This window comes from Culicoides brevitarsis, chromosome 2, assembly GCF_036172545.1.
Source record: "Culicoides brevitarsis isolate CSIRO-B50_1 chromosome 2, AGI_CSIRO_Cbre_v1, whole genome shotgun sequence".
NCBI classification, from domain to species: Eukaryota; Metazoa; Arthropoda; class Insecta; order Diptera; family Ceratopogonidae; genus Culicoides; species Culicoides brevitarsis.
The window spans coordinates 13,188,320-13,257,568 of record NC_087086.1 but is presented as its reverse complement, the minus strand read 5'-3'; the positions used below and the strand labels follow the sequence as shown (position 1 = coordinate 13,257,568).

The 69,249-nt window shown below is 28.6% G+C and overlaps 11 protein-coding genes across 13 annotated transcripts; 5 read left to right on the top strand and 6 right to left on the bottom strand.

Moving 5' to 3' along the window:
• Nucleotides 1-9,343: 9,343 nt before the first annotated feature.
• Nucleotides 9,344-10,750, bottom strand: LOC134832074 (protein atonal-like). Its single transcript, XM_063845973.1, has 3 exons — nt 10,473-10,750; nt 9,648-9,686; nt 9,344-9,586 (listed from the first exon to the last, which is right to left on the bottom strand). The coding sequence occupies exons 1-3, from the start codon at nt 10,678-10,680 to the stop codon at nt 9,405-9,407; spliced, it is 429 nt and encodes a 142-aa protein (XP_063702043.1). The 5' UTR covers nt 10,681-10,750; the 3' UTR covers nt 9,344-9,404.
• Nucleotides 10,751-12,261: 1,511 nt separating this feature from the next.
• On the bottom strand, nt 12,262-13,558 carry LOC134828535 (clavesin-2-like). The gene is made up of 3 exons (XM_063841514.1): nt 13,378-13,558; nt 12,467-13,171; nt 12,262-12,406 (listed from the first exon to the last, which is right to left on the bottom strand). Exons 1-3 carry the CDS (start codon nt 13,556-13,558, stop codon nt 12,279-12,281), a joined length of 1,014 nt encoding a protein of 337 aa, XP_063697584.1. The 3' UTR covers nt 12,262-12,278.
• Nucleotides 13,559-13,977: 419 nt separating this feature from the next.
• Nucleotides 13,978-16,158, bottom strand: LOC134828534 (clavesin-2-like). Its single transcript, XM_063841513.1, has 3 exons — nt 15,978-16,158; nt 15,138-15,842; nt 13,978-14,108 (listed from the first exon to the last, which is right to left on the bottom strand). The coding sequence occupies exons 1-3, from the start codon at nt 16,156-16,158 to the stop codon at nt 13,978-13,980; spliced, it is 1,017 nt and encodes a 338-aa protein (XP_063697583.1).
• A 1,390-nt stretch (nt 16,159-17,548) lies between these two features.
• On the top strand, nt 17,549-18,640 carry LOC134828533 (clavesin-2-like). The gene is made up of 2 exons (XM_063841512.1): nt 17,549-18,464; nt 18,522-18,640. The coding sequence occupies exons 1-2, from the start codon at nt 17,549-17,551 to the stop codon at nt 18,638-18,640; spliced, it is 1,035 nt and encodes a 344-aa protein (XP_063697582.1).
• Nucleotides 18,641-19,718: 1,078 nt separating this feature from the next.
• On the top strand, nt 19,719-20,725 carry LOC134828532 (retinaldehyde-binding protein 1-like). The gene is made up of 2 exons (XM_063841510.1): nt 19,719-20,604; nt 20,658-20,725. The coding sequence occupies exons 1-2, from the start codon at nt 19,719-19,721 to the stop codon at nt 20,723-20,725; spliced, it is 954 nt and encodes a 317-aa protein (XP_063697580.1).
• A 1,518-nt stretch (nt 20,726-22,243) lies between these two features.
• LOC134828531 (retinaldehyde-binding protein 1-like) lies at nt 22,244-23,143 on the top strand. The gene has a single exon (XM_063841509.1). The coding sequence runs from the start codon at nt 22,244-22,246 to the stop codon at nt 23,141-23,143; it is 900 nt and encodes a 299-aa protein (XP_063697579.1).
• A 1,174-nt stretch (nt 23,144-24,317) lies between these two features.
• Nucleotides 24,318-25,371, top strand: LOC134828530 (retinaldehyde-binding protein 1-like). Its single transcript, XM_063841508.1, has 2 exons — nt 24,318-25,203; nt 25,259-25,371. The coding sequence occupies exons 1-2, from the start codon at nt 24,318-24,320 to the stop codon at nt 25,369-25,371; spliced, it is 999 nt and encodes a 332-aa protein (XP_063697578.1).
• Nucleotides 25,372-27,061: 1,690 nt separating this feature from the next.
• Nucleotides 27,062-28,108, top strand: LOC134828527 (retinaldehyde-binding protein 1-like). Its single transcript, XM_063841507.1, has 2 exons — nt 27,062-27,941; nt 27,993-28,108. The coding sequence occupies exons 1-2, from the start codon at nt 27,062-27,064 to the stop codon at nt 28,106-28,108; spliced, it is 996 nt and encodes a 331-aa protein (XP_063697577.1).
• A 1,083-nt stretch (nt 28,109-29,191) lies between these two features.
• LOC134830123 (alpha-tocopherol transfer protein-like) lies at nt 29,192-34,497 on the bottom strand. 2 transcript variants are annotated; one of them, XM_063843503.1, is made up of 6 exons: nt 34,300-34,497; nt 33,932-34,192; nt 29,859-30,301; nt 29,676-29,786; nt 29,467-29,617; nt 29,192-29,406 (listed from the first exon to the last, which is right to left on the bottom strand). In XM_063843503.1, the coding sequence occupies exons 2-6, from the start codon at nt 34,110-34,112 to the stop codon at nt 29,276-29,278; spliced, it is 1,017 nt and encodes a 338-aa protein (XP_063699573.1). In that variant the 5' UTR covers nt 34,113-34,192; nt 34,300-34,497; the 3' UTR covers nt 29,192-29,275. The 2 variants fall into 2 exon arrangements, with proteins under 2 accessions (XP_063699573.1, XP_063699574.1); XM_063843504.1 differs by lacking the exon at nt 34,300-34,497 and having other exon boundaries at nt 33,932-34,205.
• A 1,789-nt stretch (nt 34,498-36,286) lies between these two features.
• On the bottom strand, nt 36,287-38,814 carry LOC134829294 (retinaldehyde-binding protein 1). 2 transcript variants are annotated; one of them, XM_063842320.1, is made up of 4 exons: nt 37,949-38,201; nt 37,556-37,781; nt 36,716-37,177; nt 36,287-36,659 (listed from the first exon to the last, which is right to left on the bottom strand). In XM_063842320.1, exons 1-4 carry the CDS (start codon nt 38,116-38,118, stop codon nt 36,474-36,476), a joined length of 1,044 nt encoding a protein of 347 aa, XP_063698390.1. In that variant the 5' UTR covers nt 38,119-38,201; the 3' UTR covers nt 36,287-36,473. The 2 variants fall into 2 exon arrangements, with proteins under 2 accessions (XP_063698390.1, XP_063698391.1); XM_063842321.1 differs by lacking the exon at nt 37,949-38,201 and adding an exon at nt 38,682-38,814 and having other exon boundaries at nt 36,293-36,659.
• A 1,641-nt stretch (nt 38,815-40,455) lies between these two features.
• LOC134830244 (probable elongation factor 1-beta) lies at nt 40,456-41,582 on the bottom strand. The gene is made up of 2 exons (XM_063843659.1): nt 41,421-41,582; nt 40,456-41,344 (listed from the first exon to the last, which is right to left on the bottom strand). The coding sequence occupies exons 1-2, from the start codon at nt 41,498-41,500 to the stop codon at nt 40,771-40,773; spliced, it is 654 nt and encodes a 217-aa protein (XP_063699729.1). The 5' UTR covers nt 41,501-41,582; the 3' UTR covers nt 40,456-40,770.
• Between the last annotated feature and the right edge of the window lie 27,667 nt (nt 41,583-69,249).

Genomic DNA, 69,249 nt, shown 5'->3' with positions numbered 1-69,249 from the left:
ATGCATGGAGAATGAAACGTGTTCTGTAATGATCATCATTTAAGAATTTTCATGTTTACGATAAAGATAAACATTGATTTGCGATTATGTTATTGCTTCCTTTTTATCCACCTTTTCTAACGTGATATACAAGCATCCCGTTTGAAGATTCTTATAGGGTAAGTGATCAATTAATGATTTATTTTTTTTATTTCAGATTTTCAATTCTAAATTGGATTAAAAACGCCAAGAGGTCGAAATCTAAGGAAACAGAACCTAATTGTCAGTTATCCTGCCTAAACTGAAAAAATAACAAAGCGAACATAACAACGAAGAACAAAGAAAATTGGATGTTAAGTGTGAAAATAAATTTTTTTAGTTAATTAAGTGAAATTATTGTTAAACGAAAATAGAGATGGAAAGGAAGTTCGACATCGATAAGCACGTGGAAAAGAAGAAAATAGATTCCAAAAGTACCCTATGGGCGAAAATGGGTCAGATTTAACCCTTCAGAGTTTTTTGATCCTTTAAGAGATCAACCTGATCCCCTTTCGAGTTGGTCATCCTCAGACCCAAAAAGTGAAACCCTTCAAGAGACCAATATGAATCCTTAAGAGGTCAATTTAATCCCTTCAAAGGATCAATTTCATCCCTTCAAGAGGTCATCTTGATCCCTTCAAGAAGTCAAATTGATCTCGTAAGGGATCAAAATGATCTCTTGAAGGGTTTCACTTTTTGGGTCTGAGGATGACCAACCCAAAATGAGATCAGGTTGATCTCTTAAGTGATCAAAAAACTCCCTTAAGGGATCAAATTGACTCTTGAGGTGTCAATCTGACCCGTTTTTCGTCATAGGGTAACCAATTCAACCAAACGTACCAAGTTCAAAGAAAGTTTGTTCTATCCATCCATGTCCCATTAAATTTGAGCACTTTTAATAAGTTATTAACTCCATTCTAAATTCAAAAACAAAGCTAAACATTTTGTCTAACGAATTTATTAAAATGAGCCTACAAAGAACACCTATTGAAATGCAGCTGAGAAATCGCAACAAAATGGCGGAAAAAAATATTCTGAAAGATGTCATAATTGAAATTAATGATGGAAATTCAAACAAAGGAGATGATACCTTCATGGAAGAATTGCTTAGAATTCCGGAATTTTCGAGGAAAAAGAAAATTGCAAAATTTTTTGAAATGAAAAAAAAACTATTGATGACGTTTAACTCAAAGTTGAATAAAAAAATGAATGTAATGTCTTCACAAAGACGAATCGCTGCAAAATAAATAAAATAAAATAAAAATTAATCGAAATCTCACCCTATAAAGAAACAATTTCGCCATCAACCGCATGATGTACATTTTCCTTCGAAAAGTGCATAATAAATGATAAATACATGTAATTAAATGTACACATAGTCTGCATCAGATTCTTGTCGATAATAATTTGCTGCTAAAGGAAATGACTAATAGATGAAAGTATAAAGCAGAAACAATATTTTTCTCCGCATACAGTTACTATATACGCAAGTAAACATAGCAAAGAAGAAACTGTAAAAAAAATCTACGCACTTTATAAACTTGTAGAACATTGCCATATAATAAATCAAGCATGAACGATATAAAAAAAAATTGTTTTGCAAAAGTGGATCGACCTGATAATAACCGGAAGAGGATGGATTTCTAGCATAGCAAAAAAGTAAGAGGTAGAAAAAAAGACGTACGTAAGATGATTGACGATTGCGTGAAAATTGATCGGATGGTCGTATATCATGTCAGTTCGTTTTTTTTTCTTTGTTCTCATCATCATCATCGCCATCCATCGTATCATTTAAAAGTCAATATCGTAAGAAATTGCATCCATGAGAACGAACCTTAGGTACTACAAGATGATAGTCATCGCGGTTTTTTCTATCTCTCTTTCTATTTATTATTACATTATTATTATTATTTATTATTAAAGATAATTAATGTTTATGATCGAAGTGCATTATAATAATGGTCGTAATAGCACCACGAAAGGTGTGGGATGCAGCGAAAAAAACTATCAAAGTAATTATGATGCAATAAGGATGCGAACTTTACTATTTTTTAATTTTATTTTTGCAATTCAGCAATAAACCGACAAACCTACGTAACTTCAGAAACCTACAAAGTGACCGAATGCCAAAACGAAATAATATAATGATCAATTTAAACGGACAAACGATTGTATGTAAATTTTTTTCCGCGCTCTTTTCCGTGGGCTTGTAAATATAATTCGGAACAAACAACGCTTGGTTTGGTTCGCGCGGTTATGTGATGTGATGAAGATGAACAGATGAGATGTTTTTTTTTTCTTGTAGTATTATGAACAAAATGATGATGTTTGACATGACATCGCATTAACTTCAAAAAACTTTTCTGTATCTCACTGTATAGAGCGATGAACAGCATCGAGATAAAAATAAATGATGAGAGGTTAAATAATTATTATTATATACAGATATAAAAGGAAACACTTTTGCAACATCTGTTAATATATTTTTTTTTTTTATTTTTATAAATTTGGAATTAGCTGTCATTGTTTTTTTTTTCGCGTTTTGAGAGTGAGTGAGTGAGGAATGACGTTTTCAGTGAAATAAACAGCTATTGCCACATACCAGAAATGCATTCTTTGAGCAAGTTGTACACTTTACGATGAAAGAAAAAAATATCAAATGTAACCAGTATAAAATTTGACCCAGTTTCACTTACACTATTACTTATTACAATTTTCTCACTCTCTCTATTGCTGAAAAAACTAAGCTAGGCGCAATTCATTGGAGTTGGAGCAAAACAAAAAGTTTGGTTAGATAATCGTCTGCATTGCGCGGTGTCTCTCTGTGTGGCGCTGTTCAATCCCTCCTTTACTGCCGCTTGTTGATTTTTTAATGCATTTCGTGGAAAAACGTGCGATAATGATCGGAGATTGGTTTTAATGGTGATCACGTGGTTAAAAAGATCTTTTGAATGAAAAAGTCACGTGGTTTAAAAGATTTTTTTTAATGAATTTGATCACGTGATTAAAAAAAACTTTGGATTGCAAAAGTCACGTGGTTAAAAAGATCCTTTTGCTGAAAAAGTCTTGTGTTTTAGAAGATCTTTTTAATGAAAAAGTCACGTGGTTTAAAAGATCTTTTTAATGAAAAAGTCACGTGGTTAAAAAGATTTTTTTAATGAAAAAGTCACGTGGTTTCAAAGATCTTTTTAATATAAAAAGTCACGTGGTTTAAAAGATCTATTTAATCAAAAAGTCACGTGGTTTAAAAGATCTTTTTAATGAAAAGGTCACGTGATTTAAAAGATCTTTTTAATGAAAAAGTCACGTGGTTAAAAAGATCTTTTGATTCAAAAAGTCACGTGGTTAAAAAGATCTTTTGATTGAAAAAGTCACGTGGTTTAGAAGATCTTTTTAATGAAAAAGTCACAAGGTTTAGAAGATCTTTTAAATGAAAATAGTCACGTGGTTTAAAAGATCTTTTTAATGAAAAAGTCACGCGATTTAAAAGATCTATTTAATGAAAAAGTCACGTGGTTAAAAAGATCTTTTGATTCAAAAAGTCACGTGGTTAAAAAGATCTTTTGATTGAAAAAGTCACGTGGTTTAAAAGATCTTTTGAATGAAAAAGTCACGTGGTTTAAAAGATCTTTTTAATGAAAAAGTCACGTGGTTTAAAAGATCTATTTAATGAAAAAGTCACGTGGTTTAAAAGATTTTTTGAATGAAAAAGTCACGTGGTTTAGAAGATCTTTTTAATGAAAAGGTCACGTGATCAAAAAAGATCTTTTTGAAAAAAATCTCTTTGCTAAAAAAACTTTTGGTCACGTGGTTAAAAAATGAATATAAAATCTCATATAAAAATACGATAAAATCGATGGCAATTTTTTAAACGAAAACTTTCAAATATTTTTTTAAATACTCTACCATTACATTCAATTACATTCGATTCGTCTAATGCCCGTCTAACGCAAACCCAAATATACGCTCGTGTAAATACCCGCAAAAATATTTCTTTTTTTACAAAAACTGCAATTTTATTATTTATAAATATTATTTAATAGCTACAACGACTCGACTAGACATAGAGACGGTTTTTTTTACAACGTTCGGCGTACAAAATAGCCAGCAGTAGTAGTGCAATACTCAGTCGATTACGTGAAAGGTGAAAGTTTTTTTTCGTACGACTTCACGAAGCACCGACGAAAAAAAATTGTGTCGATTCATTTGGCGTGCAAGCCATGCCAACGTCTGAAGGGGGGATTTTTGCAACTACTAACACAGTTTTTGTGCGGAAAAACGCACAGCTTTTCTCGCGAATATGATCGATGAACGGTGGTGAATGACCTAATATGATCCTAATTTTTTGTCTTGTACGTTCCATGCACGACTGATGGAGACGAAAAAAAGCAAAAGTGTCAAAAATCGGTCTGCGTGTTAGATTAAAATTATTATAAATGCACTAAATTTACATTTTTGTGGAGGAATATGCAACGCGCGCGCCGCTTTTCGATTATATTTACATATTAATTAATACAAACACTAAATTTTTCGACCGGATAATGCGGTGATGTAATGAATTTTGGTTTACTGACCGACTGATCGTATTCCATAAATTTCATGAGTTTTTGTTGGTGTTAATTGATGATGATACACTTTTTTTTTCTCCAAGGAGAAATTATTTTTTTCTAAATTTTTTATACAAACAAAAATTACCTCTTCTAATTTTTCTTCTTTTTTTTAAATTTTTACAAAGAACCGCTTAAAACAACATTTCAAAAGAAAACAGGAAAGGCTCACAATCATGATCCTCCATGAAATCCCGAAAGAAACGTTAATTAACCTTCGTTGAAATGTTCCAAGTGTTTGTTTTTGTTGCCACATAACACATCGAGTGCGTTTCGTATGTCATCCAAGAGTCAAGCATCTAAAGTTATCTAAACAATATTTTTATTTTATTATTTTACTCGTTTGAAGATGATTATTGTTTTGTTATTACTTGCTATGCATCTCAGCATGAGACTCCGAAAAAAAAACACAAAAAAAGGAAAAAAAACTTACATAAGCACGTCAAAAAATAAACGAATGTAAACAGAAGGAATTCTTGTAGTTTTCGTCGTATTTTTTAACGCAGATGTCCTTCAAAGGAAGTGTTGGAGATAAAAAAAAAATAATAAAATTTTATGGTTAAAAAAAGTTTTAAAAGGATTAGCGGCTTTTGATGTTGATTTTATGAAGAAATTGCTCAAAAATTTTAGTTGATTTTTTTTTTATATTTTTTAATTTTATTTAAATAAAATTTATTTAAATTATAAATTTATTTAGTTTTTTTAAATTTTATTTAAAAAAAAAATAATTTATTATTAATTTTAAAAAAATCGAGATAAAATTTTTAAAAATAATGTTAAATTATAATTTAATAAAATTAAATAAAAATACAAAATTTTTCAAATTAAAATTTTTGATCAATTTCTTCATAAAGTCAACATCAAAAGCTGCAAAAGGTTAATTTCGATTTTTTTTTTTTTGACTTTAAAAAATGATTATTTTTTATTTTATTATTTATTTGGTCAATTAAATTATTATCAATTAAATATTCTATTTATTATTTTATTTAATTTTCGATTGAATCTGTTAAAAAATTTTATTTATTTTGAAAAATTTATCTTGAAATTTTTATTTTTAAAAAATGTTTAAAATTATCAATGAAAGATTATAGCTCTAATATATTCTAATATTTTTTCATTTAATTTGAGATAAATTTTCATAGAATTGAGTTCAAATTGTTAAATTAAAGAAAATAAAAAGTTTTTATAAATAAATTAAGTCAAACTTGAATCTTAAAATTTTCAATTTTCGTTTTAAAAATATAGCTTAAATTTTTAAAACTTAAAAAAAATATTTTTCTCATGAATTTTTATCATTTTTTTGGAATTACTTGAAAAATATTTAATTTTAAATTGAAAAAAAAAATATTTTAAATTAAAAAATTTAAATTATTTTTAGTTTTTTTTAAATTTATTTATATTTGAAAATAATTTTAATAATTTAATAATAATTTTTTTGCATTTTAAAGGTATTTTTTTATTTTATATTAAATTAATAATTTTATATTAAATTTTTTTTTTAATTAATTTTTTTTTAATTTTTTTTTTTTTTTATTAATTTTTTTTTTATTTTAATAAAACATAATTTTTAAAATATTTCAAAAATTTACCTTAAACTTTAACATTTCAAGTAAAATTGTGACAATTTTCTAAAAATAAAAAATCAAATCTTTAAAGACAAACCAAAAAATTCACCACAATAACGGTTACGTCTCCCAAACAATTGCCACGCTTGACTCGATATCTCAGTCCGCGATCAACCTAATGATGATCATTACAAATGTAGTCCATCGTATCGCTGTTTTCCATCTACATATATGGCCCATTGAGTGCACTTGCATTCACTTGTTGCATAAAAGACCAATTTCAGAAAACATAGAAAGAAATGCCTCACATGCAACATAATTTTCATGTCTGTCTTCTTTCGTAAAAAAATATTTTTTTTTTATCTAAACTTTTAAGTAAAAACAACACACTGAAATTGAGACGAGAAAAAAAATCTAGAAATTAAAATAAATATTTTTGTGCGTTTTCGGGATTATTTGACGTGCCTGGCTTACGACTTAGGAAAGAACCGTTGCGACGAAGAGAGCGTGGGAATTATGCACAAATTATGTAAATTAGTCTGCGTTACACGAGAAGAGTTCAGGATGTCGAGGATTAGAATAACACGAAAAAAATTAAAAAAAGGGCGGTTAAAGGTTTTAAATATTTTTTCGGGCTGATCATGCATTGAAAGAATTTCCGCATTCCTCATTTTGGTTGAAATTTGACCTGAAATGCACCCAAGCAAGTGTGTCTATCAACAAATAATTTTTCACGTTTCGGTCATTTTTTTGTGTCTCTTATCCCAAATCGTCGTAAAAATCTACAACGAGTCAATAAAAGTTAACCCAATAAATTTTTTTGGTTAATTTCTTAACATTTCCGTCGTTGTCTTCTGTCCGTCCTTTTTTTTTCTTAATTTTTATTTATTAATTTTCTCTTGTGTTCTTTTTATTATTTTCTGGAGAGCAAATGACTTTTTTAAGACCCGACCCAAAATTAAAAAGGATCTTTATCAACGGGTTGCATCTTTGTAGTCGACATCTTTAATGGATTGAACGAGAGACGAATACGAAAGAACACGAAAAATGTGTGTCGCAAGTTGAATCTCATCTGGCAGCATTTCATACACTTGTTGGTTTTTTTTTACCATAAATTTTTGTATTTATGATGCGCATTCAGAATTGTGTCTGACAGAATTTTTTTTTTTTTTTTTCATGAATCAGACCAACGCAAAGTTATGTCAATTATTTTATTTTTATAAAAATTTCATCCGATTTTGTTTTTTAGTAAGAAAAAGTGCGGGAAGTTTTAAATGAAAATAAAATAAAAAATAAATTTAATTAATTTAATAATTTTTTTTAACAAATTATTTTAATTTAATTATTTTTTAATTTATTTTATTATTTTTATAATTTATAAAAAAAAAATAAATAAAAATTATTTCCAAAAATTTAAAAATGTTTAATAAACTTTAATAAAAGTTTAATTGATTAATACATTATTTTTTTTTTAATGAAGAATAAATAAAGTAAGAAATTTTAAAAATAATTTAATTTATTAAAAATATTTTTTAAATTAAACATTTTTAATTAAATCATAATAAAAAAATGAAAAAAATTAATTTTCAATAAATTTTTAATCTTTTTCTTTTTTAAATTAAATTATAATTAAAATTAAATAATTATAATTAATATATAATATAATTAATATATTAATATAATTAATATATTAATATTATTAATATAAATTATAATTATAATTAAATTAAATTAAATTATTAAATAATTAATTTATTAAAATCATTTTAAATAATTATTTTTTTTATTAAAAAGTTAAGAAATTAAATTAAAATATCATGACAAATTTTTAAAAATTGATAAAAATTAATTTTATTTTATTTTTTTAATTTATTTTAAATTTACCGCAACTTCAAGAATATTTTATCTAAAAAAGGATTTTAATTTTTTTTTTTTAATTTTTTAGAAAAAAAAAATTGTGGGATGATCTCGATTTATTGCACTATTTTTTTTTTGGGTAAAAGGATACAAAAATGAAGCGATTACCAAAGAAATTTATGGATATCCTCTCAATAAAAAGGGGACTTTTCAACGGTTTCCAGTTGCTGTCACTTCCTGAAGGATTCGGCAACTAAAAACACGCATGGGAGGTAAAATTGCTTAATTTTTTTTATATAATTTTTTGAAATTCAACACCAAGAAATCTTATAAAAATTCCTTTAAACGGACTCCTTTTCATTATTTTATAAACATTCGTTTTTTTATTCAATTTTTTGGTGCAACGTGATATTTTATTTGAAGAAGAAAAAAATATTTATAAAAAAAATTATAAAAATCACAGACGAAATACTTTCGATAAGCATCTCGGTAGCGTTTGCTTACCTTCAAAGGCGTTATCCTTTGTCTGTTGAACATTTTTTTTTGTTATTTATTATTTATAAACCGAGGCGTCACAACACAAAAAAATAATTTTGTAACAAAAATAAACAAGTTTACACTTCATTTGATCCGTTTTTGTGTCAAATTTGGAATAAAAAAATTTTAAAAATGAATTTTTCCCGGAAAAAAGTTAATCTAAAGTGTGAACTTTCGCGTTTTTCGAAAACAGAAGCGCGCAATCTGTCAACTGAAAAAAAAAAGTTTCGCATAACAAGAAAATTATGTTTGATCGAGTTTGCTTCATTAGACTTATTTTTAGTTTTTTTTTTCTTCTTTATCTCGAAGTTAATAGCGGCGATGAGTGACAAAGTAATGAACACAACAATAATTACACATAACACTCCTTTCATTACGAAGACAGAAAAAGAGAGAAAAATGTGTAATTTACAGAAAAATAAAGAAATAAAACAGAAGTCGTGTCATAAAAATATGACGATCATGAGAAAATTTCTGATAAACTTTAATTTTTCGACCTAAAACAGTCCTGGAATATTTTTTCCAAGTACTTGCGCGAAGACACACGACCGCCAAACGCTAAACAATTAAACTTGTAGAAAAAATTAAATAAATAAACTTCAAAATAGAAAAAAAAGAAGTAGAAAGAAAAATGGATGCTGGTACAAATTTATTATTATTTGTTTACACACATGAGCAATTAATCATACACACAACATTCGTAGTATTTTTATTAGAATACGACTCTTATACGCTTTTATTTATATAATTTATTCCGTTTTATTCGACGTTACAACAAGACTCTTCTTTGGTTATTAAACTTTGGTATTCGGATTTCGGATCAAAAGTTGTTTTGACTGCGGGCGGGAATTCGATTTTCGTCGTTTTCGAGTGTGCGACGCAGTTGCGAGATGTATTGGAGGGCTTTTTGGAGTGTTTTGACCTTGGAGACGCGTTTGTTGCGATTTGCCACGGATGGGATCATTTGACGGAGTTTGGCGAAGGCTTCGTTGACGGCTTTTACTGAAAAATTTTTTCAAAAGAATTTTAGACTAAAATTTTATTTTTTTAGAGATTTTTTTACCTCGTTTACGTTCTCGAGCGTTGCGCTTTTCGATGATGCCTGAAAAAAAAATTATTTTTTAAAATTAAAGTGACTCAATTAATCAAAAATTAGTTCTATAAATCACCGTTGTGAGGCGCTATAATTGTGAAAAAATCGGTGCCGGAAATGGAAAAAGTCGGTGCCGGAAATGGAAAATCGGCAAGATCAGACGCCCTCTGACGGAATCTCAAAAAAATCGAGGGTTTGTGAACTTGATAAAAAAATAAATAATTGCTTTTGGTTATGCAATGAATATCACTTTTTTATCGTTTTGAATAGATATTGTGTTAAGAATTAAAGTTTTGTTTTAATAATATGAATTTAAAACTTTTTTTTAATATTTTTTTAATTGAAAAAAAATAATTTTATAAAAATAATTTAATTTTTTCATTAATTAATTTTTGAAAAAAAAAAATGATAAAAAAAGACTTACTTGTTCAAAAAAATTTAGAAGAAAATAATTTAATAATATTGTTTAATTTTTATTTTTCATATTTTTTTTCTTTTTCTGACAAAAAAAATATTTTTTTTTCAAAAATTGCAAATATCAAAAAAAAAAAAATTTATTTATAAAAAAATTTAAAATATTAATTTTATTATAATTTATTTTTTTTAGTTAGGTATTATTAAATATTTTTTTAATTTTGAATATTTTTTATTTTTAAGATTTTTGTAAAATTTTCATAGTTTTTTTGAAAATTTTGCAAAAATATAAAGCTTTTTATGAGATTTTATTTAATTTTTCATAAAAATCTTACAATTTTTTAATATTTTCTTTGAAAAACCGTAAAAAATTAAACTCACCATTAATTTGCTGTCCTCCATCTGCATTCCCTTCATTACTCACAACGTAATATCTCGTATCAATTCCACCAAAATCCTCACTTACATCTTTTGTAATGAACGAATATTCCTCATTAACTTGAAAATATTCGATGGACCAATAACTTTGATCTGTGCTTCCCGTGGATTCGTCAAAAGTTGCTTCTGGTGAGTCATTTTTCGTTGCCATTTTCTCACATTTTACAAATTTTCCATATTTTTTTTATTAAATAAATAAAACTAGACAAGTATCACCCTTGAAGTCTTCTAAACTACTAACCATTATTTTTTTAATTTTATTTAATAGTAATGTGAAAGAGTAAAAAACGCGTCAAAATGATGATTTAAACGATGACCGGCCAAACCCTCATGATAGGAGCAAACGTTTTTTAAAACTTTTATGAGTGCGCTTAAAAACACCTTTCGTTGAGTCGTTGTTGCGTATGTAAACCACCATCGAGACCGCTAATGTTTTTTTTTTAGTTCAATGGAGATCTGAGGAGAGTAATTATTCAGTAAGTAAGTAATTAATTGATTTTTTGAAAAAAAAAAATACAAAAATATAACCAATTGTAAAAATCTAAGTTAAATTATTATGATTTAGAGAAAAAATAAATAAAATTTAATTTTTTTTTATTTCAATTAAAATCTAAATTTTAAAAAATTTAGAAAAATTTTGAATTTTTTATTCGAAAAAAAAAATATTAATTTCAAGAAATAAATATTAAATTTTGTCTTAAATTTGCAATTTTTTTTAAATAAAATAAAAAAAGATAAATTATAAATTAAATTCCAAATTTTTCAATTTTATGATCTATTGTCTTTTGCTCAAATTTAAATTTTTTTTAATTTTTATTTTTATTAAAAAAAAATTAAATTAAATTTCAAATTAAATAATTAATTTTATTAATAATTAAAATTTTTTTTTCTTACAAATGTCAAAGGACTTTTAAATTCCGAATTCTTATTTTTTTTCTTTAAAATATTATGAAAATAATTTTTATTTTTTTTTATCGGTAAATTTTAAATTAAATTAGCAATTTTAATTAATTTTATTCTGATTTTTATAATTAAAAAAAAATCTTATCAAATTTCTTACAAATGTCAAAGGACTTTTATTCAAAAGACTTGAATTTTTAAGCGATGAACCTGTGAGTCCTTTTTTCTTTCATTAAAATATCATAAAAATAATTTTTAATAAAATTTTGATTTTTTACATCAATTTGAGTTTTATTTTTTATTTAATTTTATATTTTCTTCGCTACAAATTTTATTTTATTTTTGAAATTTTCATTAAAATTTAATAAAATCGTTTTAAAAAAAAAATTCCATAAAAAAATAAAAATTTCTGAAAAATCGAATTATAAAATAAATATTTCAAGTAAATTTATAGGTTATAACAGACCTTTTTTTTTAAATAATTTTTAAAAATTTTTCTTCAAAAAAAAAATTTTCAAGTAAATTTGTTCCATGTTAAATTTTTTTTTTATAAAAAATTTTTCTTCAAAAAAAAAATTTTTTTTTTTGATAAAATGTCTTAAAAATCATCAAAACCCCTCAAAAAACGAACTTACCTCTGAATAATCACTCTCAATATCACCAACAAACAATAAAGTACGGGCCACGTGCCTTACGCGAAACACCTTTCGTGCCTTTATCAGATGCAACCATGTGTGTCTATCACTTCACGTACGTCAAATTCTTTTGTTCTCATTCAGGAGATTTAATGATCGTCAGAATTTCAACAAAAAATCAACTTTATTCTCAATTCAACCAACTTAAAACTAATTAACTTTCAATTTTTTCTTCTTTTTTAGCAATTACATATCTGGCGCCCGTCTTTGTCGTATCAGAAATCGGCACAATTTCAAAATTTACTTCATTTTTATTCTTTACTATTCCAAATTTCGCTGCCACTAAAAAATAAATTAATTTTTTCTTAAATTTTTTCAGATTTTTTTGTAAAAATTTCTTACATTCAAATTCATCGGAGGCTTCTTCCAGCACATCAGCGAGTAATTTGCCATCCACATCGTCACATTCCATCGTGCCGCCATGAACAGCTCGCAAACACGCCGGATCAATGTGCTCGTGCAAGCTCTTAAAGTCGTTCCCGTGGAAGAAAATGCGATTTTTCAACTTTCCCCGCATGAAAGGTCGGAAAAGCCCATACAACATCTGAAAAACTACCGGATAATTGACGATATGGATCGCTTTGCATCGCAACGGGACACATTCCTGCGTGTATTCCATGATAATTCGCGAAAATCCGGGCCTGGCAGAGAGACATTGCTTCAACGTTAGATTCAAAAAGTCCAAAATCACGACGTAACCATGAACTTGCGTCTTTGGCTCAAGCAAGGCTGCTTCCACGGACAGCTGCATCGCCCGAAAAATGTCTGTAATTGGCACGACGCTCGGATCCCAGTCGCGACCCCCGAAAAAAATCAAAATTCTTCGACCGTGTTGATCGCGCAACGGCTGAAAATGGATGATGTTATGCTGAAAACCAATTTTTGCCGTTTTTGGCACGAGATTTTCGCACAAATCGGGATGTTTGAGCTTGAATTTGTAATAGCGCAACATGAGTTCGTACGCGCTTTTCGCATAAAATTTTGTGGGACGCAAAAAACGCATCAGCCATTCATCGTGCATGTGCGGAACGAATAACGTGTCGTCAGCTGCAAGGAAAAAAATTATAAAATTTACCGGCATAGAGGTCGTTCACTTTTTTTTGCATTTTGCTTTGACAACAACAGTTATCTTTCACTTTTATTTTTCAAAAATTTTGTTGGTCAATGTCGTAAAAACTAGTTTTCAAGGTTAAATTTTTGATTTTTTTGCAGAAATGTAAACAAAAGTGACTCAATGACGATTTAAAACTCACCTTCGACGAGTTCACGAAGCTCTTTGATGCCTTTTTCCACATTTTCAGGCGTTTCTCGTAACTCAACTCGAGCTTTTTCCTTTTCTTCTTCTGTTAAATCGCTGTAATCCAAGCGAATTTCGTACCCTTTAGAAATTTCAATGTAAGGGCGCCCATGTTCGTCGTACTTTTTTAATTGCATTTTATGATTTTTCACTTAATTTTTATTTTTTTTTAATTAAAATTATAATTTAAAAATTTAAAATTAAATTTTTTTTCTTGAGAAATTTTCAATTTTGATGTGATTTCTTGCACAGTTAAGAGACAAATGAAACCTTTTCGAAAAAAAAAACGGTGAATTTTACATGTAGTAAAAAATAAGTGGTTTGACTAAACAGAAAAAAAATCAAAACCGGTAAAGCAAGACGGCAAATTGTTAGCGTTTTGTTTATTATTTATAAATAAAACGTGGAGATAGGTCATGCGAGTTTTTTGGGCTTCCGGTTCATCTTGATAAAAATTTAAAAATAAAAAAAATGCAAATTTTTTGTGGGTGCAAATTTAGGTTAAAAAAAATTTATTTGTCTCTTTAATTTCATTTGAATTTTTTAAAAATTTGATTTAATGACATGCAATTTCTGTGTCCTTTTGGACAATAGTGTAGCGCGTGCCAGTTTTTCCAGGATCAGTGATAGACACAAATTTGTAATCCATTTCATGTTTGTTTTTGACGATGCCAAATTTGTTGCATACTGAAAATATGTAAAAAAAAAATATTTATTAAAATTTACATGGAGGAACCTCAAATTTTTTTTCTTTTTTTCACATTGAAAAATTTAAAAAGAAATTCGAAAATAAATTTTAAAAAATTATTCATAAATTATTTTTTTGATTATTTGATAAAAAAAAAGAAAATAAATAATTCGAAGGTATTGTTCCAAGATAAATATTTAAATTAATTAATTTTTTACTAATTTTTTTGCTTTATTTTTTGAAGTTGTTTCTTTTTAATTTTCAGGGCTGCAAAAATTTTTATTAAGCATAAATTTTGAAAATAAGACAGAAATTAATTTATTTCTTTCTTTTCGGGTAAAATATTTTGCACATACCAAAAAAAAATTGAACTGCTAAAATTACATTTTCATCTAACCATAAATTTAAAATTTACAATTTTGAAAAATATCTAACCAAATAACACATTTAATTTTATTTTTTGTTTAATTACATTTTTTTAACCTTTTTGTTTTTGTTTAAAAAATGTTTAAAAATTTAAATATTTTTATTTTTTTGTATATTTATTATTTTAAAATTTTTATTTGATTTTAATTCGTCAAATTACAAAATAATTAATTTTAATTTTTCGTAACTTGAGTTTAATAAATTATTTAAATTATTAAAAATATTTAAAAAATATATTTTAAATAATTAAATATTTTTTTAAAGAAAAATAAAATAAAATGAAATATTTATTTAATGAAAAAATTTTATTACTAAAATTAAAAAGAAAAAGAAATAATAATTAAATAGTTAATTAAAAGTTTTCGCAGCTATGATTTTTAATTTTTTTAATTTTATTATTTTTATACATATATTTTTTATTTAAATTTTTTTTATTTATTTTTTCATTTATTTATTTATTATTTTTTTAAATAAAAAAATTAAATTTAAAATTATTTATTACCTAAAAAAATCAAAAATCGTCTAAAAACAATTTTAAAAAATATTTTTGGGACAAAAAGTCGTTCAAAAAAAATCTTCTAAAAAAATAAATCTTTACTCACTTTCAAATTCTTCTTTTCCCTCTTCAAGCACCTCAGCTTGCAATTTCCCATCTACCTCATCGCAATCCATCGTGCCTCCATAATACGGTCTCAAGCAACTCGGATCAATGTGTTCGTGCAAACTCTTAAAATCATTCCCATGAAAGAAAACCCGAGTTTTCAACTTTCCCGTCATCAATGGTCTGAACAAACGATACAACAACGACAAAATTGCCGGATAATTCACAATATGAATCGCCTTGCACCGCAACGGAATACATTGCTGCAAATATTCCATCATAGTTCGCGAATTGAACGGATTTGCGTGCATGCATTGTTTCAGCGTCAAATTCAAAAAGTCCAAAATCACGACGTAACCGTTGACTTGCGTGCGTGGCTCCATCATGGCAGCAATGACAGCCAATTGCATCGCACGAAAAACATCGGTAATTGGCACGATGCTCGGATCCCAATCACGACCCGCGTAAATTGCCAAAATTCGTCGTCCGTGTTGATCGCGTCGCGGAAGGAAATTTATGATGTTATGCTCGAAACCGAGTCTCGCAGTGGCGGGCACCAAATTGTGACACAAAATTGGATGATTTTTTTTAAAGTAAAAATGGCGCAAAATTAGCTCGTACGCACTTTTCGCGTAAAATTTCGTCGGACGAAGAAAAACTATGAGCCAGTCATCAAAATCCGAGGGAACGTACAATTTATCGTTCGCTAAAAAAAATTAGAAAAATGTTAGAATCGACCTTTGATCGGATATTGACTTTTCCTTTCACTCTTTTTGCTTTATTTTTGTTTACTAAAGATTAAAAACTTGTTTTCAAGGTCAAAAAATAAAAAAAAACTCACCGTTGATAAGCTCTCGAAGCTCTTTGATGCCTTTTGCGACATTTTCAGGCGTTTCTCGTAGTTCAACTCGAGCTTTTTCCTTATCTTCCTCCGTTAAATCGCTGTAATCCAAACGCACTTCGTACCCTTCCTTGATTTGGATGTAAGGCCTGCCATGCTCGTCGTACTTTTTTATTTGCATTTTTTTTTAAAATATCCAAAATTTTATCTTGAGGTGTTGCTCCTTTCACGCTTATGCAAAAACTGCAACAAAAAAAAGTTTTCGAGAAAAATCAAAAACTAAATTGACTGCTTTCAAAACAAGAAAAGCAAGAAATTTTTTGTCTACTAATTTTTTTCGTGTTTTGTGTGCTTCCTGTTGATCTAAATGGAAGATGCTGCACAGATAAATTAGATACTGATTTTGTGAAAAAATTGGTCAATTTATATTAAAAAAAAGTAAATTAATTTAATTAATTTTTTAAAAAAATGTTTACTATTTATTGAATTTATTTATTTTTTTTTTTTTTTAATTTCATTAAATTAATTTAATTATTTATTTTAATTTATTTTAATTTAATTAATTTAATTTTAATTATTTGATTTTAATTTTAAATATTTAATTTTTAATTAATTAATTTTAATTAAATTATTTTAAAATTAAAATAAAATTATTTTAAATTGAAAATATAATTTTTTTTAAATTAAAATAATTAAATGCCTAAATTAATTTTTTTCTAGTTATTCAAACCTAAATTCAGTGATTTTTTTTATTGAATAATATTTTTTTAAAATATAAAAAATAACATGAAATTAAAAAAAAATAATATAAAAATTTTAGAGTTTTTTGTTTCAAAAATAATTAATTAATAAAATTCAATAAAAAATAAAATTAAACATACGAATTTCAGCTGACTTCGAAAGCAGGGTTGCCAAAAATCACAAAAAATTATTTTCGAATCTTCTTTTATTTGATTGATATTGTTAAATATTGTTTCAAAATAAAAATACTGAGAAAATAATTAAAAAAAAAATAATAAAAATGGTAATAAATTAAATAATATGAAAAAAAAATTCTCGAACAGAGTTGCCAAAGTTTTAAAAAATTAATTTTATTCTGTGTTTTTTTTTAAATTTTCACATAAAAAACAATTAAAAATGTTTAAAACAAATAAGAATAAAAAAATTCTTTGAAAATATTTGGCAACCCTGTTCAATAATTTTTTATAATTAATTTATTTCTTTCATGCTTAAAATTTGAAAATATTACTCAAAAACGCCGGAAAGCCTTTTATGAATCAAAAAATGTTTAAAAAAAATACAAAGTGAGTCTTCAACTCGTGTTAGTGATTTATTTTTCAAAAAAGATAAATTCTTGTTTCACCCTCTAAACAAATAAAAAACGTAAATTTCTTGACAAAAAATAGTTTTATCGCAAATTATGCAATTTAACCGGTTTGAAGAATTTTTGTTCTCAAATTTTTGCGTAGATTTGCACTTTTTTGCTTTATTTCCTCACCAGCTTTTGTAATTAAAAGACGTTTTTGTGTCTTCTTCTTCAAAAAAAAAACAAATAAATAAAACAAAATAAAATGGAAAATAATAACAACGAAATTGTCCGAGGAAAACAAAAACTCCTCTTTGACGAAATCGGTCGTCCTTACGTGTACATTTGCGAAGGGTACGAAGTTCGTTGCCAACGTGGTGAAATCCCGGAAGAATACAAGAAAAAAGCTGAACGCGAGCTCCGTGAAACGCCCGAAAATGTCAAAGCTGGCGTCGAAAAGTTACGCGCTCTCTTGAAAGCGGACCAAGAACTCTTCACGCCCTACGAGAACGACGATTATTTGATAAAATTTCTTCGTCGCACGAAATTCTATCCGGAAAGTGCGTACCAGCTGATTCGTCGTTACTACAAAATCAAGCAAAAATACCCGAAATACTGCGCAAATTTGACGGGATCCAATACTCGCATCGTCGGCGAACAAGGAATAACTCAGACGAATCCACGTTTAACGAAACACGGAGAACGAATTTTCCAGATTCATTTCGCGAATTGGGATCCTTGCAAAGTTTCGATCTACGACATTTTCCGGAACATTCTAATGGTGGTCGAACCGACAATGTTGGAGCCAATGTCACAAGTGAACGGATTCATTGTCATGATTGACGTCAAAAATTTAACGATGCAACAAATTTTGCAATTTACGCCGTCTTTTGCGATGATGCTGTTGGAATTTTTGCAAGAATGTCTTCCTTTGCGCTTAAAAGGGGTTCACGTGGTCAACAATTCAGGAATTTTCCCACTACTTTACAAAATTTTCAAACCTTTCCTCGGAGAAAAACTACGAAATCGGATCTTTTTTCACGGAAGTAACTTTGAAAAATTAATCGAAGCTGTTGGAGCCGAAAACTTGAGACCTCGTTATGGTGGCACGATGCCTTGTGACGTCATTGATCCCATGCTGCAAGCCGAGCTGTATGTCGTTGGAGAAGATGAGTTCGAAGGTAAGTCAAATTTTGCCCAGAAAAAAAAAGTGAAATTCTAATTTGAAGTAATTTTAGTGGCCAATTCCTTCGGATTTGTAGAAGATATAAAAAATGTACCGAAAATTGTCGAGGTAGCACACGGCAAATTCATACTCGAGAAGAGACTCTCGAAAGATTTGATTGTAAAAAATTGAGTTTAATGTCCTAAAGTTCTTCAAAAGTTTTTTTTTTTGCAATGATTTAAAAATAAACCTGTTGATTGGTTCTTGCTTGACCGGTTTCTTTTATTTACACATGCTTTTTATTGAAACTTCGTTAGTGTCTTTTATCGTGTTATGCTTTTAGTTACAAACTGAGAATTGAGATGGCGTTGTTACTTTTTATCACAAAAGTTCGTTAAGGCAGAATGTGCATTGGGGCAATTTAGAATATGGATTGGGAAAATTTTTAAAATGTACATTGGGACAAAATTTTAAAATTTGCATTGGGACAAATTTTGAATACGGATTGGGAAAATTTTAAAATATGAATTGGAACAAAACTTCAGAATTTACATTGGGGCAAAATTTCAGATTTCATATCGAATATTGTGCAAAATACCTGAAGGGTTCAAGAAGGTTATTTGAAAAACGTGAAAAATTGGGAAATTTTTTAAAATGTACATTGGGACAAAATTTTAAATTGTGCATTGGGACAAAATTTTAAAAATTTCATTGGGACAAAATTTTTAATTGTACATTGGGACAAAATTTTTAATTTTAAAATTTGCTTTTAAAAAAAAAGTTATTTGAAAAACGTGAAAAAAACCTAATGAAAACGTTCAAAAATTTCTTGAAATTTTGAAAAAACATTAAAGTAACTAAAAAGTAAAAGAGAAAAATTTAATAAAAAATATTTTTAAAATGTGCTTTTTTAAGAAAAAATGCCTTTAAAAGTGAAAAATAAACGAAAATTCTATAGAATATTGTATTAGCTAGAGAAAGGTCAATTAGAGGTCAAAACTATAAAAATTCAGTAATATAGCTTAAATTGTTGGACTAGAATGTTTTTCTTCTCAAAATCAAATATTTAAGAATTTTCGTTTAAAAAATTAAAATTCTATTAGGAATTTTTTTCGAAAAAAAAAGCATATTTTAAAAATATTTTTTTAATAATTTTTTTTAAATTTATATTTACATATAATCCTGATTTTTTCAAGTTTTTGGGTAGTTTGACTTACAAAACTGACAAATTAACATCAAGCAGGTTAAAAAAAAGTGAAATTTCTTGAAAATGCAAGTTAAAAAGAAAGATCAACACGGGCGGTCATACCTTGAAATATGTGAAGGGTTCGAAATTCGCTTGGATTATAGCGAATTATCAGAAGCCGATAAGGAAAAAGCCCGAACTGAATTACGAGAAACGCCTGAAAATATCGAAAAAGGTTTAAAAGAGTTGCGACAACTTCTTGAAGAGGACGATACATTATTCGTTCCTTCTGAATCAGACGACTTTTTACTGGCATTCCTTCGTCCTACGAAATTTTACGCCAAAAGTGCCTACGATCAAATTCGTCGTTTTTACACTTTTAGAGCAAAGTATTCGGAGTTTTGCCAGAATCTTGTACCAAAAACTGCGAGACTTCCCTTCGAGCACAACATTGTCAATATTAATCCAAAACGAGACCAGCATCGTCGTCGCATCGTAATTATCAAGGGAGGAGCTAATTGGGATCTCGATGTTGTGTCTATCAATGAAACTTTTCGCGCGATCTTGCTGGCTAACGAAGTGGCGTTGATGGAAAAAGTGACGCAAGTCAATGGTTTTATTTCGATTTTAGATTTTTCTGGATTGACGTTGAATCAATGTTTGGTAGCGACACCTTACAACACTCGGATGCTCATGAATTGGATGCAAAGTGCAAACCCATCGAGATGTAAAGCTATTCATATTGTGAATTATCCGAAGGTGTTTTTTGTGCTTTTTAGTATTTTTAAACCTTTGATCGGAGCAAAGTTAAGGAAAAGAATATTTTTTCACGGCAGTGATTTTAAGACGTTGTTGGAGCATGTCGATGCGGATTGCTTGCCAAAATACTATGGAGGCACGATGGAATGTGAAGATGCGGATGGGAAATTAGTGGCTGATATTTTGGAAGATGCCACAAATGAATTTGAGGGTAAGTTAATTTTAAGAGGAAAGTCAATAAAAATTAATTTAATTTTCTTTCAGTTAAATCTCGATACGGAATTGTGAAACACAAGCATGAAGTTAAAGTCAAATTGTTGGATACTGATTAATTCGCTTAAAAACCTCAAAGGTCTACATAAAAATGTGATAAATAAATGAGAATCGTAAACTTCATCAAAAACGCCGGGTCTTTTACCTGTTATCCCAAGCAGAAGCCCTCAAAATTCACTTAGCTCTCCCAAAAGCTCCCAAAGGGTTTCTAAAAGATCTTAGTAAATTTTAAGCACGATTGGAGTCAGAAAAAATTTTCATGATTTTCAGTCTGATCCATTGAACTAAGCTAGAATTAAGGAAAGAATTTGTTTAAAATATGATTTATGAAAAAGTCAATATGACTTAATTGACATGCAAAATAACTTTAAAAAAAATTATCAACAAAAAAAATTAAATAACACTTTCAGGCAGTTGGGTTATTTTAGATTAAAAATGTTTCTTTAAAATTTTCTCTATCATCCAATCACAAAAAAAAAGAATTTTTATTAGAATAAAACTTTTCATTAAAATTATGAAAAAAATTAACTATTTCCCTTAATCAGCCATCATAAATTAAAATTTAGAGGAAAAAATTAAGGTCACGTGACCAAAATTATTTTAATTATTTTTTTAAATTTAAGTTTCATTTTTCTTCAATTTTAAGCTCGAATTGTTGAGCTTTTATGTTGAGATAATTTATCAAAATTTTTTAAATGGAAATTAAAATTTTATTATTGGGTTTTCCAACCATATTAAAGCGTCTTCAGAAAGGTTGTGAAGCATTGTCCCGTTAAAGCGTGTTAATAAGCATTCAAAAATTAAATGTTCCATTGTTTGAATTGATCCGCACTCGCATCTTGCATTGTCTGTTATTCTCCATTTATTTTAAAGATATTGACATCTTCCATGGTTACTTCTGACACGGTTCAATTTCATCCATGATTCACGATTTAAGTTAAATCCTGCAAGTTTTTTATTTGCATCACTTATTAAGTTTTTATTTAAGACATCGCAATTTCCCCATTCGTTAATTCATTCTAATCCATTCCATTATACCGTAATCTACATAATGCTAAGAGAAAAAAAAACCGTTAAAATTACAATGAAACGAAAAAATGTAGAAAAATTAAGAGAAGGCTAATTTTGAAGTTAAGAGAAAACAATTTCTCTTAAATTTTTAACATTTATAAATATTTTTTTTAAACAAATTTTAGTGGTATTTTTAAATGTTTTTGACACAAAAATGATAATTTTAAAATAAAAATACATAAAAGTACTAAATTAGTTGAAATTTCAAATATTTTAGTTAAAAATTTTCAAAAATTAGAATTTGAAACAAAAAAAATGTTAAGAGAACGAAATAATAATTTCTGAAATAAATCGAAACCTATAGCCTAAAAGTGTTAATTTTTTGCCAAGAATATAGTATTAGACAGAAAAAAGCAATAAAGAATAAATTCTAGTTCTACCGGTTTATTAATTTTTATTTATTTAATATTTGCAAAATTTTTGGCAGTTTCATTTAAGAGCTCGATGAGATAACAGAAATTCCAAAATAAAAACGAAAGTTATTTTTAAAATAATTTTTTTAAAAAATGCAATTAAAGAAATATGACAAGCACGGTCGCTCTTACCTTGAAATTTGTAAAGGATACGAAATAAAATTAGAATTTAACGAATTATCGGAAGTTGATAAAGAAAAAGCTCGAATTGAATTACGAGAAACGCCCGAAAATGTCGAAAAAGGATTAAAAGAACTTCGTGAACTAATCGAAAATGACGATACGATATTTGTTTGTACCGAAATTGACAACTATTTAATGCGATTTTTACGTCCCACAAAATTCTACGCAAAAAATTCCTACAATCTTCTTCGAAGTCACTTTGAATTTAAAGAAAAATATCCAGAATATTGCAAAAATATCTTACCAAAAACCGCGAAACAGGCATTTGAACACAATATCATCAGTTTTTCTCCGAAACGAGATCAGCATCGTCGTCGTATTTTAATCACAAAAGTTGGAAATTGGGATCCGAATGTTGTCTCCGTTTATGAAATTTTTCGTGCTGCTCAGTTATCAGTCGAAGTAGCAGCGTTGGAACCAGTTACTCAAGTTAATGGATATGTTAGCATAATGGACTTTAAAGGACTTTCGTGGAATCAATGTTTGGTTGCAACTCCCTTTAATACGAGGATGTTTATGCAATGGTTTCAGAATGCAGTTCCATTGAGATGCAAGGCAATTCATTGTATTAATTGTCCAATGTTGTTTGGAATCCTTTTTAACATTGTCAAGCCGTTAATTGGTTCTAAGCTCAAAAATAGAATTTATTTTCACAGCAGTTGCAAGACTTTGTTGGAGCATGTCGATGCGGATTGTCTTCCGGAGTGCTATGGAGGCACGATGGAATGTGAAGAGCCTGATGGGAAATTGGTTGCTGAAATATTGGAAGAAGCCTCGGATGAATTTGAACGTAAGTACAGCTGTTTCTAAAATATTTTTTTCATACAAAATGACAAAATTTTAACAATTCTTAACTGTTGCTCAATATTTTTGCTGTTTTTAATTTTTTAATTCAGATTTTTTGAATAAGATTATTTACTAGAAACATTTAAAGTTAAAATAAAAAAAAAAATTAGGAAATATTTGTCAATTTTAACTTTTTTTCGTTTTATTATAATTTTTTTTCAATTTTTTTCAATTCAGAAATTTTTTGAAAAATATCTATTGTTTGAATTTTTTATTTAATTTAATAATTTTTAATTTAATTTAATTTAATTTAATTTATTTTTATTTAATTAATATTTTTCAAAAAATTTATCAAAATCTATTTTTTTAAATTTCTTAAATTTTTTAAATTTAAATTTCTTAATCAAAATGATCCCTTAAATGATTCAAATTTTTTGGGTCTGCAGATGACCAACTAAATAAGGGATCAATCTGACCCCTTTTTCGCCCATAGGGCACCAAAATTGGACTTTTCGATGAAATTTTATTTCTTTTCAATTATTTTATCAAAATATTCATTTTTTTGCCTTGTTAACTTTTTTGGATTCTGAAAAATTACATCGAAAAAAATTATTGAGTTTCATATGAATAAAAAATTCTCTTAAAAATTTATTTTTCAGTGGCAGCATCATTTGGCATCGTTAAAAATAAACATAAATTGAATGTTAAGTTTGTTCGAATCTCGAACACTGATTGTTTAGGGGCAAAATATGCATTGGTTAACAAAAGTGCGGCTTAAAAATTATTTTAACAATTTTTAAATAATTATTTTGAATTTTTCTTGAAATTAAAGAGTATGATCGTCTTTTGTTCTTTTTTTAAAGAAAAAAATTTAATAAAATAACAAAATAAAATATTTTTTTTAAATAAAATAAATTATATTTTTTTTTGTCAGATCGAAAAAGATATCTTTTCGGCATTCATGACAAAATTATGAATTTATTATGATTTTTTTGCCGAAATCTTTAAAATCATATGTTTTAACATTTTTTATTTTTTTTTTTTTGCGAAACCCAAAAATTATTAATCAAATCAAGTTCTCGTTATACCGGTTTATCATTTGTTCATTTTTTACAAAAGATGCTAATTTTGCGATTTTGCAAATAATATTTGACAGTCTTTGTTATAAAATCGATGAAATAACATCGAAAATACTAAAATGCAAGTAAAAAAGTACGACGAACACGGGCGCCCATACCTTGAAATATGTGAAGGATACGAAATTCGCTTGGATTATAGCGAATTATCGGAAGCCGATAAAGAAAAAGCTCGCGTTGAATTACGAGAAACGCCTGAAAATGTCGAAAAAGGTTTAAAAGAGCTCCGAGAAATACTTGCCAATGACGATACGTTGTTCGTTCCCTCCGAATACGATGAATTTTTAATGAAATTTCTTCGTCCTACGAAATTTTACGCCAAAAGTGCCTACAAACTCATGCGTCATTACTACGAATTTCGAGAAAAATATCCCGAGTACTGCAAAAATTTAGTTCCAAGCACTGCGAGACTCGCCATCGAACACAACATCATCAACATCCATCCGAAACGTGACCAACATCGACGTCGCATCATCATTGTCAAGCCAGGAACGAATTGGGATCACTCCATTGTGTCGGTGAACGAAAGTTTTCGTGCTCTCCAGTTGGGAGCTGAAGCAGCTCTTTTGGAACAAGTGACGCAAGTCAACGGATTCATCGTCATAATGGATTTTGTGGGACTCACACTGAGTCAATGCTTGGTTGCGACACCTCATAATGTTCGGATGTTCATGGAATGGTTTCAAAAAAGTCAACCATTGCGATGCAAGGCGATTCATGTAGTGAACTATCCAACGGTATTTGCGGTACTTTATGGGGTTTTCAGACCTTTTATTGGTTCAAAGATAAAGAAAAGAGTCCATTTTCACGGAAATGACTTTAAATCGTTGTTAGAGCATGTAGATGCAGATTGCCTTCCAAAATGCTACGGAGGTACGATTGAATGTGAAGAAGCTGATGGGAAATTGGCAGCTGAAATTTTGGAAGAGAGTTCGGATGAATTTGAATGTAAGTAGAATTTTTTGTAAAAAAAAAGAGAAAATTTAATGAGAATTTTTTTTAGTGGCAACTCACTTTGGAATTGTCAAAAATAAACACGAAATTAAATTGAAACTTGTTCCGGTGACGGATCCAAATCGTATAGGGACCAAATATGCCTTAGTTAAAACTGAATAAATTTCTTTCTTATATCTTTTACCGATTTCTTAACATGAAAATAAATTCTGATCTTTAAGGGAAAAAGCTTCTTGTTATAATCACTCTGTATCATAGTACGACGAAAGCCTTTTTTAAGACTTTTTCTTGAAAATAAGACCCTTAAACTTTTTCATAAATATTTTTAGAATTTTTTTTTTGAAAAAATGGAAAAAAAATTATTTTCAAAAAAAAAAAATCTAAAAATCTTTATGAAAAAGTTTAAGTGTCTTATTTTTAAGAGACCAGCGCCCTAGGAAAAATTTTTTATCCCATCCAAGGAGAAATTTAAAAAGGAGAGGTTTAAAATAAAAGCCCTTTTACGTTTTCTTTACAATTTTTACAACTTTTTGTAGGTTTTTTTGAGAAACTGAAGAATGAAAATTTGAGTGGCCTTAAATTTCGATTTTAACTCGCTAATTATTGAAAAAATTCTACTTTTCAGATCAAATTCTATTTATTAAACAATTTTTACTATTAAAAATATTTTTCATGGAAAATATAGAAATTTTTGACTGTAAACCTATAAACCATAAAATTCACTCAAATTTTGATTCTTCTAAAAAAAATTTCGAAAAAAATACAAAAACTTGCAAAAATGTCAAGAAAACTTTAAAGGGCTTTTATTTTAGACCCTGAGAGACTAAAAAGAGGATGGGACAAAATAATCTTTTTTTTAAGGCCCTGTTCTTTTAAAAAAACGAGGTCCTCAAACTTTTTTATGAAGATATTTAGAAATTTTTATTTTTTTGAAAAAAGGCCCGAATTTCCCACTGAGCGCTGAGCTGATTTGTTAAAATTCATATTATGCAACTCTTTAGTTCTTCTTGAAGATCTGCAGGGAACAAATGAATTCACTTGGCTCGACAGAGTTCTTCTTTCATCTTTCCAATATCTCATGATTTCATGGATGAGCAATTTTAATTTTTTTAGCTTTTTGTTTTTTCATTAAATTTCTTTATTTCTTAATAATTTTTTATATAGAAATGAAAAACTACAAAAAAAACATATCTGTGCTAATTTTGTTATTTTATTATAATAAAAGCTATTAAATTTAACGAAAATTGAAAATTTAACTACAAAACATCTAAAATTGATTCAACATGATTGATATTTACTTTTGTTCAAAAATTTTATATCAAAATCACAAAAAAATTGTTGATTGTTCTCAAAACAAAGATTAATGAAAAAAAATTAAATTTGTATAATAAAAACTTTATGACATGTCTCGAGTTGCAGCAAAAACCCAGACGTTTTACATTTATTTCTTATTTTTTTTTTTTTTCAAATACTTTGAAGGATATAAATTGATAACTTTAAATTTTAGTTTTTTTTTGTGGTTAAAAATCTTTATATTCAAATCAGCGAATGTTAGAATTGGAAAAATACAGCAACAAATTGCTATTGAACGTATCTTACACAAAACAAACCCAAAAAATTTTTATGGTCATTTACAAAAGAAATAAAGAGGATATCTCTCTTTTTTTTACATCCAGAGAATTGTCTGGAGTTACCGGTTTTTTTTTCTAATGGACATGATATTAATATCGCGCTTTTTGCAAATTTGTGTCAGTTTTATTTTTAAACTCGGAGAGAAGTCATCAAATGCAACTGCACTCAACTTAAAAATTTAAATATATTTTTTTTTAATTTTAAAGTTGTTTAAAAGAAAATGCAAGTAAAGAAATATGACAAACACGGTCGTCCTTACCTTGAAATCTGTAAAGGATACGAAATACGATTGGATTACAGTGAATTATCAGAAAAAGATAAAGAAAAAGCTCGAATCGAATTACGGGAAACGCCCGAAAATGTCGAAAAAGGATTAAAAGAATTGCGCGAACTGCTCGAAAATGACGATACTTTGTTCGTGTGTCCCGAAATTAAGGAATATTTGATGAAATTTCTTCGTCCTACGAAATTTTATGCAAAAAGTGCCTACAAACTCATTCGCAGCTACTACGAGTTCAGAGAAAAATATCCGGAATTTTCGAAAAATGTTTTGCCAAAAACTGCAAAACTTCCATTTGAGCAACATTGTCTGATTATGAATCCAAAACGAGATCAGCATCGACGTCGAATTTTGATCAGTAAAGTAGCTAATTGGGATCCAGCTGTTGTTTCCATCAACGAACTTTTTCGTGCTGCACAGTTGGCAATGGAAATAGCTATTTTAGAGCCCGTGACACAAGTTAATGGATACATCAGCATAATAGACTTCAAAGGACTTACTTTGAGTCAATGTTTGGTTGTTTCACCTTTTCACGCCAGAATGTTCATGCAGTGGTTTCAACAAGCTCAACCGTTGCGCTGCAAAGGGGTTCATGTGGTAAACTATCCAACGGTATTTGCGGTACTTTATGGTATTTTCAGACCTTTTATGGGTGCAAAAGTACGGAAAAGGATGCATTTTCACAGCGATTATAAAACTTTGTTGGAACATGTCAATGCGGATTGTCTTCCGAAGTCCTATGGAGGCACAATGGAATGTGAAGAACCTGATGGAAAATTGGTTGCGGAAATTTTGGAAGAATCCTCGGATGAATTTGAACGTAAGTAGCTGAGATTAATTTAGAAATTCTGTTAAAAATTTTAATTTTTAGTGGCAGCATCATTTGGCGTCGTCAAAGATAAAAATAAAGTGAAAGTTAAGTTGGTTCGAGTCTCGGACAATAATAGTTCGGGTGTCCCAAAATATGTTTTAGTTAATAAAACTTGACCGGAAAAATTGGAGATTTTTTTTTGGCAAACGAAGAACAAAGAAAATTAGATGTTAAGTGTGAAAATAAATTTGTTTGGTTAATTAAGTGAAATTATTGTTAAACGAAAATAGAGATCAAAAGGACGTTTGCAATCGATTACCACGTGGAAAAAAAGAAAATACAGTGAAAATTCTATCATAGGGCAATTCTGAGTTAGGGCATATTCTCTAATAGAGCACATCGATTTTCTATGAAATTTCAATAAAAATCTTAAATTTTATTTTCTCAATTTATTTTAATATTTTTAATTTTAATATTTAAAATTTTCAAAAATTATGAAATTTATTAATTATGAATTTTAATTTTAAATTTTTTGTAACGTAAAAAAATGGTTAGGCTTTTTCAATTTAGAGTCAATAGATAAAAGTTTCAAATTGCCTAAAATATGATAATTAAGGAAGAAAAAATTGAAAAAGTTAAAAAAATTTAAAAATTCATAGAAATTCATAATTTTGGATTTTCTCAATAAATTTCCATATTTTTGAATAATTTTTGATCAAAATACTAAAAATTTAGTTTAATGATCAAAAATATTTAAAAATCCATCATTTCTTACGAATTTTCTCTAAAAAATTTATGGATTTCTGAATATTGATATGCCCTATTATAGAATTTTCAAAATTAAAAAATGGTTATTTGGGTAAAAAATCCGTTTAATTTTTTTTTTTGTAAGACAAAAGTTTAAAACTTTCCATCAAATATTTTTTATGCAAAATGCATGACTTGCAGTGCATTGACTTTAAAAAATAAAGTTATTGTCCTCATAAAGAGGACTAATAAAAATTAAAAAATATTTGGGTAATAAAATTTTATGACATAAACTTTAAACCAACAAGTGAAAAATTTACATTTTTCTTTCTTCGCTTTGTTTTTAAATATCTTCGAAGGATATAAATATTTTTGATTTTTATTTTAAGTTTTTTTTCTATCATTTCTTAAAATAAATTTTTATATTTCAAAGAAAAATGCGGAAACAATTTTTTTTTGGACTCACCTGTTAAAATTACGTAGTTCATAAAAAATTGTTTTTTTTTGTCTTACAAATTTAATTAATATGCATATATTTCGATTATCATCTTACGACCTACACATCCACTTACAAAAATCAAATAAAAAAATTAAATTCAATTATTTTCTTGCTCCACGACGTCTTTAGCAATCACATATTTAGCACCTGGCTTTTTTTCGCCAGTAACTGGAACAATAACTGGCTTCGTCATATTATTGTTGTCAACGAAACCGAAAGTATTTGCCACTAAAATTACAAAAAAAAATTAAAATTATGATTTAATTCTCTTTAAAAAAATTAACTTACATTCATATTCATCAGAACTCTTCTCCAAAAGACTAGCCACTAAATTTCCGTCGACATCTTCACATGGCATGGTACCTCCATAGCGCGGGCGAAGGAATTCTGGGTCAATGTGCTTCAATAAACTGGCATAATTTTTACCATGGAAGTGGATCTAAATAAAATTTTTTGATAAACTTATGATTTTTTTAAGATTTAAAAAATATACAAACCCTTTTACGCAATTTAGCTCCGATAAACGGCTTGAAGATTGCAAAAAGCATATTAAAAATGTACATGTTGTTCACGATATGAACCGCTTTCAAGCGTAATGGAATGCATTCCTGGTAAAAAGTTGATAAGAAAAAATTGAGATCAGAAGTGGGCGTTTAATTCACGATAAAACCACGACTTACTTGTACCCATTCCAAGAACATGAGCGCAAAACTCGGAGTATATTGCATGATTTGAGTCCACGACAAGCCTTCCATGTCGAAAATTGTTACACAGCCATTAATTTGAGTCATTGGTTCGAGCATTGCTGCTTCCAAGCTGAGTTGCAAAGCACGGAAAAGCTCGACTACTGACACTTTTGAGGGATCCCAGTCACCGCCGCCTTTCAACAACAAGATACGACGTCCATGTTGATCACGTTTCGGTTGAAAATTGACAATATTGTGCTCGAATCCGAGTTTTCCCGTCGATGGAAGCAAATTGTGGCAGTATTTTGGATATTTGATTTTGAACTGGTAATAACGTTTCATGAGTTCGTAAGCACTTTTGGCATAAAATTTCGTGGGACGAAGGAATTTCAGCAAAAAGTCGTCATGTTCCACGGGTACGTAAAGTTTTTCATCAGCTGAAAAAGAGAAAGAAAAAGGTTGTTTGAAGGTGTTTGGTCAATAAATTAATAATTGCTGTAATGCGAAGGTTAATGTATCAAATACGAAATTGTTAATGAAATTATACAACTCAAGGTCAATTTTTTGTCTTAGATTGCTTTTGTCTTTATAAACAAGTTTTTCTGACAGGCTATGGGGAACAAAAAAATTGATATAATTTATTAATAATTTTAAGCCTGGCAAAAATTAGAAGCACAAGCGTGAAAATATGAATTTTAAATTTTTATTCGTTAAAAAATGCTCTTGAGCAAATTTAAAAACTTTTTAGAACTTTTTTTTTCAAAAGCTGCTTGATAATATCTTGAATTTTTAAATTTTTTTTCCAAAACTTTTTTTTTGTGAAATTTTTAATAAATTTACTCTTTAAGCCAAAAAAAAAATAAAAAATATTAATTTATTAAAATATTAAACAATATGAAATAAAACTCAAAATCACGATCTACGAAAAAAATTTTTACATATTTTTGCCATGCTTAATAAATAACAACCTAACACGAGCTAATTACAGACAAAACCACAGCATTTGTTTCTCTTAGAGAGATAAAGGTTAAACAGGGGTTTCAATTCAATCACCCATCATGACAGCTTAATGGAAAGTTACTCGATGACTAACAACCTTTATTCACGTGTAATTTCGATCAATTATAATACACTCCATAAACGACACCAAGCACAAAAAAGTCCGGCTTTTCAAATAAATAAGTACTAAAAGCATCAGTTTCCTTGTCCCATAAAAATCCCGTGGCAATCATCAAATCCTGATAGAATTTCTCGCCAGCCATCACGACACAAACATTCTTGTACCGGTTAAATCTCAGTCCAGTAACTCGTTTTTGCATCGTTATTGTGGTTCGTTGACATAACTTATCGATTGTTTTCGCATCATACCGATAATTTTCAAAAGATTTGTCGATAACTTGCTTCATGATGTGCATTACGTAAGTCTTCTCGTACGGATAGTTTGGCAAAAGTTGATAAGTCGGTTGAAGAGTTATTGTCTTCCTCCGTGGCTCTGAACTTTGTCTTTGACGACGTTGGATGCCGAAAATACTAAAGTTACGAGAAACTGTTGATCGACGATTGCTGCCCATGGAGACATCAGAAGCAATTGGAACATTGGAAGAAAGAGAAGTTACGGATTTTCGATCGTAATGCGTTTCATGCTCTTTCGTAGCAGATTCTTCAATGTTGAATTTGATGCCTTTTGAAGTCATTTTTCTAAGAGAGACTTGAAATCCTTGACAGAAAAATCAAAGTTTGCTCTGTTTTTTGTAAAATTTTGACATACTTCGACATTCTTATCGATCAGTTCATGTAAAACGATCAATCAAACGTTCATCAAGTCATACATTCACTGAATAACAATGACTCATTATTATTCAATGGAGTCCCTTATTGAGCAATTTGTTGTACTTGACACAAAGAAAGATCATAAAATATTCTTTAAAATGGATGTCATGAATGGATATTGCAAAATTACAAGTAGTTGGCGCAAAAACTAAAGTGATAGTAAAACATTTCAAGGACATTTTGTTACAAAAACAATCTGTCAAAGTGGGTTGATGAGTGAGGTTTAATAAAAAAATTATTTTCATTGCAGAAAAAAGGACAATTTTTATAGCACCTCGTAAAACAAACAACAGATCAATCAATTAAAAGATCTCTAAATCATGTCAAGGCACCTGGAAAAATTTTAATTATTGCGTCTAAGTCTCGCGTTACAATTCGTACATATTTATTTCGTATGCATTATCGCACAAATTCAAGTTTTTTTTTCAAATGCAGGTCATTATCAACATTATTCGCATCTGTTTCGTATACGTCAAAAAAAAGTTGCTCTTGGTCACCTAGCATGAGTGTTAACCGTAAAAATAATAACGATATACCACATAAGTTTGTATGAGATGTGACGCAAGGTTTACAAGATCAAGTTCATGTAAGTTAAAAGTGAATTTTAGAGTAATTGATAGACCGTTCTCGAATTGCCCAAGCGTTATAGCGTGTGGCATAAGGTTATGGATTAGTTTAAATAAAAGTGTTAATATTTATAAGACATTATGATTCACAATTTAATTAGCCTTGATGTTTTTTTTTTTTTGGTTTATTTCCTATGACGAGCCCTTTGTAGGGCGAAAACAAGTTATATTATTGCTGGGAATTTCTTGCCGCAGACAAATATGAACGTACGTTTGGATGTAAACAAAGCAGGTTTGTTATTTTTATTTAAATTTAGTTTAGTACGAAGATTAGCGGGTCATAATGCCTTTTATGGAAAATGAGATTTGAGCGCATTTTTATTAGTGACTTAGGAATTTGATACACTTTATTTCGAATTTTTATATACTTTTCGCGCTGTAATGAAAATTAAAATTACCGATACTATATAATTTAAATAATTAAATTAGATACAATTTCTACATAAGTTTGAGAAATCGAAAATATTTTGGAAGAAAAATTTTTTGAACGAGGTACATATTGTCATAGTAGAAGTTAGTTTTTTCTTTTTCATTCTGTAAATTTTCAAATCGAATATTGAACTTCTTTTTATTCTTTAACTTTTCCGATTTCTTTTATATGCATTTTCTACTTCTTTCTCAACTTTTAGTGTATGCTTTTACTTTTTGTTGAAAGAATAAGCTTGGGCGTCAAACGATTCTACTCCAATTAGTTCGCATACTGGTCCAATTCTTTATAGCTCCTTGTTTTTATTCGCAGTAGTACCAGGGTAAACTTTTGTTCATATTCCATTAGCATGTTTGGCCCTTCAATGCAACAAACAACATTGCTGGTTTCCTTTTAATATTTTTGTCTTTACTTAATAGAAACAGTGATGCTGTCAGCTTCTTTTTAAGTTTTAAAGCCATTCACATTCATTTTTGTTCATTTGATTACTCATTTAATTTCACACTTTTTTTAATTTAATTAGATTAGATTTTGCAAAAATCCACAAGTTTCATAATTTTAGCTTTTAAGCTAAAAAAATAAAAATTAGTTTTAAAAATAACACAAACTTATTTTACTTCACAGACAGACTTTTAACGAATACATCAATATATTTCTTGTAACGTTTTACAACTTTACATCTTCTCACGTTCATAATTTTTTATTCTTATAACTTTGTAAACACGAGACTAAAAAAACCTGAAGCACGAACCGGACTTTTTCTTCTCCGTCACATATCTTTGAAAAATCTTGTAACGCTAATAAAAAATCAAAAGGGCCTTCTTCTTAATAATTTACGTCATTCATATCAAAGAACCGGAATAAATTATTAATTCTAACAACATTATTTGAACCATTGCGTGTCAAGGAAAAAAAATGACTTTTGTCAATATTTTAAATACAAAAGAGGTGCTAATAATTGCGAATTATTGTGTAATATGACACTTCCAAAAAAAGAATTTTCATGAGTATTAAGGCCTTCTGTCGTTTGCACTTGTCATTATCACGTACTTTATCGCGTTACTTTTTTTTGAACTAAACGAAATTTGAATAAAAAATTAGACATTAACATACAAAACCCCGAAACATAAAAAAATTGAGGAAATTAAAGGTCACTTTGGTCAAATAAAAAAATTAAAACTTACCTTCTAACAATTCTCGTAATTCTTTCATAGAAGCTTCAACTATTTCTGGAGTTTCTCGAAGTTCCTTACGCGCCTTTTCCTTATATTCTTCTGGGACTTCTTCGTATTCCAATCTCACCGTGTATCCCTCTGAGATTTCGATATAAGGTCGCCCATTTTCGTCAACTTTTTCTATTTGCATTTTGATATTTTTTATGATTTTCGTTCAATAAACACTGAGATGATTCACGTTCGTAATGTGAATGACTTCAATAAATTGATCTAAATTGAGAGACTTTAATTATTATGATTATTTTCTTCCACAGATGCGAGTCTTGCCAGATAATTTTTTTTATATAATTTTTTTTTTATTAGAAAATTATTTTTACTTTAATTGTTAAAACGATGCGCACTGATTCCAATTTCAATTTCTTTCGACCTTCTTTTTTTACTAAACTTTTACTTGTACAAAGCAAAAAAAAAAAGTAAACTTAAAAAATCAACACCGTTAATGTTTTGAATTTATTTGCCGGTCTGTTCGCGTCGCGATCAAGCACTTGAATGAAGTGTGTTCGTTCTGCGACTGTAAATAGTAATAGCGCAGAATGTAGTGTAGCATAAAAAAAAAATGTATAGAGTCCCTTTGGCGAGTTACTCAACTATACGCGGTAATGCGAATCGTCTACAAACACTTGAATCGCCGTTCTCGCTTTGTACAATAGTTACGCGTTTTCTCTTAAAATATCGTGAGTACAGGGCAAAAAATCACGTATTTGTATGAAGAGAACACAAAGACTCGGAATATGTGAAGATCACTATCGCGCTCGTACGTGTTCTATGACGGTTTGATGACTTGACGCGTCGAAGAGTTGAGCGAATTTTTGCGTGTGTGGAAAAACAAATGTCTCATTCCATTTTCGTTTACTTTTATTTACGGAAAAAAACAACAATTGCTTAATCACAACAACTATAACAACAAAAAATCAGCTGTTGTAAGAAATGCATGGATTAGCAACGCATCGTGCTTTGTGAAGTGTGAAATACAAAGACAATAATCAGGTGTAGCGCGTGCAATAAATGGACAAAGGAATGACGTAGAGTTGCAAATCAATGCGCGAAAATAAAGGTTTGGGTAGGTAAGTGATCTTTTTATGTTGATTTTTTATTTACAGCCCCTGGAGTTATGCAATGGATAGTTCATTACAAAAAGGGCGGAAATCAAGTTGATATCATGCTTTATATCAAATATTATTGGATTATCGTAAAAGTCGGTGCTTGGCTCTAATCAACAGCTACCTTTACATTCCAATCTTTGAGAAAATGTATGAATGAAAAAATTGAAACACTTCACAAGTTTTTGTGTGAAGAATTGGAGAAATGTCGCTGAGAGTTTTTAAGCCAGAGATTGAAAAACATAAAACCAAATTGAATTTGTTTTTGTCACTTCACTTGAGAGGTTTACTAAGCCACTGTAGATGACTCACTTTTTTTGTAATTGTTTCCCTGAAAACTAGAACCAAAAATCTGAAAAATAATTAATAACAAAATTCCCAAAAAAAATTTTTTCTGAAGTCTAAACTTTTACCTTTCAGAAGGAAATCAGTTTTGTTAGAATTCATTAAATTTCATAATTTCATAAATTTCTCTAGACTTTAAGTTAATTTAGTAGAATCTATTATATCGCCCATACTACCAAAAACTCATCATTCTATTCTGATTCTGATTTGTTTGACATTCATATTAAGTACCTCTTTAGTTCTTCTTGGAGTTTTACAAGGTACAAATGAATTTACATGACTTGACAAATATATTCCTTTATCTTCCCAATATATCGTGGTTTCATAGATGAATCATTCATAAATTTCGCAATGCCTAAAATTTAATTAGGCCGCTCCAAATGAAAATTAAAAATAAAATCCGATGCCCCATTTTAAAAGTCGAAAATCCAATGGGACAAAAAAACAGTTAAAATTTTCATCAAAAATGACCGTTTTTAGGTGTATTAATAATTTTTCAAGATGTTTTAAGAAACTTTTTAAGAAGTTTTAAATTTTTAATAATTTTTGTTTAAAAAATCGTAATTTAACATAAATTTTCTTATTCAAAATTTTTTTACAAAATTACTGAATTAATTTTTCAAATTTTTTTTGACAGTTATTTTTTATGATTTTTTTTCTTTAATTTTTAATATGTAATATTCTAAAATCTATTTTAAATTAGTAAATCTCAAAAAAGATAATTAAAAAAAAATAAATAAAAAATATTTAACACTCAAAATAATTAAAAATTTTGTTATTTTGTATAAAAATAGTATTTCAAAATTTTTTTTTCTCCTATTTTATTTTCAAAAATTTTGGACTGTCTTTTTGATTTTCATTTAGAGCGGCCTTATCTTTTAATTTTAGTTAAAAATTTTAATGAAATTGATGCAAAAAATAAGATTTGCATGATTGCACTTGATTAAAGAAATTTCGCACAGATGACGAAACCCATTTGTGAGTACAAAACAGTTTTTATTTAACAAAGTATTTTTTGGAATGTCAGCTGCTCAAACAAAAGATTTTTACGACAGATCAGCGTAGCCATAAGTTCCCCATTTTTCGATGTGATCGCGATAATTGTTGACGCATGGGAACCAATCTTTGCCCGTGTAGTTAAGCTTTGGCATTTTTCCTCCGTAGTTTTCTGGCAGATATTCCGGATCGAGATATTTGTGCAATTTTTTCATGTCACTACCGTGGAAAAATATCTAAAAAGAAAATTTTTAAGTATTTTTACGAAGTCTCAGGGAAAAATGTAACTCACTCTATTCTTCAACTTTTCCTTCAAGAAAGGCTTCACCACGCTCCATACCATGTTAAAGACGTAGGGCTGCTTAATCATGTGCACTTCCTTCATACGAAGTGGCATCGCGTCCTGAATGAAGGTAATCAAGCGTTTCGTGGAGCCCGGAGTCATTGCTTTCACTTGCTTCAATCCCATATTTTCGTAGTCCATGACAACGACGACGCCATTAACTTGCGATTCGGGCTCGAGTTGCGCCAATAAATGGATCAAATAGAACATGCGGAACATTTGATCGACTGATACGGCATTCGGGTCCCAGATGGCGCCAGCATTGACGATCATCACACGACGTCCCTTTTGATCGCGATTCGTGAGAATATTCACGACATTATTTTCACAAAAGGCAGCTTTCTCATCCTCTGGCATGAGTTTGTAGACGAGATCGTGATACGTCTTACGGAAATCCGCAATGCGACGCATCTAGAAAAAAGTCATAAAATTTTTTTTTAGTCCATGATCGATATCAAGGTGAGATTTTGAGATGTTTTTATTAAAAAAATTAATCTTATCATTGAAGGACAAGGCGATAAATTTGCTTATGCAACCCAAATTAGGTCGATATCTTCATATTGTTTGTTCTAATCTAATGCAATTAATGAATAATTGACACAAAAATGGACAATTTTGAAGATTTTTGAACTTTTAAACGTTCGTAAACACATAAATTAATCCACTGATAAGCCAAAAAACGATAAGAAATCGATATTTTCTTACAAAAAAATGTTGTAACAATGATAAGAAGACGCCCGAAACTTGTTTCAACCGGAAAACATTCCAAAATTTAAGTTCATAACTCACCAATTCCAAGGCACTTTTGGGATAGAATTTGCATGGTCTCAAAAAAATGAGCAAAAAATCATCAGAATCTCCATAATTTAGTTCCTTTGCTTCGTGCAACAATTCTCTGAGTTCCTTGATGGCTTGTTCACGTACTTCTGGCGTCTCGCGAAGCTCATTTTTGGCAATCTCCAGAACGGCTGGCGATGGGGGATCGGTGCAAATATCAAAAGGTGCGTTAGACATTCTGAAAAAAAAAATTTAAAAAAATTATTTTTTTTTTAATTTAGAAAAATAATTTTTAAATCAATATTTTCACTTTTTTTGTAAAATTTAATTTTTTCTACATTTTTTTTTTTTTTTTTGATAAAAGTGATAATATTAAAATTCAATTTTTTGTTTTTTCAGAAAAACCTTAAAAAATTCCTCGTGATCCAAATTCGCGGTTTCAAAAATTCGTTCAAATGAAATGTCGTAAAAACTTGCACTTTGTACACAACATGAGCAATAATCGCGACAATTAAATTCCGTAGCGTAAAGTCGTGGAGCACTAACGGACTGCGAAAAGCCATTGAATTAATCATCGAGAATGCCGAAAAAAGAGAGATTTTGACCTACGTTAATGCCAGACCGTTGCACCAAGTGAACTGATAAAGAAAACTTTTTTTTTCGTTTTTGTGATAATCGTACTTTTCGAATGCGTCACGAAACTCGTATTTTAATGGCGTAGTTCCATGATGGTGAAAAAAAAATTGATTAGAAATTTCATTTTTTTTTCGATTGTTATGTAATGAATTATCACAAAAAAAATGCTTTTCACGTCATCGGTTGTTTTTTCCGGGAGCTGTAAATCATCGAGGAATAAGATAACAACCGGCGTTCGCAGCTACGGTGCACTTCAAATCACTCAAATTTCGCGGAGAGAGCGTCGTACGTGACAAAATTATCATTTTTTGACGTTGTAATGAAGCTCTCTTTACTTTCGAAGTTTTTTGGATTGATAAGATTTATTCGCGAAAATTTGACAGATCACGTTAGCAATTCAATGAACTTCATTTTGACGCGTGTCGTTTTTCAATTTCTTTCAAAAAATATTTTTTTTCACATTTTTTTAAGGATTTTCACTTTTTTCTGAATTTTTTCTTACCTAAAATATTTTTTTTAAACTACTTTGGTCCTTGTGGCAAAGTCGGCAGTGCGTGTCAACAGTCTTCACTCTCTGACTTTTGTCCGGCAACTAATCGGCTCCTTTATTTTAAAGTCTGAAAAAAGTCGAGCTCATAATCAATCGTACTTTGTACAGCAAATATATAAAATATACTGATGGTGTTTATTTATTTATCTCAAAAAAATTATTATTATTATTATTTGTGTGTGATTAAATCGACACAGAAAAAATCGAAATTTAATACATTTTGTAGAATTTATTTATTTTTATTTTTTTTTTTTACAGAAAATGAATTGATAAGAAATTCAAAAGAGACTTTATGGTTCATGTTCTGTTCATTCATAATTTTTCATGTAAACAACGTGCATTCACGTTCTCAGAGTTATGTTACTTACAAGTTCCTTTTATCGACGTATGTGGACTTCAGTAGGTAGTAATCTTCGGAGCAAGGTTCAGACTGATTCATATCATAACTAAATAAATACGTTGATCAGGTGCAGTCAGTGACAGTATCTTCTTATCGGAATTGAATTATTATTGTTAGTCAAGGAGAATTTGATATGGATTTGAAGTGATATAATTTTATTAATTTTAAATTTTTAACTGAAAATATGAAAAAAAAAATTATTTAAAAAAATTTAATTTGTTGAAAAATTTGTAATTTTATTTTATTTTATTTTTTTTTTTTTTGCTTAAAAATTTCATTTACTGATAGTAAAAAAGGAAACATCTGTCTAGACTCGATGAATGAAATTTTTAATCTCAATGAAGAGAATTTGCAAGAAACTGTCTGAATTAATCTCGATTCTGAAAAAAATTTCTGAATTTTTTCAAATTTACGTATTTGAATTTTTTTTTTTGAATGGCAATTTTTTTTTAAATAATTAAAATAATTTGAACGAAATAAATAAATAAATTTATCATAACATATTTTTTTTTTGACTTTATGATAAAAATCACATAAAAATTTATGAAATTTTAAATATTATTTTTTTATTTGAAAAAAGTCCATTTTATAGATTAAATTTTAAAAAAAAATTAATAATTACTTACCTAATTAAAAAAATATTTAATAAATTAAAAAAAAATATCATTAAATAATTAATTTAAATTTATTAAAAAAATTAATTATTAATTATTAAAATTAATTATTAAAAAAAAATTCATTGGTCAAAATCAGCTAAATGCAAATTTTCAAAAAATAAATTATGTTTTTTCAGAACCTTAAGAAAAGATTTTTAAAAATTAGAATAAATATTTAAAAAATATAAATAATAAGTAAAAATAATAAGTAAAAATTAATAATAAATTTTTCATAAGGCCGTTTTTTGGTCCGTTTTCTGTTTTTTCATCTTTGAAAAAAAACCATGGGGGATAGGGATAAAAAATTTTATATAATTTTTGTTTTTAGTACTTAAAAATTAGTATTATTAAAATAATAAAATTCTTTAAATTAAGTTATTTTCTATTAAATTGTTATTTTTTTTAAAATTTTTTGACAGCTTTTTTTAAATTTTTCCTTTCTAAAAACTATTTTGAAAAATTTTTCTTAAATAATAATTTTAAAACTTTTTATCGTTATTTTTTTGTAAAAAATTAATTCTTGATTTCTTAATCAAAATGTTCATAAAAATGATGAAAAAGTAAACGCAAAAAAATTTTTTTTTAACACCCTAAGTAAAAAAATATAGAATAAAAATTTTTAAATTAGTCAAGTTATGACCAAAAAATATAGAATTAAAAAAATTTCAAATTAATTTGGAACAAATGTTTAATCAAAATAAAAATAATAAATTTAAAAAAATTGACGTAAAAATAAACGAAAATTATAAAAATTAATTAATTTTTGGCCAATTTCGTAATATTAAAGATTTTTTTAATTTTGAGTTTGTTATGTTGGGCAATTTAATGAAAAATTTTTTTTTCTGTTATTGTTTCAAAAAGACTTTCAATTTATTCTTGAGCTAAAATGAGTTAGGCAGGAAATCGCTGTGTTCACTTGAGTCTTTGTTGTTGTAGTATAAAAAATTCCTGAGAACTGGATTCCCCAACTTGTTGCTAAAACTTCTTAGATCTTGTTGAAAGCAGCAATATCGACAGATTGAACGTGATCCTCGTTCTCCTGGATCTTCTCAGTCAACTCGTCGACGGAAACTTTGTCGTCCTCAATGACACAACAGATTTGCAACTTGTTGATGCCATAACCGACCGGCACGAGTTTTCCAGCGCCCCAGATAAGACCTTCCATCTCAATCGCACGCACCTTCTCTTCCAACTCCTTCATGTTGGTTTCGTCGTCCCACGGCTTAACTTCCAAAATGATCGACGATTTGGCAATCAAAGCGGGTTTCTTCGACTTCTTCTCGGCATATGCCTTCAAGCGTTCCTCACGAATGCGTTCGGCTTCGGCATCTTCTTCGTCATCCGATCCGAAAAGATCGACATCGTCGTCGTCATCGGCAGCAGCTGTCGTGGTTTTGGCTCCGGCGCATTGTGGCAACGCGCTTCCGGTCCATGCGTTGCGTTCGCCGGCAGCGAAGGAGGCGATGTGACGATACCAACGTTGCACATGTGGGTAGCTTCCGGCGGGAGCTTTGCCCAAAGCATCGAAAACACTCACGTCAGCCTTGGATGGAGTGTATCTGCGTGGCGGAAAGTAACAAAGAAAGGTGCTAGGTTAGAGACGACGAGACAAAAATCATGGGATTCGTGACTTACCCATCGATGTAGCTGCGTTCTTCCAAGAATTTGTTCAACTCTTGGAGTCCTTTTGGTGTCTTAACGTCTCCGAAGGCCATTTTTGATGCAATTTATGCGATAATTTACTGGAAAATTAACAGCGAGACTCGATTGTGCAACGTGTGCAAGGAAAGTGAATTGAAAAACCGGCTAATTCAAGAAAATCAAGTGAGACGAATGAAAATGATAACAAAAATTGTCATCGCTAATTCAAATAATACCCAGTCAGCAATAATTTGATAGTTTTTATCATTTTCATTCGTCTCATCAATTAAGGTGAGTGTGAAATTTGTGCCTTTTATTTACAGAAAATTTTCCCGCAATTTTCCTATCAATCAATCAATCAGTCGATCATAATTTTACTTCAGTCTTTTTCCGACTTTTACATCGACAAGATGCGATTCTTGTTGATTTTTACATTTTTTGTGAAAATTCAAGCAGATTTTCCAAGTAATTTAATTGTAAATTACTTCACGAATGTTAAAAAAGTGCATGAACTTGTCTTAATTTCTTGCATTTTTGATCAAAATCTGCTAAAAGACATTCAGAAAGAAGCCAATAAGAAATTTCTAAAGACTCAATTTTATGAAATTGAATCAAAAGAAGAAATTTCATTGAAAAGTTCTGCAATTATTGGGATTTATTTAAATTTTACATGCAATGGAAGTGAATTGTTCATGGAAAAAGCTCTTTTTAACACTTCTTATGCTTGGTTAGTCGAAGGCATTCATCTCCCAACCCGTTTGAGCGCATTAAGGATCGATTCAGATGTCAAATTTCTTACCAAGAACTCAAATGGCTTTGAAATAACGGATATCTATAACATTGGAATCGATTTACAATCAAATTTCTATGGAAATTGGACTGAAAAACGTGGTTTTCATCTCGCTGACCCTAAAAATCGTTTTCTAACCTCACTTCGACGTGATTTTAAAGGAACTTCTTTCAAAACTGGGCTTTATACGAGATTTTCTGAGTTTGAAAATGTTACTCTAATACAAGAAGCTCTCAAGGAAACTCGATCTTCGTTCGATACAGTTCTGCAATTGAAATATTTCACGGAATTAACGAACTTTTAAGTGATATATTGAATTTTCGAACAACAGTGAGCCAAATAACGCATGAATTTGGAGATTTTACGTCAAAAAGTGGCTTATATTCGATGTTGACTTCCGGAAAATGTGATATTATATCATCAGGAGCGTTCATAACCAATGCTGAGGATACAACTTTGATGGAATTTATTTATTCGAGATTTTGGTTGGAGTAAGTTTTAAATTTTTTCTTGAAATTTTATGATAATTTCTTTGAACTTTTTGACAGTCATGGTTTATATTATTTGCTTACTTCGGAATTTATGAGAAAAAGTGATCTTTTGACCTTTTTCACGCCACTTGCTAAAGACGTCTGGATCGTTTTCATCTTTTTCGTCTTTTTAATCGGTATCATGTTCAAAACTTCCTATTTTTATCTCGGAAAATATCAGAAAAAATCTGACGATGAAGAAGAAGAAAAAGGTGAACCTTCGATTTTCATCAACGTTTTTGAGATTATCACAAATCAAGGCGTAAATGACATGCCCGAACAAGCATCTCTCCGTTTAGTCATTTTATCAGGACTGATTTTGATGCTTGTTCTCTTCAACCTGTACTCCGCTTCGTTGTTAACGGTAATTTTAATGCCACCATTGGATCCTTATCGACACGCAAGCGAATTGATTGCCAGTGACATCCAATTGTCACGATATGACGAATCGTATGCGAAATTTTCATTGCAGCGAAACATGAACGAGTCGTCGCAAAAGTATCAAGAAGTCATGTTAAAAGAAAATAAAACAACGAACAATCGTTTGAGGAAAGTTCTCGTGTTCAGTGATGGACTTGAAGGAGTTTTATCGTTACGTGATGGCTTGAAAGCTTTTGGAGGCGAATCTTCAGCTATTGAGTATGTGGCAGGATATTCCTTTAAGTTAAGTGAAATTTGTAACTTGAAGAGACAAACTTTGATTAACATCCCAATGTTTACTGTTTTGCCCAAAGGAAGTCAGTATAAAGAAATTTTCAAAGTTGTTCTTTTACAAGCGACTGAAGCTGGAATTTTGGATAAAATTTTGAATTTGTACAAGAAAAACAAAGGATTATGTCTCGTGGGTGTCTCTATCAACTCTGTGACTTTTAGTAAAGTCAGAAGTGCTTTTTACATCCTTGGCGGAGGTTCAATTGTTTCATTGATTATATTGATCCTTGAAATTCTATGGAAAAAGTTTCATAAAAATATTTTCGAAATTTTCCGTAAATTGGCAAATAATGAGATAGAAGAAGGAATATCTCAAAGTGAACAAGTTCACCCAAAACCAATGTTGGGAGATTATTATTACATGCCTTAATTTCACAAAAAAAAACGCACGAAGCCATCATTAACGGACAACACAAAAATAATTCCTCCGATGACATCCAATTATAAAAATTTCTTTCGTTTTTGATTCGCATCTCTCAACAACCAAGAGCAATATTCATGCCGTCACATATCCTTCTGTCCATTTCTACACGTGCAAAATGAGCAAAACGAAAATGTCAAGCAGCCAAAAATATCATGCAATGTTCCCCTTCGTGAAATTCTTTTTAATTTTAAAAAGCACACAAACATAACCAAACGTCAGACAAAAATACTTGAAAGTACATTCATTTCGGAGTGCAGTGACAAAAACAAACAAACAAAAACAATGAGACAATAATACAATGACAGTCTTTAAATTACCCTTTCTTTCTCTCGTGATAAACGAAGGAACCAAAATGCACTTGAATCGAAAATAAAAATGAGCAAAATGTCACATGTGGTGCCGAATGTCAGAATTTTTTCCCTTTTTAAATCTAATTAAAATACTTAACGTCGTTTATAGCAATCAACGAATCAACTCATAAATAGATAATGATAACGGTAGTTTGTTTAAAGAAAAAATTACAAATATTGATTTAATGAAAGCACTTTTTACGTCAAAACAATAAAAAATAAAAAAGGCAAGTAAATAATTCAAAAGTTGATTTCCAGGAAAACAACACCCCATTTTTTGTGTTATTGATATGATTACGATATAAAATTTTTCATTTTTTTTTTGCAGGTATCAGCTATGATGTATTTTATAATTTCAACCTTCAATTTCAAAATTTCTTTAATGATTTCAACAATGTTTCAATTTCAACAGAAGACAGTTTTAAGTTCAATGAATCAAGAGAAAGCTATTACGGGTCTTTGAAAACCAATATTTTGACATCAATAGTACTTAGATAGACCTTTAGAACAACTCTGCCCCAATGTAGAGTATTTCATGAACGTATAATCCAGCTAACCTCTATAGCAGAAATCTTAACTAAACATTCACAAATTAAATCTACCAACATGTCAATTGAAATCTTTTGATATAAAAATCATATAAAATAAATGAATGTCTACAAGAAAACATTTTCACCCTTATTAATTTGAACAAGAGTCTTAGGAATACAAAAGACAAAATTTCTGATGAAGCAATCTGAAGCCTACCATATTTTGAAATGAGCTTTCTCTGAATGTGTTAAAGAGTGTTTTGATCGCAGTCGCATTCCCCATCGATGAAATCATTTCCATAATGGGAACAGTGACGTCACCAACAGACACAGTCGCGATATGATGCAAAACTAAACTCTCACAATGACTTCCTTTGCAACATTTCATCTCTACTAACGATCCTGTCGCATCAAAACAAAAAAAAATTCTCACAGCCCTTCGCCAAAACACCGAAAACACCTTCATGTATCAATCCGCGAGTATGCTTTCGGTGGTTTTCAGATTTGAGGTAGTTCGGTTCTACTCGTACATTACGAATAAAATGCTCTTAACCAATCATGTCCTGTTGGAACATTTCTTGTAGGCACATCATATCGCACTTGTACGGTCTGTCTTTTCGGGAAATCTCTGCTTTTGCCTGTCGCATGAGCGATTTACCTTTCAAATCAGTATTCCCCTTCATCATACGTTCGTTTTCGTCTTGAATTCCCGAAAATTGTTCTAAATAGACTTCCTTCGCCGACCAGTGTAGCAATTTTTCTTGAAATTTACGCTTGAAGAGCATCTCCGGTGAGACGAAGCTTAGAAGATCGCTAAACATATAAATTTTGAACTCGCTCAGTGACAATTAACTTACATGTAGTTTACGCAAAAAGCGCTTTCATGTTCTTCCTGTTGCTTACCTTTTTCTTCCAAAGATGAAAATATGGAACAAGAGTAACATACTGCTTATGAGAAAAACGAACTTCATTCAAATTCCACTTTAAATCAGGCAGCGCTTCACATAGCTGTGATCCCTTGAGAGTTTTATATTAAGCTCAATTCAAGTAAAATTCCTTTCAACGGAAAAAATTAAGCTCACACCATGCGAAATACCCTTAAAAGTAGATTCGCACAGAAAAGTATAAATAAAGTTAAAATTATTACATTATGCTCAAGTACGAGTACAACAGAACAGCAGAAGAAGCAATAAACCGCAGAGGAAAAAAGAGACACTAAACGGTATATAATTTACAAATAAATGTTTAAATGATTGATTTCAGGTACACACAAATTTCATGAATACATATGCATAATTGATATTATCTTTATGGGCAGAAATGAGAGAAGAAATTAAGAAGAACCAAAAAATGATATAAATTAAGAAACTTTGTGCTTCAGAATACGAAAAATGGTATCAGGAAATGTTTCTCCATGCTCATTTATGGCATTAATTAAATTATGTATGATGATCACTGTTTTCTTCCATTTCTTTTTCGCCCGTTTTTTTTTTCATCAAATTTGGCAAAGCTTTGTTTCATTTGGTTTGTGAGAAGCGACAATAAAAAAAGAAACATTTTTATATATAATTTATGATAAATTCGGGTAAAAGTTGTTTTAAATGGACATGAATACATCGTCCAGTAGAACAATACCATAAAAGTGATGTTCTGTTTTTTTTTACAAATGGACATCTAAGTTTGGCGTTCACAGGTGCCTTTGCTTCGCATTTCATCACACATCGCGACAACAACAACGATGACGAATTTCGTGATGCCATTGCCCTTATTTTCTTGCAATTTTTTTTTTGCTCAATGCCTTCTCGTTAATGATGTATTAAACAAAAATAAATAATAAATTTGAGATGTTTTGCATTGTCTTTTGTTTCCTTTCTTCGCATGACATGTGAAGCGAACAAAAAATTTCGAATCTAATTAAAATTAAATCACATTCCCAAAAAATAAGACACTTTTGTATGACGATAAAGTGCATTTTTTTGTCCTACCTTTACATAGCATTGCATAATTTTTATGGGTTTTTGGACGCGCTGCATTTGGAGTACAACAAAAAAGGCTCGCTTGTGGAGAAAGAAAGAGAGCGAGCGATAGAAATGAGCGACAAACAAAAGTTCAACGAATTAAAAATTAAGGAAAAATATTTTTATGCCACAAAAAATGTCTTTTATCTGCAACACATATCATATACGTGTCCTCGTAATGCATCGTCATCACCACAACGACGACGACAACGACGACGGCGATGATGATGCGGCATTTGCACGTCTTGTATTCTTATGCAAAAAATTGTAACTTTTGATTTATGGCATGTTCGAATCTCGGAATTTTTATACAATATAAAATGCCTTTTGTAAAAGTTTCGTACACACATCTTTGATGAAATGCAATTGAAATAATTTAATAATTTTTTGCCACATTATTTTGTGTTATAACCGTTATTATTGTTGTATATTTTTTGCTTTAATTACTAAAACAGCATTCTGTTGTTTCTGTTTTTGGCAAATATCAGAAAAAAAACACGTGAAAGTATAATTTTTATGATTAAGTAGATCAGGAACTGAAAAATGCAATCGCTTTTCCAAGAAAATGAAGAGGAACAAAAGTCCATTTCGGTAGATTTCACAGCGAGATTATTGTATGCAAAAAAAATTATTCAAGCGAAATGAATATAAAAGACAATTATTTATAAAATAATAACTAAGAAGTATTGAGTTACACTTCTTTTTTATTATTTTATCGCAAAATCAGCCATTTATATCAAAATTTTGCATGAAATTTGAATAAAAGACCTAATTTTGCTCAATTTTTTGAAAAGCTACACGACTTTCGTGTTTTCTACCGAAGAATTTTTGACCTCGATGAAGGTCATTTCGCTTACCAGCTACTCGAAAAGAAAAAAAAAGTTGACAGCACTGCTGAACAAGTAATCCATTATACTGCGCTTTTAACATCCTGTTATACATAAATTTTATTATTGCTAGATAATAGCGTGATAGTTTAATAAAACACTATTCCACGAAGAAAACATGCATTGCATCTTAATATAAAGCCTAATAAAAAATATCACACAAAAGAATGTTAATTTTCTATAGAGATGAACTTTTATACATAAATAATTTATGTTTGTCCAGCATGTCTATGGATGGATGGCAGCAGGCAGCGCAGCATTTATGTAGAACAAGCGAAGACTCTAGTACGAAATAACTGTTACCACTTACAATAACATAACAACACACATCACTCACATGGAGCGTAGTTAGTTTACCAGAAAATAAGATAATATAGTTTTAATAATAATTAGCATTCTTGCATAATAATAAGTCTAATGAGCAGGTTGTGGTAGTCTCTACATCGAACAACAAAAAAAAAAAATACAAGAAAAAACATTTACATGTTAAATTTTTCTAACATCTCATCTCCTGCTCCGTAAGCATCTCTCGCAAAAAGACCGGAATATTTCTAGGAAAGTTTATGCAAAATACACTCGCTCTGGCGATGATCAATCTTCCGCTGATGCTGCTACCACTGCTGCGTTTGAGGGATTGACGATGATTATAAATTTGTGCATGTCCATATTAAATTGATTCTGGATTCATTCAAATGTACCGTAAAGAATTATCATGCAAAACTGAAATTATAACCAAGCGAGAGAGAGAGAAAAAAAAAACAATTTCACTCTGCACGGTGTCGACATCATTCATTTAATTGATGGTGATAACAACGTATTAGACATGGCTTTCCTTTATTTAGTCGTTCATCAGAAACGTGAATCAAAAGTAGCGATAAGGAAATAATTCGAGTCAGATGACAAGAATGAGCCTCATCTACTTAAGACTAAGTATTGCCTCAAAGCGTAACTAAAGTTACAACAATAGACTCCTCTGCGAGGTAAATGCTTTATGTCGCTCATTCTAATTCACTACGCTGCCTAAGCTATTATTAAAGTCTGGTCAGTTAGTCTGTAACACACTTTTTTACTTGTATTCTATGAGAAATTAGATGAAAAAAAAACATATAAAATTGCCACCTTTTTCATGCTGCTTTCTTTTTAAGATGCTGTCTTGTTCAGATGAAAAATAGAGGGAAAAAAATTCAAATGTATCTCGGAAATAAATATTTACGGTAGGTACTTAGAGTCAATTGAAATCTATTTATGTGGAAATTTACATCCTTCTTTACGTGAGAATTTTAATGACTTGATCGCTTTTTGATTTGTGAAACAAAGTCTTTACAAATAAAATTTTTTATTGATCCCAAAGACAAGTTTTCAAAAATCAAAATTCAATGATCCTATTGCAGTGAAAATTTTTTCATCACGAAAATCTATCTACTGTCAAGGAGGCTTGTCACATTAACGAAATAAATTACTTACAAGAACCTAATCCCGATATGAGCGATTAAGTATTATTTGGTTATTGTGTGTCATTTACGAAAAATATTATTAAATATTATTATTATTATTGCAACAACAGGTTTAAAACCCTTGGCTACATAAAAACTAATTTTCATTTGGGGCGAAAAAGCCATTGGAGAATCCGCCGGCATAAAAAACCCATCTTTTCAAAAAACATTTATTCATAGTGTTTCGTCATCCTTCTCAGAGTAAAGGTCCTGCATCCTTCTTGCGACGGCCACCGGAAACATAAATACACAAAATTAACAAAGAGCAACATCGTGACTCTACTAACTTATCTAAGTTGATTTATTGACACATAAGCAGCTACTGATTTTAAATTGATCATTTGGCTCTTTTGTGGCGGCTAGAGTTATGTAGATGGCACAAATCGTTCAACAAAGAATTATATTAAAAGCTTCGAATGTATCGATAAATAGTATTTGTCTTCGTAATAGCTCGAGTTTCCTTTACTTTTTAATCCAAGTGCCATGTATTGTATGTATGAATTTTTGAAAGAAATTTTTTGGTAATTCTACATCCGTTTTTGGTATAAAAGCTTAACAATGATACCGCCTGAAATAAAAAAAAATTGAGAATTAAACTTTCAAACTTATAGCTCATCAACAACAGACAGACCTTTGATAAACCACTTGAGCCCATATTGATTTTCTGTGAAATGTCCTTCAACACTTATTCTTTATTATTTCCCTTGTTCGATGCGAGGAAAGTTAAGAGTGTAAATATAAGTCAATCTCTGTAATAATAATATGGCGGACGTGTTACTCGTCTCCTGTAATGCCTTTATTTAAATTATAATGTTCTCTATGTTACTTACCTATGTTAAATACACGCTTATCTACACAGAGACTGCGGTGACTAGGATGAACCTCGTGTTGTTTCGCCATTCTCCGTAATAATCATCAATATTAACGACACCCAGTCTAGCCACTTCGCCGCTGCAATACTGCGAAAGAATCTGGAAGAAAAAAAATGTTTCATTTTGCGTTTCATCATATTATAAAATATCATGTAATTTAACTCCACACAATAGAATTAAATCCCGGTAGTTAAATTTGATACGTTGATTGTGTAAATAAACGGACAAAAGAACAACTTTTATATAAAAAAAAAATATAATTACTTCACTCTGCGCTCTCTATGTAAGAACAGATCGCAAGCAATGAACAAGTCAAAATAACGTCCGATCATTAAGCATGGAATATTAGTTTTTGTTATGGGAGAGTAATTTTCTGTTGTACGAAACACAATAAATGTTTAAGTGATTCAGATGAACGATATAAATGCCTCTTTTATACGCAAGTCTCCCATCATCATTGTCATATTCTTTCAAATTAAAATATTATGCACTTCCATTATTTCTCTTTTTTTTCTTTCTTTTCATATCAAAACAGAGACGAAAAAAAAATCTCCAATAACTCAACAAAAATTGGAACAATTGACCCGCAAAACGACACAGTAACCAACATTTCTGCAAGAAAGAAAAAAAGAACGAAACAAAAAGGTGATAAATTATTTTTCCATTAAAATTTTACATGAAAAACAGTTAGCTATTATCTTACTCACCGCAGAAATATTTATCAGATAAAAAAATACAATCGTTGGCTGCCAGAAGAACTTTGGAGCGTCTTCATACCATTATTGCCATACGAACCTGGAGACGCTGGAAAGAGAGAGAGAACAAAAAATTTCTTTTAATTTTGCTTCTGGCACAGAAAAAGTGATTGGAATGCTCACAAAAGATGTAATTTGAGTGACATTACTTCAAATTGAATGTAAGTTGCGTACTTTTAAACGAAACTGCACGAAAAAAAAATGCAAGAACTAACTAACTAAAGAGACACGGCAAAAATATTAAGAAGCGCAGGCAGCAGGCTGCAGCTACAAAACATGTATTTTGAGTCACATAAATTCATCAAGCAACTGACACATTGCGTTGTTGTCGTCGTCGTCGTCGTCGATGTCGGCCTCATATCGAATTATTTAATTATTTTTGTGTAACAAGCGAATTTTTTCTGCTTTTGTTTTCGATACGTTTTTTCTGCTACTGCGGGTTAAATAACTTTTTTTTTAATCAGCAAAAGGAATAAAAGTGGGTTGGCAGCATTGTTCCTTGCCCAGTAATTGACACCTTTCGAAACCTGCGAAAAAGAAAAACTTTCTACTCGTCATCCATCACGAGATATGGGAATATTTTCGCAAGAGATAAGATCACATACCATGTAAATATTTCGCACTAGATCTCTTTATTATTTTATTGTTGCATATTATAGGAGCTTCGTGCATTGTGAGAAATCCTACATGCGCCAAAGAAGAACGCATTACTATGTCTTCTATTTTTTTTTTACTTCTTGCGCTAGCTCCTCTCTTTGCGTGTTATTTAGCTAGCGAGACATCGTTCACATACTTGCGCTGCAAAAGGTAATCAAGACAACAATAATGTTATTAAAAGATTATGATATGCTGTAAAAGAATGATGCGATGATGATGAATGGTGTTTGTGTGGAAGCTTGATTAAATACTTACATATTTTTATTGAAATCTCGGTAGATTTTGATTTGAGAAAAAATCCTTCATTCATTTCTCGATGAGAAGCGGTATGGGTTCTTTGATCCTTTTCACACAAAATTACCTTCATCTTTTGTAAATATTGCGTCAAATTGGGATTTTCGATGAGAAAACATCCTTTAACAGAAGTTTACCTGTTCCGATTGTTGTTTTTGTCCATTAACAACTTTCAACAATAAAAACGGCGGAGGACCTGCTGTGTCCTTTTTTTCATGTCGCGACACCACCTTTTCCGAGGAAACGTAATAGTGAGCAAGGATCATCCTGTGGAACAAAAAGGAGGGAAATTAGCTTTCGTAGATTCTGAGGAAGGTAAGAATTGAAAAAAATTTAAAATAAAAAAGGTAGATTTTTGATTAATTTTAGAATTTTAAAGATAAAACTACTTGTTAAAAGCTATTCAGGTAAGACTTATAAAATTTCTTAAAGGACTGAAATCAGGTAATTAAAGCTTAAAGGAGCTATTTGGACAAATCTGACGAAATAATCATTCAGGGCTTTATTAAATCCCTCAGCAACTCATCAACTTAAATACATTCAGAAGAAAAGAATCTTTCAAATACGTTCAATCCTTACATAATTGAGATTACAACAAATCAAAGAGAAATTTTAGAGAACCTGATAATGTACGTGAAATCCAATTTTTCTTCGCATTTTGGCCGTTTTTGGTGTATTTTCGTAAATTTTTTTTTTCAAAAATTTTCAACTTTTACTCAATTTTGTTTAAAAAATCATTAAATTATGATTAAATTAAATTAAATTTTTTTCTTTTAATTTTTTTTTTTTTTAAATCTGATTTTATTTTTCAAAATTTTTTGACAGTTATTTTGTATGAAATTGTTTTCTTACTATTTTAAATTAGCAAATCTCAAAAAAAATAATTAAAAAAAATTTTAACGTTCAAAAATTGTTTAAAATTTTGTTATTTTGTATGGAAATAGTATTTCAAATTTTTTTTTTATTTTGCCCCTCCTTATTTTATTTTTAAAATTTTGGACTTTATTTTTGATTTTCATTTGCCTAAATGACAAAAAAAAACATAGAACATTAAAACAAAATGAACTGATTAGTCAACATCATCTGTAAAAGTATCATCGAAAAAGTAAAAATAAAGCGTTAAAACGTTGAAAAAAAATCTAAGGATGTAGAAATTTAACTTTTTCACATAACGTAACATCTTAATAAAAGTTTTGTATAAGTTATAACGAGATAAAAACTCTTTCACATCACCCGATTTCATAATTTCATCGAAAAAAAAAATATATAAAATTCGATGGTTTTGTGCTATTTAGACCTAAAGTAATCGAAAAAACTTAAATTCAAAAGCCTGCAAAGAGCTTCGTGCTTTTAGCCAATTTAAGTTCGGTTGGGTATGCCTAAGAGGTACTTGAAAACCCCAAAATCCACTAAAAAATGTCTAAAATCTCAAAAGCTCGTCCCAGAATTTTGAATTCAGGTTTTTACGATTAATTTAGGCCTAACTAACTAACTCATGCCTTATTTTTCAGACGAAGTGATGAAATCGGGTGATGTGTTTTTGAATTCATTGAATATAAATATTTTTAAAGTCCTTTAGAAGGAATTAATTTTATCTTCAAAAGTTATACTTCAGTAGCTTTAGAAGTATATTTTTTCTCTTGAGGTTTTAGATTTACATCCTTAAAATTTTTTGTTTATACGAAATGGCCTCTTTTCAAAAAGTTCTCGCACTTATTTACATCAATAGTCAAGAAATGAGTTTATCTTCTCATACTGCGTGCATTGCCAATCTGTAGTTGGATTGCGCATGTAAATATTATGGATTGCACTTACATCAAATAGAAATGGTTAGACGAGCATTGTTGGCAGCGCCTAAATGTATCTATAAAACTCTCTGAACGAGACTTATGAAAAAAAAGACTGACTGAACTTTTTAATTTTTTTAAAGAAATAAATATCTGTTTAAAAAAAAATTAGAAACTTAACTTCATTAGTTCATTTCATATCTTCAGATTTAGCTCTTGAAAAACTATTTTTAATTTATTTTAAGTACAAGAATTAGGATACTAAAATTATCCTAACTTGAGGTTCTAAAAAAAATTAAATGTTAGGTTAGCTCAAAAGGTGTTATTTTAATACCTTCAAATTTTAAATAAAACTCCTTTTCGACTCAAAGGGCACATGTGAAATCCAAATAATTATAAGGTACTCGCTACAGACACTGCATGCCCGCTGCATGAAGACATACGAAAATAATAATAAAGTTAATGATATCAAGATATGTATCATCAAAAGTGTTAGTCGGGACCATACGAGTCATCCGTTCAGGTGCGTATTAAATGTCTCCATGATCGCTCACTGAACCTGTCCAATAAAATTACTTGCTTGACTATTTCTCCTTTTCTTCCTTCGTTATTTTATTTCACTTTACAAAAAAAAAAGTTTTTTCATCTACAGAGCTACGAGTCAAGTGATACGGAGCTTTATTTAACATATTCCACATAACATAATACATCAAACAAAATATGCTCCGTATTTTTCTACATGTTATTATTATTTTTGTACTGCGAATGCATTTACACAAACACACAAACACAGACAAAAGGCACGAAAGAAGAAGAAATACAAAGGAGAAGACACACGTTTGCTCACAAGAGAAAAGAAAAAGAATCAGCAGTTGTGGTAGCAACCGGTTGTCGTTCAACATCTATCGACAATCATCGCCGTACCTGTGTGTGTTTGTGTATCTTCTAGCTCCGCATACCCGCACTTCGTATCGCAATGTGCAATAAACCGAGAGTCAGTTGTATTTTGTATTCTTTATCGTGTGGACGGTTTAATCGCTCGTTGTCGTTCGCGTTATAATTTCTTCCTCCTCCGGTTAATAATAAAAATTTACGATTTTTTATTTGCGCGAGAGAAAAAAATTATTTTTTACAAAAAAATTATAAATTAACGAAAATACACAAAAGATCAAAGATTTGACGTGATCCATTTCATGTTAAAATAAAATTAAAAAAAAAAATAACGAAGAAGAAGATTTTTTTGTCTTCAACAGAAAAAAATAAATGAGAAAAAGTGATGAAAGTAACTTGCAATTGAGTAATCAAACAGTGGATTTACGAAAATTACTGCATGCAATCGCATTTGTTACACTAACCATTTCTGACATATTCAACACTTGCATTCATTAGCGAGCTGAGCCAAAAAATTTCGTGAGTGATGTGAGAGAAAAAAAATTTTTTTTAATAAAATAAAATAAATAACAAGAATTAAAATTTAAAAAAAAATAACGAAAAAAAAATTACAAGATCATCATCACATCAACAATTATTTAAAACTTCAGGTAAATAATAATAAAAAATTGCCTCAAATTTTTTTATTGTTCCAGGGGATGAAAAAAAATTTCTTCATTTCACAAAAAAAAAATTCTGCGAATTTCTCTCATGTGCACAAAAAAAATAATAATAATAAATAATTAAGAAATTTATGTTAATTTATTCCTTGAAGAACGCAGCAACACGAGAAGATTATTATTATTATTTTTTTATTGCAGATGCTGCCCAAAAAAAAAGTAATAAAAAATTGATTGAACGCGTGTGTGCAATGAAAATTAATGATTTGAGTGAAAAGTGAACATGATCTTTTTATTACAAAGTGAAAATTTGTCATAATATTTCAACTGCCAAACAACTCCGTTAATAAAAAAAAATCTCAAACAAGAAAAAAATATTCAAAAAACAAGCTTTTGATAAATGAAAGGTCATTCATCAATTTTTATTTGCAATATAAGAATTTAATGTTGTAAAAAAAAATGAAATAAAATGCAGTAAGGATGAATATATTAAATTTTTCTGTTCTCGAAATTTTGTGTAAGGAAAAAAAAATAAAAATATAACATGAAGAAAAATGAAAGCAAAATGCAAAAGAGACAATTTTTGGACGTTGATTGAAGTTTCCTTGCGAATTTTTTTTTTCTGTTTTATTTACTCAAATGTCTTTTATTTTTGTTTATTTAAATGCAGTTGACAAGTTTTTTGTGCATTTTTACGTGAATTTTGTATTATTAGCTTGACATAAAGTTTTTATTTTTCAAGAGTCCTTGCTTTGGACATTATTTGAAAAATTTTAGTTTTTGCTGTCATTTTGTGAGAAAATGAATTAAAATTTCATTGTTTTTTTATTTATGAATCATTTTGTGTTAAAAATTTGATGAATCATAGAAAAGATTTTTTGATGATAATTTAAAACTTGCTAATTAAATCTCTTACGAGACAAAAAATTATGCAAAAAAAACAATTTTAAATAAATAATATTTATAAATAAAAAAAAAATTAAATAGTAAAATTTAAAAAAAATATTAAATTCGTTAAATTGAAAAATAAAATTAAAAAAAAAATTATTAGATTCAGAAAATATTTTGATATTTTTTATAGTAAATTTTATTTAATTAAAATTTAATTAAACACATTAGAATGGCTCAAAATAATTTTTAATTATTTATTTCAATTCATTTAATTTAATTTTAATTTCATTTTTTTTTTAATTTTTTAATTTAATGAATTTTTTATGATTTTGAATCCTAAATTGTTAAACTGCTGAAATTAATTTATTTATAATTAAATAAATTTTAATTATTTTTTTTAAAATTTATTTATTTCATGGTAATTTTTAATTTAAAAAATAATATTTACATTTAATATTTATTTTCTAATTTTTTTAAAATTTAAATTAAATTTAAATTTAATTTTTTTTAAATTATCATGAAGTAAATAATTTATTTTTTAATTTTTTTAAAATATTTTTTTTTTTAATTTTTTTTTTTTTTGAATATATTTTTTTTAGAATTATTTTTAATGAAAAATCAATTTTTTATTCAAACTAGCCAGTCTAGTCCCTCAATTATGGCAAGTCTCAATGAAAAATCTGCCGCAGATGCATCGCAACGACACAGATACACAAACCCAGTAAAACAAAAATTATCCAATGTCACTTGATTCTCTCCATACTTGATTCATTTACCCATTTTTTCCGTTTCGTTCCTTCATTATTATTTGTTGTATGTGTATTATATTCAAATTTCATGCAAATTCATGAAAAACAAAACAGAAAACAAAAATCAACTGAATAAAATATAAAAAAAATAAAATAATAATAATAAAAGAAAGGCAGCAACGAGACAATTCTTTGTCGTTTTTTTTTCTTTTGGTGCAACAGAAGTGCAGTGGCAACAAACGAGCGAGAAAGAACAATGACAATATCGAACTACAACAACAACAACATTGATAAGGTCAGTACGAGAGTTTGGGACCTGAGCTGTCTAATACATCGTCGTCGTTGTTGTCGTCGTCACATAATATGCAAAAATAAATTATATGAAAAAAATAAAGAAATAAATAAATAGAGGAACGACAAAGAATGAATAAAGAGTGAAGAAAGACCAATTTAGAACAATAAACAATCATGAATAAAATATGCCTTGCTAGTTCAGACAGGCAGACATTTCATTTGGGAAGTCTGGATTTTTTTTTTGCGTTCCTTGATTAATTTTTCAAGATCAATTTTTGTCTTTTAACTTGAAATTTGGAGCGCCATCGACGATTTTTTCTTAAATTTTTGCACAAAAAAGAGCTAGAAGAGCAAAAATTGCTACTGTGGCATTTTTTTTTTATTTTTTATTATTTAAATATATGCTTAAATCACTTTTTATAGCAACAAATCATGATGCAAAATAAAAGATTGCTGTTGCTACTCTCTTTGTCGTTTCTATTTTTATATTTTTTTTATGTTGGTTGTTGTTGTTGTTGTTGCTTCGCTATGCTATGTGCCATGTGAGAGATTTCAAGTAAGAAACATTTCTTCGTTGCTTAATTTGAATCGTTTTATTATTTTATTGCCGTTCTTTTTATTCCGATCCAGTGATATCCAGTGAGGGACGCCTAATAAACAAACATTTTTCGAGATTTTGGTATTTTATTGGTTTTTTAGCATAATTAATGGAGAGGGGAATGAACTAGGATGGAACAGTTTTTTATGAAAAAAAAAATTTTTTACCTGATTTACAAAAAAGGTCAATTAATTTAATTTTTAAAATAATTTTAATTATTTTCTATGTTAATTCAATCAATATGAAATTTCACATTTTTTTGTGAATTTAAAAAATATTTTATTTTGTTAATTTTTTCAAAAATTAAATTAATTTTTTTTAAATTTTTTATTAAAAAAAAATATCAAATAAAATAAAAAATATAAACAAAAAATAAAAAATATTTAAAAAAAAATTATAAAAAAAAAATATATACAAATAAAATTAAAATTAATTTTTAAATTAAATTTAAATTGTTTTAATTTAATTAAATTGAATTAATAATTTAATTAAATTAAATAAAAAATTAAAATTTTAAATTATTTTATTTAATTAAATTGAATTAATTATTATTAATTAATTATTATTAATTTAATTTAATTAAATTTAAATTAATTTTAAAATTTTTAAATTGCAATTTTATACATTTCAATTTAGTTTTATATTTAATTATAATTTTTTATGAAAAATTTGAAGTTAAAATCTATGAAAGTTAATTTTTTAAAATACCATCTAATATTTTAATTATTTTTTTTCTTGTCGTTAATAAGCAAGAAAAATTTTTTAATAAAAGGAAAAAATTAGTTTCATGATTTTTTTATCAAAATTTCTTCATTTTATAGTTTATTTTCTCAGTTAAAAAAAAATATTATTATTAAACTTCATTTGGAACGGCCTAATTTACGATAAAATTGGTTCAATCTACAGTAATTTTCTCTTACATTTTTTTCCAAACAATTTTTTTCATCTCTCCACTCTCACCGCAAAACAAAACGACGACGCGAGTTACAATTTTGATTATCATTAAATATTGTGGGAAACTATTTCCTTTTTATTTCTTACCTTTAAATATACCTCACAACACACACCACACACTCTCGAGTCGAGTCATGTGTTCGGCTGTTATTCATATTTAAAATTCCTTTTCTTTTTCTTTGGTCTCTTCTCTCGATCGATTGCTCGTACACACAAAGAGTCTCTCTCCTGGATCGCTTTTTTTTTATTGCATTTTTACCTACTTATCGTCGGTCGTCGCGTAATGCAACACAAATAAAAATAATAAAAGAATACAAATAACTCTTTAACTTTAACGGATCGATTACTAAAAAGATTGTAGCAATGAGGAATTGAAATTAAAGACGTTTTCTTGTACGCCAGGAATTTTTTTTTTACTTTTTGTTTTCTTCTCTCGTTTTTTTTTTGTGCCAAGTGCAGAAAAAAGTTGAAATGTTCGACGTAATGAAGAAAAGAAAAAAAAGGAAACCCGTAGATTGGCGCACACAGCGCAGCAGAATGGTGCAGAAAAAAGACAAAACTTATTATTTAAAATGTTTCAATTTACTTTTTTTTCTCCTTTTCGATTGCATTGCAAGAGGATTTCTTCTTACATAATGCAACGACAAGAGAGAGAGAAGGAAAAAAAGAAACACACAGGTCGGCAAATTTCGTCAGAAATACCGAGAAAAGAGTATCAATTAGATCATAAATGTGCATTAATTGATTCGCATTATCATTTTTTGATGTCGTTTGTGGTTTGGGTGACATCAGCGATGAATTTAATGAGGAGATTTTGAAGTTTTTGGGTTCGTCACTTGATGAAGTCTTTTGTTTTTTGAAGTTACATTTTGGAAAATTGATATGAAATAAAAAATATTAAATAATTATTTATTTTTAAAATTATTAAATCATTAATTTAATTATTTTAATTAAATTGAATTTAATTAATTTAATTTTATTTATTTTAATTTTAATTTAATTATTTTTTTATTGTTTTATTAATTATTCATTTCATTTTTATTGATAATTTGATTTTTTTTTTAAATTTAATAAATTTTGTCAATTTAAAGACAAAAAAAAAATTTTTTTTTAAATTTTTGATATGAAAAAAAAAAAATAATTGAAATTAATAAAAATTTTTTAAAACTAATTTTTTTCTTTAAAATAAATAATTATTTAAAATAAAATAAACTTAAATAATTAATAATAAATTAAAAAATAAAGTCCGATGCCCCATTTTAAAAGTAAACATCCAATTTAAAAAAAATAATTTTATCAAAATTGATCGTTTTTTTGGGTATTTTCATAATTTTTCAAGAAACTTTCAAAAATGTTTTGAAAAACTTAAATTTTCTTCTCTAAAAATATTTTTCAAAAATTAAAAAATATTTTTTTTCAAATTTTTTTGAAAATTATTTTTTATAAAATTTTATTTTTAAAAATTTTTGATTATGAGATTGTATTTTTAATTAAAAATAAAAGAAGATTATTGAAAACAATAAATTTTTAGTTTCAAAAATTTAATATTTTGTCATTTTGATTATAATAAGTATTTTAAAATTAAAAATTTTGCTTAAAATTTATTTTCAAAAAAATAATTTTTTTTGATTTTTAAAGCGGCCTAATTTTAAAAAAAATAATTTTTTAATTTTTTATTTTATTTTTATATTTTAAAGAAAAAAATTAGTTTTCCAAATTTTTCATTAAAAATATTTTTTTCATTAAGTTAAGGAAAATTTAATTTAAAAAAATAATTTATGAAACAAAATTAATTTAAATTAATTATTATTATTAATTTGATAAAGAAATTTTATAATTTTAACAATTGAAAAAATTGACAAATGTTTAACATTTCAAACTAATTTTTGGTATATGAGGATTTTTAAAATTATTTGGGTCTATAAATTTTGTAAATAAATTAAAATGTTAAAATAAAATAATAAATTAATTAATAAAACTAATAAATTATTTTAATTTATTTTTTTTTTTAATAAAACAGAAAATTTATTTAAATTTTTAAATATTTTATTTTTAGTTTTTTCCAAAAATATTTAATTTTTAAAATTAAAAAAATTTCTTTTTCAACTCCCTCAGTCTCCATGAGACTCGACAAAAAACGAAAAAAAAAATCTTTCATAAAATGTAAAATGTTAATGAATCGCCATACAATTTGCTCGAGTCTCGCGAATAGATGTGCTGCCTTGGTGTGTCTTACTTTATCTTGGCATTATCACAGTGCGCACAACTAAACCTGTATTTGCTTTTTGTCTTTCTCACATGTACAAATTGGGATCGATATTGTTCCGTTGCTGGACTACTGTTTCGCTGTCTCTCGCGAACAACAACTTCGCAGCAGCAGCAGCAGCAGAAAAAAATAAAGAATTAACACATGTGTTATTTATTTATTTGTGATGATGTGCTCACTCGAAACAAGTAATGAAAAATATCTTTGCCGTTCTCGCTCTCTTCTTACTAAATGTGATGATAGTTAATTATGATTTATTTATTGTGAGTGTTTTTTGTTGCAGCCGCATTTCTAGCAAAATCCGACGTTTTTTGTGTCATCAAGTGCGTTAAAATGACACAAAAAGCGCTTGTACGTGTCTCCATGACGAGTCTTTTGCACTTTTTGTGCGTCTGGTATGCCTCGCTGCTAGTTGGAGTGCTAATGTTGTTGCGTGCGCTAATAAATGCAACAATTTTTCCACGGAATTTTTGTCTTTTGGTGGCAAATGATAGGTGCTGAATGCCATTTTCTTTAATGACGCACCTCGCGAAGGACATTTAGAGGTCACGTTAACACGAGAAATGCTTATTAACGATTTTTTTCTTGTTTTTTCAGATCCTGCCTTCAATTATCTCGTAGAATAATCAACTACTGCTGTTGAAATTCCACAAAGAATCGAAATTAATTGGGCTCCATTTTATATATGAATAAACAACAATAACGATGACATGCAACAAAAATTCAATATAAAACGCCACGCATTAGTCATTATCCCTAAATTATACTTTTAAACACACAAAAGAGTCGAAAATCATTCACGAACAACAAACAAAGCTTTTTTTCACGAGAAAAACGAGAAACGATGAAAATGCAGTCACAATCGGTAGTTGTTGCGGCTCCAAAACCGACTGCGCCCCAGCCAACTGGCACAATTATGCCGCCCCTGAAGAAGCAACAGGCACCGCAACAACCAACGACTCAACCGCAAAGCGTCGCGAAACTCAGTAACAACAACAACATTTTGAACGGAACGAAATTAGTGAAGAATTCGAAGAAAGTTAGTATTAGTAATGTGAAAAATAATCTAAATGTGAATAATAATAACAACAAAAGTGATATCAAAAACCATAATAACCCACAAACGACGACGACGACGACGAAAATAATTAGTAATGGTCATAGTAATAATGGCAGTAGTTGTAGTGAAGGCTCCTCGTCGATAATGGTGACGCCCCCCTCCGACGTACGCGGCAAAAAGATCCTCAAAGAAGCCGTCGATGCCGTTGTCAATAGTTTCGCCAAACACACTCAGGGATACGGAAGAGGTAAGTACATTTTTTTCCGCTGAAATCCATTAAAAACGATCAGCTGAGAAATTTCAAAGAGAAATTAAACTGGTTGCAAACTCGATAGTTGTTCATATTTCTCTGCAGAGTTAATAAAAGCAAAAAAAAAAAAAAAAAAAAAAAAATAAATAATGAAAATAAAAAATGAGGAACATAGAATGCAAAAATTATAAAATGTAACTGTAAATGAGTCTTGGACATGGTGTGGAATTGATACAGCATTTAAAATCGCGTTGCATTTCTCCTCTTCGTTCGTCTCTCTTCTATGCGAGAAAGAGAGCTATGTGAGTCGGTAAACTAGGTATCGTAGCATGACAAATAGTAACCCTCTAGGGAATTTCAGCAAAGTAAAGTAACATTGTATGGATTTGATGTTTAAGGCTCTCTTTGGAAAGTTGATGTTCCGTTTTAGGGCAGCAGTTAGATTTTCTAAGGTAAAATTTTTGAAATGTAAAAAAAAATAATTAATTTTTTTTTAAATACTTTTTAAGAAGAATTTTGATTAGTTTTTTAATAATAAAATGGATTGAAGGCGAATATAAGACTTTGAAGTTCATTACGGTGATCATAGATGGCGCTGTAAATATAATATTTTTTTAAAAATTTCATATGAATTTTTTTTTATTAAAAAAGCTCTAAAGCTCTTTTCATTAAAAAGCGAGATAAGAGAATTTTCTTAAATTTCAATTTCAGTTATTTTAATTTTTTAGACGAATTTTGATCATTTGTGTTCATATCGATGAACATAGATGGCGCTATTTAAAATTTATTGTAAATATTTTTCAAAAATTAATTTTAATTCCAAATGTATAAATTTCTTTAATTAAAAAAATGTGAAAGGTTTAGAGCATTTTCAATAATTTTCGGTCATAACTTTTTATTGAAAGATTTGTCAAGATATTGATTTTGAGATGAATTTTGGTTATTTTAGTTCGAATCGATACTCATAGATGGCGCGCAATGACGTTATATAAAAATAAAAATTAATTTTAAACAGTCATTTTGAAAAATTGAATTTGTTTTGTAATTTGAATTTAAATTTGGTTTCAAATTTGAAATTTAAATTTTCATCTTTAAAATTCAAAAAATCAAATAAATTTTATATTATCTGACAATTTCGAAATAAATTTACTTTAATTCTATTGATTTTTCCCAATTTTTTCAATTTGGAACTTGAAAAACTTAAATTTTTCTATTTTTCACTTGAATCATTTCTAATGATTTGAAAATATATATGAAATTATTTTAAATTCTAAGAACTTTTGTAAAAAAATTAAAAATGACTAAATAAAAAATATGATAAAATAAAAAATATGAGCTAAACATTTCTTTAAAAAATTATTTTCAGAAAGATTTTTTAATTTTTTTTTTTTTGCCAAGAATTAAAATTATTTTTTTTAATTAATTATTTTCATAAAATTTAAGACTTTTATTTAATTTAAAAAATAATTAAATAATTAAAATTAAATAATATTTTTTAAAATTATTTTTATTAATTGTAATTAAATAAAAATTCTCTTGCAAAATTAAATTTTTGTAATTTTTTAAATTTAATAAAAATTAAATTTTTTTTTTATTTTTAAATAATTTTCAAAAGAATAAAAATTTTTAATATTTTTTCCTCAAAAATCAAATTTTTCAGAAAATTCTGATTTTTTTTGAAAATATTGGAATTATTTTACAATTAAAACTCAAAAAGCATCGACAACATTCCAAAAGGGCACCTCATACCTTTTTGTATTAACTAAAAATATGTAGTTCATTTAAAATTCCAGCTGAGACAGAATGCTTTGTCATCATCATCGTTCATTCCTTCGTCTTTCGATCCTTTTGTCTTTACTAAAACTCGCTATTTTTCTTCATGCATTTATTTATATATCACTCGACGATCGATACTCATTGCATTTTTATCGCGCATCACTATCATTGACCATCATTACGAAACTAATTTTAGACTCATAAGATAAAATAACATTTTATTTTCATTTAAAAAAAAAATTCAACAAAAAAAATGAAAAAAAATTTTTTTTTTTAATTATCTGTTCGATCGAAACTTATAGTAGACGCGCATTCATGAAATAACATTTTAATTTTTATTTTAAGCAAAAACAGCATAAAATCATGCAATTTATTGACTATCAAGCCACATGTTGATTATAAATTGCTTTGCGCTAAAAATATAAGAAGAAAAAAAATGAATTGATAGATAAAGTATACAAAGTCAGTTAAACGCATATTTAGTGACAAGTGGACAACAGACAAGTGGCATTACGTAATTTCACGGCGGCGGCATGTGAATTTATGTAAATGCAAAAAAATATAAAAAAAATTAAGTTGCATGCGAAAAAAGTGAAAATTTGAATGACTTAGACAAGACATGTCGATCGCACCGCCGCCGTACCACAAACATGAAATTATTGCGTAAAGCGAGTAACTCACACATCATCCGCTCGTCGATGCAAAAAAAAAAACTTCGATTTCATTCCATATCATCACGTTCTGACCTGGAGGCGATTTTTGGCGTTCAGCAGGATGAATTTTTTTTTTTTACAATGCAATAAAAGATGAATCGACAGCCGTAAAATTTCAATTACAGAAATTATATTTATTCTTTTTTTTCTGATTTTTTTTTATTTTTGCATCATTCGCCGCGCGGCATATCATTACTTCGCTCGTTCTCTCGCGAAAAAAAAAATTTTTTTCATCGTCTTCTGCATTTGAGTTAAGAGTCTGGAGACGTAATGTGGCTCGAGGGCTGCTATGATTATTTATTAATATTATATTATAATATTGCCAGGGATTTTTTTTTTTAACAGAGGGATTAACAAGTACTACTGTGGATTTGCGCAAAATTGCATGAAACGGTACTTTTTGCGAAAAAAAAAATATTCGCGCGCGAGTTGTGCAACTTTAATTTATCGATTATGACTTTTATTTATAATTTTTTTTTATTAATGTTACTAATATATATTGTTATCTGTCACAATTGTAATTGATCGATATTTACAAGAAATTTCTCTTTTTCTTGCGAAAATGATAAATACTTTGGGCAGTCATTTCATTTATTTTTTAGTTGCTCGTAAATTTTTCTCACATGCCATAGAAAAGCAAAAAAGACTCATAACCACATCATAACCGTCGTCATCATCATCAACGGCAGTGACAAAAGCGGGTCAGAACCCCCATCAATTTATCACACCGCGTTTGAATGGATTTTTGAGTCGTTCAAACGCAAGATTTTGCAACAAAGTTGCAGTTAATGTGCGTTTTATGGCTTTATGATGGTCGCTTTTATTATTATGATTTGGTATAATGTCAGTTGGATGTGCGAGAATTGATGTTAAATGAGATTTTTGAATCAATCAGCTGAGATGGACATGCATTGAACTCAGAACGGAATGAAGTTTTGTTAGGATGATGTGAGAAAATTATGTTAATAAGAGATTTAAATTCAAATTAGGGTTTAAAAAATGTTTTAAAAATCAATAAAAAATATTTAAATTATTTTAAAAGTTTTATTAATTAAATTATTGACTTTTTAGAGCTTTGGGCTTGTTCTAAATTTTTTTTTTAAATATTGAATAAAAATTAATAATTTTTAATAATTTTTTTTGTTAATTTAAACAATATTTTTAAGATAAAATTAATTTAAATTAAAATTAAAATAATATTTTTACAATTTTTTGATAATTTTTTTAAATATTTTTTTTAAATTGTTGGTATAATAAATTATTAAAATTCATTATGATTTTTTTCCTTTTAAAATTTAGACAACTTATTGATTATTTAAATTTTATTACTTAATTTTCGAATACCTAATTAAAAAAAAATAAAAAAAAAATATAAAAAAAAATTAAAAAAAATATTAAAAAAATATTTAAAAAAATATTAAAAAAAAATAATATTAATATTAAAAAATAATAATAAAAAATGTATCGTTTAAAGCTTTCAACTTCTAAAACAAATTTATATTGAAAAAAAATAAAAAAAGCGAATTTTTTAATTTTTTTTAAATAAAAATAATAAAAACCTTGACTTTGATTGGTTTCGATTTAATTATTTTGAAATTTTATATAAATATTTAAATATAATAAAATTTAATTAAATTAATCATATTATATTTTATAAAATAAAATTAACTTATTTATTAAAAATTTTGAAAAATATCTTAAATTTTAAAATTTTTTCATTTAAGATTTTTTAATAGATTAATTCTTAAAAAAATAATAATTTTGCAAATAAAAAAATAATTTAACTTCAAAATATCAAAAAACTTTCAATATTATGTCACCGTGAGACATCCTGCAATAAATCGATCGACATTCCCTGCTCCATTTCCTTCATCGTCATCACAAAAGGTACTTCAAAAAATGTTCTGTATTGAATTAAAATCGCAACCCACATAAAAAAAAACTGCAACATCAGTCCAGTAACACAAAAAAAGATCAAAGATATGAGTTTTGTATTTATTATTATTATTAAACATTTCGCTGCGTTCCTGTTTTTTTTTTGCTTTTCTTTTTCATTATATTATTAGTATTATTATTATTATTATTACTTGATACACATTAATAATATAAATGATAAAGCAACAACGACCGACGATGATGATGATGATGAAATGGAGGAGGTCATTACCCGAGGATGGAGCAGAGGATGCGATATATCGAGATAACACATATTTTTCGCACAAAATCACCCAACTACAAAAAAAAAAAATTTGAAACTAAAGCAAACAATTGGCGACGACGACGGAGCAAAATACTTTTCACAAGCACAGTTATTATTATTATCTCACAAATGCGACACATTTCCGAACGGTGCAACGTATTTATCATCGCTGCGAATAAATCATTTTAAGAATGTTTTTAAAGTAAAATTTATGGGATCTAATTTTGTCGTCAGCATCATTCCGTACGAGTCATGTTTTTTTCCTCGTATGATGTTATTTTTAATCGGATTGTCAATATTTTTTTAAAAAGCCGTAAAATGTCCATTACGCTTCTTTCGTTCACTTTTTGTTTAATTGCGATTTTTTTAAGTGTTGAATCATGATTGCTTTTAGTACCGTTTTAAGAAGGATTTCTGGGTAGATAGAGTTCAGGATAGGCTTTCGCGTTGAAATTTAACGCTAAGTTATTGTCCACATTTTATTTTTACGCCCCCTCACAATTTTTTTTAATAAATAAATAAAGTCGATTGCTCGATCGTTTGGCAAATGCTGGGTTTATAAGGAAACAAGACATTTATATATTTTATTACATTACAATTACAAATAATGTCATGTTCATGGTCATGAATCATTTCTCTTTTGTCGTTAGAGAGATGTTGTTGTACTTGTGGGAGATTGATGTTGGGTTGCGGGGCATGAGAAGATGATGACAAACCTTCATTTTAATTTTTTTTTTTTTTGTAATGAAAGGTATTCGTTTTCGATATTTGATCTATCGCTTAGCGAATAAAATTTTCATGACAACTTTCGTTTTTTTTAACTAAATGAGATACAACAATTTTCGTTATTCGATGGCCATTTTCAAGATTCAACTTCTTCTAACCCATGCCCTATGGGCGAAACACGGGTCAGATTGATCCCTTAAGAGATCAATTTGCTCCATTAAGGGATTGATCTGATCACTTAAGGGATCAACCTGATGTCCTTCCGAATCGGTTATCTGCAGACCCGAAATTTTGAATCATATAAGAGGTCATTTTGATTCCTTAGGAGGTCAATATGATCCCTTAAGAGATCAAATTGGTCTTCAAATTGGAGGAGTTAAATTGATCACTTAAAGGGATGAAATTGACCACAAGAAGGGATCAAATTGACCTCTTAAGGGATCATAATATCTCTTGAATGATTCAAATTTTTGGGTCTGCAGATGACCGATTCGAAAAGAGATCAAGTTGATCCCTTAAGTGATCCTCTTTATTAACTAAAAACAAGGATGTTGTACATCAATTTGACCTATCGCTTATGGCATACGTGGTCTAGTGAAAGGATTTAAATGAACCTTTTAGAACGAGTCTTGTAGCATCTTTTAAGAGTCGATAGAAAAGAAAAGCAAATCTCTTTAAATTGGTACGTCAAGGATTGTCTCTATACAGATTCTTGCCATTTCATTAGCCTTATCACATCACCCTATTTTCATCGAAAAATAAATGACAGGACTTTTTTTTGATGGTTTTGTGTTAGTTAAGCCCAAAGTAGTCTAAAGTAATTCTACTTAGAACGAACTTTAGTGTTTCTATGCGTTTTTAGTGCATTTGGGTATATTCAAGTGCCTCTTTGACATACCCAATCTCATTAAAAATGCATAGAAATACTGAAGTTCGTTCTAGAAATTTAAACATAGGTTTTTTGGACTACTTTAGGCTTAACTAACACAAAACCATCAAAAAATCTCATGTAATTTATTTTTTTGATGAAATTCTAAAGTTGGGTGATGAGCTCATGTATTCCCACAATTCAAAAATCGTACTTCCTGTTTGGGCAAATCTCAAAAATATGTTTGATAGTTTGAAGCTCTCCACAGACACAGAAAGGAGAATCATTCTTTCCCCATTTGTGCTTCAGATAATTACACTTGCCTTGCTTAAATCTTATTCTGTTTAACTTCAACCAGCAGTGTCTTGGCTAATCAAATCCATTCAGTTATTTTTGTCGGACCTTCATTTAGCTTAATGATATGAGAAAACTTGAATTTTCTGGAAAAAAAGAAAATATTTAAAATTAAAAGATTTTTAAGGAACTTACTTGTCTTTGATCTCTATTTTACCAAAACTTTCCTTAAAATAGTTCCATAAGTTTTTATTTTAAATTTTTTATTTATATTCCATCTGATAAAAATCTAAAAATCAATAGAAAAATGTGTAGCAATCAGTTCAAATTCTCGGAAAAGACTTCTCCATAAGTTCAGTCTACTTTCCATCGTTCTGTCGTCCATTGAATAATACTTACCTGACTTATGTAACGCTAGAAACCACGAGACTCGTATGAATATAATCACCTTTTTTGCTCGAGAATCTGAGATATTTGCGGTTTTTTCCTTCTTCTTCTACTCAACTATGAACAACAAACTGCCTTTCTTTATCTTT

Excerpts from the sequence above, each read along its gene's own strand:
- LOC134830244 (XM_063843659.1), bottom strand. The coding sequence starts at position 41,500 with ATGGCCTTCGGAGACGTTAAGACACCAAAAGGACTCCAAGAGTTGAAC. Across the intron at positions 41,345-41,420 it reads GAACGCAGCTACATCGATGG|ATACACTCCATCCAAGGCTG; the intron begins GTAAGTCACGAA and ends TCCGCCACGCAG.
- LOC134828533 (XM_063841512.1), top strand. The coding sequence starts at position 17,549 with ATGGAAAATAATAACAACGAAATTGTCCGAGGAAAACAAAAACTCCTC. Across the intron at positions 18,465-18,521 it reads TGGAGAAGATGAGTTCGAAG|TGGCCAATTCCTTCGGATTT; the intron begins GTAAGTCAAATT and ends AAGTAATTTTAG.
- LOC134830123 (XM_063843503.1), bottom strand. The coding sequence starts at position 34,112 with ATGCAAATAGAAAAAGTTGACGAAAATGGGCGACCTTATATCGAAATC. Across the intron at positions 29,618-29,675 it reads GAGCTAAATTGCGTAAAAGG|ATCCACTTCCATGGTAAAAA; the intron begins GTTTGTATATTT and ends AATTTTATTTAG. Across the intron at positions 29,407-29,466 it reads GAGTTCTGATGAATATGAAT|TGGCAAATACTTTCGGTTTC; the intron begins GTAAGTTAATTT and ends TTGTAATTTTAG.
- LOC134828535 (XM_063841514.1), bottom strand. The coding sequence starts at position 13,558 with ATGCAATTAAAAAAGTACGACGAACATGGGCGCCCTTACATTGAAATT. Across the intron at positions 13,172-13,377 it reads GCTTCGTGAACTCGTCGAAG|CTGACGACACGTTATTCGTT; the intron begins GTGAGTTTTAAA and ends TTTTCCTTGCAG. Across the intron at positions 12,407-12,466 it reads AGCCTCCGATGAATTTGAAT|TGGCAGCGAAATTTGGAATA; the intron begins GTAAGAAATTTT and ends TTTATTTTTTAG.
- LOC134828534 (XM_063841513.1), bottom strand. The coding sequence starts at position 16,158 with ATGCAAATAAAAAAGTACGACGAGCATGGCAGGCCTTACATCCAAATC. Across the intron at positions 15,843-15,977 it reads GCTTCGAGAGCTTATCAACG|CGAACGATAAATTGTACGTT; the intron begins GTGAGTTTTTTT and ends AATTTTTTTTAG. Across the intron at positions 14,109-15,137 it reads GGGAAAAGAAGAATTTGAAA|TATGCAACAAATTTGGCATC; the intron begins GTGAGTAAAGAT and ends ACATATTTTCAG.
- LOC134828530 (XM_063841508.1), top strand. The coding sequence starts at position 24,318 with ATGCAAGTAAAAAAGTACGACGAACACGGGCGCCCATACCTTGAAATA. Across the intron at positions 25,204-25,258 it reads GAGTTCGGATGAATTTGAAT|TGGCAACTCACTTTGGAATT; the intron begins GTAAGTAGAATT and ends AATTTTTTTTAG.
- LOC134828527 (XM_063841507.1), top strand. The coding sequence starts at position 27,062 with ATGCAAGTAAAGAAATATGACAAACACGGTCGTCCTTACCTTGAAATC. Across the intron at positions 27,942-27,992 it reads ATCCTCGGATGAATTTGAAC|TGGCAGCATCATTTGGCGTC; the intron begins GTAAGTAGCTGA and ends TTTAATTTTTAG.
- LOC134828532 (XM_063841510.1), top strand. The coding sequence starts at position 19,719 with ATGCAAGTTAAAAAGAAAGATCAACACGGGCGGTCATACCTTGAAATA. Across the intron at positions 20,605-20,657 it reads TGCCACAAATGAATTTGAGG|TTAAATCTCGATACGGAATT; the intron begins GTAAGTTAATTT and ends ATTTTCTTTCAG.
- LOC134832074 (XM_063845973.1), bottom strand. The coding sequence starts at position 10,680 with ATGGCAACGAAAAATGACTCACCAGAAGCAACTTTTGACGAATCCACG. Across the intron at positions 9,687-10,472 it reads TGGAGGACAGCAAATTAATG|GCATCATCGAAAAGCGCAAC; the intron begins GTGAGTTTAATT and ends TTTTTTTTTCAG. Across the intron at positions 9,587-9,647 it reads CGCTCGAGAACGTAAACGAG|TAAAAGCCGTCAACGAAGCC; the intron begins GTAAAAAAATCT and ends AAAATTTTTCAG.
- LOC134828531 (XM_063841509.1), top strand. The coding sequence starts at position 22,244 with ATGCAATTAAAGAAATATGACAAGCACGGTCGCTCTTACCTTGAAATT.
- LOC134829294 (XM_063842320.1), bottom strand. The coding sequence starts at position 38,118 with ATGATTAATTCAATGGCTTTTCGCAGTCCGTTAGTGCTCCACGACTTT. Across the intron at positions 37,178-37,555 it reads CCAAAAGTGCCTTGGAATTG|ATGCGTCGCATTGCGGATTT; the intron begins GTGAGTTATGAA and ends ACTTTTTTCTAG. Across the intron at positions 36,660-36,715 it reads AGGAAAAGTTGAAGAATAGA|ATATTTTTCCACGGTAGTGA; the intron begins GTGAGTTACATT and ends TTTTCTTTTTAG.